Source organism: Oncorhynchus gorbuscha, linkage group LG10 (genome assembly GCF_021184085.1).
Source record: "Oncorhynchus gorbuscha isolate QuinsamMale2020 ecotype Even-year linkage group LG10, OgorEven_v1.0, whole genome shotgun sequence".
NCBI classification, from domain to species: domain Eukaryota; kingdom Metazoa; phylum Chordata; class Actinopteri; order Salmoniformes; family Salmonidae; genus Oncorhynchus; species Oncorhynchus gorbuscha.
The window spans coordinates 79268549-79340637 of record NC_060182.1 but is presented as its reverse complement, the minus strand read 5'-3'; the positions used below and the strand labels follow the sequence as shown (position 1 = coordinate 79340637).

The 72089-nt window shown below is 42.6% G+C and overlaps 1 protein-coding gene across 1 annotated transcript; it reads right to left on the bottom strand.

The window, feature by feature from the left end:
• Positions 1–13043: 13043 nt before the first annotated feature.
• On the bottom strand, positions 13044–60858 carry LOC124045316 (leucine-rich repeat and fibronectin type-III domain-containing protein 5-like). Its single transcript, XM_046364618.1, has 3 exons — positions 59971–60858; positions 17373–18780; positions 13044–14131 (listed from the first exon to the last, which is right to left on the bottom strand). Exons 2-3 carry the CDS (start codon positions 18758–18760, stop codon positions 13147–13149), a joined length of 2373 nt encoding a protein of 790 aa, XP_046220574.1. The 5' UTR covers positions 18761–18780; positions 59971–60858; the 3' UTR covers positions 13044–13146.
• Between the last annotated feature and the right edge of the window lie 11231 nt (positions 60859–72089).

Sequence of the window (72089 nt, the reverse complement as noted above, 5' to 3'; positions counted from 1 at the left end):
TCTTTTGGCAAACTCCAAGTGGGCTGTCATGTGCCTTTTACTGAGGCCACTCTACCATAAAAGCCTGATTGGTGGAGTGCTACAGAGATGGTTGTCCTTCTGGAAGTTTCCCCCATCTCCACAGAGAAATCTTGGTCACCTCCCAGACCAAGGCCCTTCTCCCCCGATTGCTCAGTTTGGCCTATGAAGGGTCTTGGTGGTTCCAAACTTCTTCCACCTAAGAATGATGAAGTACACTGTGTTCTTAGGGACACAATCCTGTCTCGGAGCTCTATAGACAATTCCTTCAATCTCATGGCTTGGTTTTGCTCTGACATTGGACCTTATATAGACAGGTGTGTGCCTTTCCAAATCATCTCCAAACAATTACATTTACAACATTAAGTTTTAGAAACAGCTCAAGGATGATCAATGGAAACAGGATGAACCTGAGCTCAATTTCAAGTCTCATAGCAAGGGGTCTGAATTCTTATGGAAAAAAAGCTATTTCTGTTTTCAAAAAAATCTAAAAAGCTGTTTTTGCTTTGTCATTATTGGGCAATGTGTGTAAATTGATGAGGAAAAATCAATGTTAGAGTAAGGTGGAACATAACAAATTTTGGAAAAAGTCAAGTGGTCTGAATACTTTCCGAAGGAAAATCAGTCAGTCAGTGTAGACCCTGCAGGCTAAAGGCATGAAACACATGAAAAGAGGCGTTGCAGTGCAGACGTGTTTTGTTTGTCCTCTCGTGTACTTTGTATTTTTCGTCTTTTTTTGTATTTATTTCAATTTTCTCTTTTCCACTTTAAATCAATTATACCTTCCTATAACCTACCTCACCCAATATGATACGGAACCGTACCTTCTCCACTGTGCAATCCTTTTTCCGAGCCGGTCATGGGTGCACCTCAGCCACGCTCAAGGTACTAAACGAAATCATAACCGCCATCGATAAAAGACAGTACTGTGCAGCCGTCTTCATCGACCTGGCCAAGGCTTTCGACTCTGTCAATCACCGTATTCTTATCGGCAGATTCAATAGCCTTGGTTTTCTAATGACTGCCTCGCCTGGTTCACCAACTATTTTGCAGACAGAGTTCAGTTTGTCTCTCTACATTTTCCTCCTCTGTCTCTGCTGCTAAAGCCACTTTCTACCACGCTAAATTCCAAGCATCTGCCTCTAACCCTAGGAAGCTCTTTGCCACCTTCTCCTCCCTCCTGATACCTCCTCCCCCTCCCCCCCCTCCTCCCTCTCTGCAGATGACTTCGTCAACCATTTTGAAAAGAAGGTCGACGACATCCGATCCTCGTTTGCTAAGTCAAACGACACCGCTGGTTCTGCTCACACTGCCCTACCCTGTGCTCTGACCTCTTTCTCCCCTCTCTCTCCAGATGAAATCTCGCGTCTTGTGACGGCCGGCCGCCCAACAACCTGCCCGCTTGACCCTATCCCCTCCTCTCTTCTCCAGACCATTTCCGGAGACCTTCTCCCTTACCTCACCTCGCTCATCAACTCATCCCTGACCGCTGGCTACGTCCCTTCCGTCTTCAAGAGAGCGAGAGTTGCACCCCTTCTGAAAAAACCTACACTCGATCCCTCCGATGTCAACAATTACAGACCAGTATCCCTTCTTTCTTTTCTCTCCAAAACTCTTGAACGTGCCGTCCTTGGCCAGCTCTCCCGCTATCTCTCTCTGAATGACCTTCTTGATCCAAATCAGTCAGGTTTCAAGACTAGTCATTCAACTGAGACTGCTCTCCTCTGTATCACGGAGGCGCTCCGCACTGCTAAAGCTAACTCTCTCTCCTCTGCTCTCATCCTTCTAGATCTATCGGCTGCCTTCGATACTGTGAACCATCAGATCCTCCTCTCCACCCTCTCCGAGTTGGGCATCTCCGGCGCGGCCCACGCTTGGATTGCGTCCTACCTGACAGGTCGCTCCTACCAGGTGGCGTGGCGAGAATCTGTCTCCTCACCACGCGCTCTCACCACTGGTGTCCCCCAGGGCTCTGTTCTTGGCCCTCTCCTATTCTCGCTATACACCAAGTCACTTGGCTCTGTCATAACCTCACATGGTCTCTCTTATCATTGCTATGCAGACGACACACAATTAATCTTCTCCTTTCCCCCTTCTGATGACCAGGTGGCGAATCGCATCTCTGCATGTCTGGCAGACATATCAGTGTGGATGACGGATCACCACCTCAAGCTGAACCTCGGCAAGACGGAGCTGCTCTTCCTCCCGGGGAAGGACTGCCCGTTCCATGATCTCGCCATCACGGTTGACAACTCCATTGTGTCCTCCTCCCAGAGCGCCAAGAACCTTGGCGTGATCCTGGACAACACCCTGTCGTTCTCAACCAACATCAAGGCGGTGGCCCGTTCCTGTAGGTTCATGCTCTACAACATCCGCAGAGTACGACCCTGCCTCACACAGGAAGCGGCGCAGGTCCTAATCCAGGCACTTGTCATCTCCCGTCTGGATTACTGCAACTCGCTGTTGGCTGGGCTCCCTGCCTGTGCCATTAAACCCCTTCAACTCATCCAGAACGCCGCAGCCCGTCTGGTGTTCAACCTTCCCAAGTTCTCTCACGTCACCCCGCTCCTCCGTTCTCTCCACTGGCTTCCAGTTGAAGCTCGCATCCGCTACAAGACCATGGTGCTTGCCTACGGAGCTGTGAGGGGAACGGCACTTCAGTACCTCCAGGCTCTGATCAGGCCCTACACCCAAACAAGGGCACTGCGTTCATCCACCTCTGGCCTGCTCGCCTCCCTACCACTGAGGAAGTACAGCTCCCGCTCAGCCCAGTCAAAACTGTTCGCTGCCCTGGCCCCCCAATGGTGGAACAAACTCCCTCATGACGCCAGGACAGCGGAGTCAATCACCACCTTCCGGAGACACCTGAAACCCCACCTCTTTAAGGAATACCTAGGATAGGATAAGTAATCCCTCTCACCCCCCTTAAGTTTTAGATGCACTATTGTAAAGTGACTGTTCCACTGGATGTCATAGGGTGAATGCACCAATTTGTAAGTCGCTCTGGATAAGAGCGTCTGCTAAATGACTTAAATGTAAATGTAAATAGGAAGGCATCTTGTCCGGACCTCTGGCAGTCTCTATGGGGGTACCACAGGGTTCAATTCTCGGGCCGACTCTTTTCTCTGTATATATCAATGATGTCGCACTTGCAGCGGGCGATTGCCTGATCCACCTTTACGCAGACAACCATTAGGTATACTTCTGGCCCTTCCTTGTACACTGTGCTAACTAACCTCCTAACAAGCTTCAATGCCATACAACACTCATTCCGTGGCCTCCAACTGCTCTTAAACGCTAGTTAAACCAGCATCACCACCCTGGACGGTTCTGACCTAGAATATGTGGACAACTATAAATACCTAGGTGTCTGGTTAGACTGTAAACTCTCCTTCTAGACTCATATTAAACATCTCTAATCCAAAATAAAATCTAGAATCGGGTTTCTATTTCGCAAACAAATCTTCCTTCAATCACGCCGCCAAACTTACCCTAGTAAAACGGACTATCCTACCGATCCTCGTCTTCGGCGATTTCATCTACAAAATAGCTTCCAATACTCTACTGAGCAAAGTGGATGCAGTCTATCACAGTGCCATCCATTTTGTTACCAAATCACCTTATACCACCCACCACTGCGACCTGTATGCTCTAGTTGGCTGGCCCCCGCTACATGTTCGTCACCGACTGGCTCCAGGTCATCTATAAGTCTATGCTAGGTAAAGCTCCAACTTATCTCAGTTCACTGGTCACGATAACAACACCCATCCGTAGCACACGTTCCAGCAGGTACAGTATATCTCACTGATCATCCCAAAAGCCAACACCCATTTGTCCCCGTTTCCTTCCAGTTCTCTGCTGCCAGTGATTGGAACGAAATGCAAAAATCGCTGAAGTTGGACTTTTATTTCCCTCACCATCTTTAAACATCAGCTATCTAAGCAGCTAGCCGATCACTGCAGCTGTACATAGTCCATCTGTAGATAGCCCACCCAGTCTACCTACCTCATCCCCATACTGTTTTTATTTACTTTTCTGCTCTTTTGCACACCAGTATATCGACTTGGACATCATCATCTGCTAAATTGTAGTTATTTGTTCCTATGGCCTATTTATTGCCTACCTCCTCATGCACCAGGGTGCAGCGTGGTAAGTAATCATTGTAATTTAATAAAGAATTAATACTGAAACAAAAAACAATACACAACAAACGAACAGTCCTGAATGGTGCAACAAAACACAGAACAGAAAATAAACACCCAACGAACAACACCTGATTGAGATTCATACTAGGCCCAACACATAGAAATATAACAACCTAGAAAAACAAACAGACTGCCCACCCCAACTCACACCCTGACCATACTAAAATAAAGACAAAACAAAGGAACTGAGGTCAGAACGTGACAGTACCCCCCCCACCCCCAAAGGTGCGGACTCCGACCGCAAAACCTGAACCTATAGGGGAGGGTCTGGGTGGGCGTCTGTCCGCGGTGGCGGCTCTGGCACAGGACGTGGACCCCACTACACCATAGTCTTTCTCTGCCTCTTTAACCACCTTGTGGCCTCTTAAGAGCGGCGACCTACGCCGCCAACTTCATTCTGGGGACCCTAGCAAAGGGTCCCGAATGGACGGGAGATTCCGGCAGCGCCGGACAGGCGGGAGGCTCCGGCAGCGCTGGAGTGAAGGACGCCTCCGGCAGTGTCGGACAGGCGGGAGTCTCCAGCAGCACCGGAGTGAAGGGCGATTCTGGCATCGCCTGGCTGACTGACGGCTCTGGCGGCTCCTGGCTGACTGACGGCTCTGGTGGCTCCTGCCTGACTGACGGCTCTGGCGGCTCAGGACAGACGGGAGACTCTGGCGGCTCAGGACAGACGGGAGCACCTGTAGGGAGAAGACGGAGAGACAGCCTGGTGCGGGGGCTGCCACCGGAAGGCTGGTGCGTGGGGGTGGCGCCCTGACCATACGAAAACAAAGGAACTAAGGTCAGAATGTGACAATTGGCTTGTTTATTGTTTACTCCATGTGTAACTCTGTGTTGTTGTCTGTGTCACACTGCTTTGTTTTATCTTGGCCAGGTCGCAGTTGTAAATGAGAACTTGTTCTCAACTAGCCTACCTGGTTAAATAAAGGTGAAATAAAATTTAAATTAAAAACAGAATAAGATGACTGAGAGGTGACTGAGAGGGGAACAAATTCCCCTGAGCCTGAACAAATATAATGACAAAATGTATACATCTGTAGGAATAATTTAATGAATCATCCCTTCCATGTTTTTTTTAACCACCACTTATTTTCTTAAATCCTAAAATTGAATTTTTGTTTATGGTTCCCCCAATGTGTCATCACTTCAAAGGCCCTGTGTCCAAGTCTCTGGGTTCTGAAGTCAAAAGCTGAATGCCTGGTTTGTGTCAGATGAATGAATGCTGTGGTTTATTTCCCTTTGGAACACATTGGCAATCATCCCGTTTCTTCCCCCCCTTAACCCTCCCTACCCCTTTGACCCCTCCTCCTCCCAAGCTGAAACACTCTCATTAAGAAGGCCTCCTGGACAAAAACAGCGGAGGGAATGATTAATTAGGATGTGGCTTGTTAAAATCTCATCGCCCTCAGCTCTGTTTTGATGCTGAAAACATTTGCAAGCCCTGGAGGTATGGTTCTTCCATTGTGCCTGTGGAGAGATTCAAAGAAAGAAAAGGAGAAAGAGACAGATCGGGAGGGAGAGACAGAGACAGAGAGGAAGGGAGAGAAATAGAGAGAGAGAGAGAAGGAGAGAAACAGAGAGAGATACAGAGAGAGCGGGAGGGAGGGAAACCGAGACAGGGAGAGAAACAGAGACAGAGAGAGTGCGAGAGAGAGAAATAGATAATGGGAGAGAGAGAGAGAGAGAGAGAGAGAGAGAGAGAGAGAGAGAGAGAGAGAGAGAGAGAGAGAGAGAGAGAGAGAGAGAGAGAGAGAGAGAGAGAGAGAGAGAGAGAGAGAGAGAAAAATAGATAATGGGAGAAAGAGCGAGAGAAACAGAGAATATACAGAGAGAGAGGGAACCCGAAACAGAGAGATATACAGAGAGAGAGGGAACCCGAGACAGAGAGACAGATAGCGAGAGAAACAGAGAGCGAAAGAGAGAGAAATTGGGAGGGGGGTGTCGCACATGTCTATTCTCTGCCCTGTCTCACTGTGTCATATGAGGGAAGAGAAGAGGAAGTCCTTACAAAGCTACATACAGTTAAGTGTTTAGGGCAAAAGATTGCAGAGCAAACTCTGTAAAGCTGTGAAACACAACTGTTATTGCCACCATTGGCTGATTCAGCGGAGCTCTGATGGGAAAATTAAAATAATATTGTGCATTCTTGTGCAGAGAAAGATGTCCCATGTTAAATCATTCCACACGGTTGGCTAGTGGACTCATGCCAGTAAAGAAAATCTTCATGGAATAAGAGAGGGAAAATATAGCGAATGCGAAAAAGAGAGCGCTGTAGTAATTATAAGCAGTTTGTTGTGCTACTCCCAATCCTGGAGATTGTGATATTCTATTTTAAGATATTGTAATTATTTCAACGTTGCACCTAAACAAAAAGAGAAATACCATATGTTTGATCAGATTCTATAATCCATTGTGAATTCATAGTGTCAAAGGTCAGGGGGGGAAACAATAAGTCAGTTTGTTGCCAAGTGAGGCTTACAAAGCTACATCATGGATTTGCTATATGACAAAAAAACTGAACTCTGTTGTTTCCGATATATTATGGTGACACTTTTGTGTCTACTGACATGTATAGGCATGGTTTGCAGATGCATTATAGAGCTATAGTGCAATAGAATGACAAATAGTCCATAAAATGTACCCAAAGGTGACTCAACTTTCAAGTCTTTGTGTCAACTAGTCATACACTAGTGCTTTGATGTGAGAGATCGAAGACTAAAACCAGGAACCTACTTGATTGAGACAAATGGGAGCGTGTATGAATCCTGACAGTATACTCATCCCAGCTGGCAAAGCTGCTTGAAATGACATCATTACAACCTGTCGGTTATTATTTAAGAGAGAATGCCCGGGAAGCCGGTGTTAGGAGGATATATTGGCACAGTATTGTAAGGGCCAAGACAAAGTCGAAGGACGGCAAACCGTGTCAATATATCCTTCAAACACTGGCTTCGAGGTCATTATCACTTTTATACAACAAATTACCAACATATTCAAATAATGATTGAAATATTTTCATTAAAAACGTTATTTTGATTAATTTATTTATACAATTTCATCCTTCCACAGGATATAGTCCCAACACAAATTTAGGGTTGCTACCCAAGCCGGCTGGTCGTTCGTTCTATTGGTTTGGTTGCCAGAGACAAAACCCAGTCATTCGTTTTAAATGATCCATTGGCATACTGGCTGGCAATATTCTTATCCCTTGCTTGGTAGCTAGTCAACTACAATAAGCGTACAGTCACAGCAAACAGTGCAGCCAGAATAACAGCAAAGTAACTGCATTTGTATTTTTTCTAAGCTGTTTTCTAGTGACATTTATTTGGAGACATCTATAACAATGAGCTAATGAGGCGTCATTTTGCCTGGCATAGAAAATGTGCTCACTTGTCAGGACACTGTTGTTCAGATGATCTAGCCAACAACACAGCTAACACAATCACTTCAAACTGAAGCTGGAAAGATTGTAAACTAGCTACACTTTGTTTACTTTGACTTTTTTTCAATTTACATGTCTTTGAATATATCCATAAAAATTATGCCAGTTGATTCATGATTTTTGCCCTGCTGAGAAACGCTGCCTGACTGTCTGTATCGTTTCGACTCTTGACACGTTCATTACTATGCGACAGTTGGAGATCGAATTTCAGTATTGAAACAATGTTGCAAATGTCAGAGAGACAGACAGCAAGGTTTATACAAATCTCTCCTGTTGAAAATGAAATGTTAGTATAAAAGAAATCTGAGATAATGTCAACATGCTTTTTATGGTGGAGGTCAAGTTCATAGATAGCCTGGCTGGGCTGATCAGACAGTGGACTGCACAGTCAGATGGAACTGAGTAAATAGACATTTTAATGTCATCAATTTTATCTACCTAGAGAGTTTTCTACCTAGAGAGTTTTCATCTATATTCTTCGTAGCTGTCTATTTACCACCACAAACCAAAGCTGGCACTAAGACCACACTCAATGAGCTGTATATGGCCATAAACAAACAGTAAAAACCCTTATCCAAAGGCTGCGCTCCTAGTGTCCGGGGACTTTAATGCAGGGAAACATAAATCTGCTTTACCTCATTTCTACCAGCATGTTAAATGTGCAACCAGAGGGGGAAAAAAAGCTCTAGACCACCTTTACTCCACACACAGGTACGCGTAAAAGCTCTCTTTCGCCCTCCATTTGTCAAATCTGACAATAATTCTATCCTCCTGATTCCTGCTTAAAAGTAAAAATTTAATTAAAGTAGGAAGCAACAGTGACTCAGTCAATAAAAAAGTGGTTGGATGAAGCAGATGCTAAGCTACAGGACTGTTTTTCTAGCACAGACTGGAATATGTACATCAGTCACTGGCTTCATCAATAAGTGCATCGATGTCGTCGTCCCCATGGTGACTGTATGTACACACCCCAACCAGAAGCCATGGATTACAGGCAATATCTGCAGTGAGCTAAAGGGTAGAGCTGCAGCTTTCAAGGAGCAGAACTCTAACACGGAAGCTTATACAAAATCCTGCTATGCCCTCCAACGAACCATCAAACGGGCAAAGCGTCAATACAGGACTAAGATTGAATCGTACTACACCGGTTCCGACACTGGTCCGATGTGGCAGGGCTCGCAAACTATTAAATACTACAAAGGGAAGCACAGCCAAGAGCTGCCCAATGACGCGAGCCTACCAGGCAAGCTAAAATACTTCTATGCTCGTTTCGAGACAAGTAACACTGAAACATGCATGAGACCATCAGCTGTTCCAGACAACTGTGTGATCACGCAGCCGAGGTGAGTAAGACCTTTAAATAGGTCAAAATTCACAAGGCCGCAGGGCCAGACGGATTACCAGGACGTGTACAAACTGGCAAGTGTCTTCACTGATATTTTCAACCTCTCCATGTCTGAGTCTGTAATACCAACATGTTTCAAGCAAACCACAATAGTCCCTGTGCCAAAGAACACTAAGGTAACCTGCCTAAATGACTACCGACCAATAGCACTCACGTCTGTAGCCGTGAAGTGCTTTGAAAGGCTGGTCATAGCTCACATCAAAATTATTCAAGAAACCCTAGGCCCACTCCAATTTCCATACCGCCCCAACAGATCCACAGATGATGCAATTTCTATTGCACTCCACACTGCCCTTTCCCACCTGGACAAAAGGTACACATGTGAGAATGCTATTCATTGACTACAGCTCAGCTTTCAACACCATAGTGCCCTCAAAGCTGGAACTAAACACCTTTCTCTGCAACTGGATCCTGGACTTCCTGATGGGCCGCCCCAAGATAAGGGTAGGTAACAACACATCCATCATGCTGATCCTCAACACGGGGGCCCCTCAGGGGTGCGTGCTCAGTCCCCTCCTGTACTCCTTGTTCACTCATGACTGCACGGTCAAGGACGACTTCAACACCATCATCATCAGCGGTAGGCCTTAGAGCTTCAAGTTCCTTGGCGTCCACATCACCAACAAACTAACATGGTTCAAGCACACCAAGGCAGTCGTGAAGAGGGCACAACAAAACCTATTCCCCCTCAGGAGACTGAAAAGATTCGGCATGGGTCCTCAGATCCTTAAAAGGTTCTACAGCTGCACCATCGAGAGCATCACTGCATGGTATGGCAACAGCTCGGTCTCCGACTGCAAGGCATAAGTACATCGCTGGGGCCAAGCTTCCTGCCATCCAGGACTTACCAGGCGGTGTATCTCTAAAAATCTCTAAAAATGGTCAAAGACTCCAGCCACCCTAGTCATAGACTGTTCTCTCTACTAAGGCACTGCAAGCGCGACCGGAGCACCAAGTCTAGGTCCAAGAGCCTTCTAAACAACTTCTACGCCCAAGCTATAAGACTCCTGAACATCTAATCAAATGGCTAACCATACTATTTGCATTGCCCCCCCTCTTTTACACTGTTGCTACTCTCTGTTATTATCTATATGCATAGTCACTTTAATAACTGTACCTACATGTACATATTACCTCAATTACCTCGACTAATCGGTGCACTCGCACATTGACCCTGTACCGGTACCCCCTGTATATAGCCTCGCTAACACTGCATTGTTGGTTAAGGGGTTGTATGTAGGCATTTCAATGTAAGGTCTAAACCTGTTGTATTCGGTGCATGTGACAAATACAATTTGATTTGGTAACTTGTGGAATAGACACCGGATGGAATGCAGTTTTAACCCATCAGCATTCAGGATTAGCCCCACCCGTTGTATAAAAGGTTGTAATGATGTAATTTCAACTAGTTATCATTCCATCTACCACCAATGTGTATGACATGGGTAACCAACAATGTACTTTATTAATGTACAGTGTCTATTTTGTATACAGCAGTTTTGTGTCTTAGACAATTTTCCCCTCTGGGACATTGAAGTTCATCCTATTTGTCCTATCCTATGTCACTGCCCACAGAATTAGTTCAGCAGCATTGTACCGTTTGTCCAGGTTAAAATATCTGTGTTTTGTGTGGAAGAAATTATAAACCCATTTTGGAATTGTACTAAAACATGTAAATCCCGCTCTACTGGTACATGACATAGCAGGCTTAGAGCTCCATGCATCTGGCATCAGATTGATCCAACTCTCCTGAAGTGAAGTCCTTAGGTAGCGTGAGTGAGAATCATCAAACCTGCACGTCAGTTTCCATGCTACACGGATTTGAGCTTTATCTTATAAAATTGATTTACTACTGTGACATTGACAAGTCCCCATAAATCAGTAGTTATTTCCTATCAGCTTTTTTTTGTTTTTGTTATGTAACTAGGCATGTCACTTAAGAACAAATTCTTATTTTCAATGACGGCCTAGAAACAGTGGGTTAACTTTGTTCAGGGGCCAAAATATTTTTACCTTGTCAGCTTGGGGATTTGATCTTGCAAACTTTTGGTTACTGTTCCAACGCTCTAACCACTAGGATACCTGCCACACCTTGATACATTCCTCTGAATTAATGTGCCAGTAAAATAAGTAGGCCTACTATGGCAGCATGTTACTACTATAAGTCTGCAATCTTCTTATCTTGGTATGGATAATTCCATATGGATTCTGTCATGGAGGTCCCGCCAGTGAAAGCCTAAAATAGCATCTGGAAACACTCACTTCGTTTAACTGGTAGGTTAGAGGAACATTTGACAAGCTATGGGAACCCAAAAACATTTCAGGACTAATGGATGAGGTTAGACTGAACCTGAGAGAGGGTTTCTCAGGTACACTACATTAGCAAAAGTCTGTGGACACCTGCTCATCGAACATCTCATTCCAAAACCATGGGCATTAATATGGAGTTGGTCCCTCCCCTTTGCTTCTATAACAGCCTCTATAACAAACTGTTGCCACAAAGTTGGAACCACAGAATCATCTAGAATGTCATTGTATGGTGTAACATTAAGATTTCCCTTCGCTGGAACTAAGGGGCCAAGCCAGAACCATGAAAAACAGCCCCAGACCATTATTAATTATCCCACAAACTTTACAGTTGGCACTATGCATTAGGGCAGGTAGCATTCTCTTAGCATCTGCCAAACCCATATTCGTCCGTCGGACTACCAGATGGTGAAGCGTGATTCATCACTCCAGAGAACACGTTTCCACTGCTCTAGACTCCAATGGCGGCGAGCTTTACAACACTCCAGCTGACACTTGACATTGTGCATGGTGATATTAAGCTTGTGTTTGGTTGCTCACTTCAGCACTCTGTCCCGTTCTGTGAGCTTGGTGGCCTACCACTTTGTGGCTGAGCCGTTGTTGCTCCTGCACATTTCCACTTCACAATAACAGCACTTACAGTTGACTGGGGCGCTCTAGCGGAGCAGAAAATTGACAAAGGGACTTGTTCGAAAGGTGGCATCCTATGACGGTGCCACGTTGAAAGTCACTGAGCTCTTTAGTAAGGCTATTCTACTGCCGTTGTTTGTCTATGGAGATTGCATGGCGGTGTGCTCGATTTTATACACCTGTCAGCAACGGGTGTGGCTGAAATAGTCGAATCCACTCATTTGAAGGGATGTCCACATACTTTTGTATACATAGTGTATGGTAGAGCTAGCCTGAGAATAAGCCTGTCTGTGATGAAGAGATTACCAGCACAAGACCATTGAAATATACTTATTTCATATTTTTTATTTTACACAACATAACAACACAGCAGATGTTGTTTCTATGTACAGTTTTTTTTGTGCCTTTAAACAAAGGCAGTATCAATGTCATTGAAAAGAAAGCTTGAATTTGTCTTGAAAAAATATCAATTTAATAAGAGGCCAAGTAACAAGTCTTTGATAGTTTTTTTGTATTGTCTCTATATGCAGGAAATGTTATTTCCTTGTAATAGAAAGGCTTTTTGTGAAATCGCTCTTATTCCTCTCGATCCCACATCCTGTGTCAGGGACAGCTGAATTCCTGTTGGTGCTCCTGGCAAAAGGACAACTGTTATGCAAAGGTAAGGCACCAATGCTTTTCTCTTGCCACAACTTTAACAGTGGGACTATGTAATGTATAAGTGGACAGGTATGTTGGTTTTCTTTTTCTCAATGTTTTCCTTTTTCGTTTCTTTGTTGTATGGGTATGAAAACACTGCTGAGCTCTGGGCTCCAAGCCCTCCTGGAGATTTTCTCCATCGGAGGAAAGCAGGGATGCAATTCTGATTCCTACAAGGCAAGCATCCATTTTATTGTTGGTCTTTGAAAATAAAAGTAAACTGAAACCCGAGGAGAAAAAAAAGAAAATGGTTCAAAAACAGATTTCCCAACACACACACACACACACACACACACACACACACACACACACACACACACACACACACACACACACACACACACACACACACACACACACACACACACACACACACACACACACACACACACACACACACACACACACACACACACACACACACACACACGTCACACACGTCACACAGTGCTTTCTAGAATCCACTCTGAACTGGAAAAGGTCGCCTTCACACTGTCTATATCTTCCTGTTGAAGTACAATCCCGTTCATGGACATACTCCGCTTAGACCACATATTCCCAAATTGTGTTGTCCCAACATAGCAGTGGTGCTTGGACGAGTCCTCGTTTAGAGAGTACCTACGTTTGGCCCTCACCCCTTCCACCGGTAAGGTCAGGTACTTGGAAGAGGGTCTGGGGTGTGCACGTCTCAATATGGGGGTGTCCTTGACACTCGAAAAGGGTAGGGTGGAGTGGAATACTGGGGCGCACGGCTGCTCCAGGGCCGTGGAGTTGTTGCGGTTGGTATTCTGGGTCTCAGCGTTGGGGAGGGCCTCTATATTGGGCTCAGGGGTGGCAGCAGCAGCGTAGGGCTTTGGTGCAGGCTTGCGCTTTGGCTTCAGAGACCCTGAGGATCCAGGTGTGTTCCAGCTTTGGGTCACCTGGGACGTAGCAGTAGAGCAGTCTGGGAGAGAGGTCTCGGACGAGTGCGTTAGCGTGTCTGATGCGTGGCCAACAGCCTTTAGACATCCTCCACCCCCTCCGCCTGACCCTCCCATGGCCTGCTTGGACACAGAGGGTGTGACAGTGCACCCCTGAGACTGCGCCCCGTTGGTCTGTGAGTGGACGTTGGTGACAAGGGTGCCTTTGCCCGAGTTAGTGGTGTTGCAGACCTTGTAGCGAATCATGAGGATGATGATGAAGACGAGGACAGAGGCCACTATGATGCCACCGATGATGATGATCATGGTGCCTCCCAGGAACTGGGACTGCATGAAGTGACAACGCAGGTACTCAGACTCGGTGGTGAACTGGACACAGCCCACCACGCGGGTGGCGGTGAGTGAGGTGATACCGTCGTCGTAGATGGCCAGAACACACAGGTCGTACGACGTCCCAGCAGCCAGGTTGTTGACTAGGAAGTTTTGGCTTGTGGGGGGAATCATTCTGAGAGGAGAGAAGGACAAAAGAAAGATATGTCAATGTGGATTTAAATGAAATGTGTTATAAAGACAATTCATGTCATTAATGCATACTCTTTTCTTACCAATTGTTGAAATGTACTTCTGTTTCTGGCAAGCAATTTCCTATAGTCTTAAAACAATGCTAGTTGCTGCATTTGATAAATATTGTTATATAATATCTCATTATCCCAAAACTACAAGGCTAATAAAAATGAATATATTTTTGGAAAGCAATGAAACCTAAAATGTTCAAAGACAACATAAACAACCTCAAGATGTTACAGCAGTGTGTGTGCAATATTCCTGTATAACATTAGACAGCATACATTGACTAGGTGAATGCTAATGTTATTTATATTCCTGAATATCGTTTGACCTCTAATGTTGTCTTTGCCATTGTGGTGTTTTTTTATTTGGAAGAAAGTGGCCAAGAAAGCAGCATTTATTGGTGGCTAGCTGTGTTATTATCACTCTTATTAAAGTTGTCCCCGCTATGTCTGCCTAGGACTGTTCACTCTAAGAACCAGCAAGGACTCATTTAATGAACAATGCTCTCAGGCCTGTCCATTCCTTCCCTCTTTTTTAACCATCTTCTGACAAATATTTGGAGAATTTAATGGTCTTAAATAACTGCCATAAAATTCTGAACACATTGATACATTCTAGAAATGGCTGACAAATGGAAAGACTAAGCCAGTCATGGTAATTTTCGAGTGAAGAGATATCCATTTTTACATTTACATTTTAGTCATCTAGCAGACGCTCTTATCCAGAGTGACTTACAGTAGCGAGTGTATACATATTCATCACTATACAAAAAGGAGTTACAACAACATTACTTGGCAGAGATTGTCATTGTCATTTAAAAATGCTTAGATTTATCGATCTTTCAAACTGTGATAGTCACAGAATAACCCGTAAATACTGTATTTATTTTCCCTTTCTTTGTTGTTTATGATTTTGCGATGCTCAAAACCACATGGAACTGACTGCATTGCCAAAGAAATTCAATTAATTGAATCCTTTCATACAGAAAACTTAGCTTATGGCAGGCACGTAACGTGGCTCTCTACCAGTAGAGTACTGTACATTGTCAAGAAAATTACTGTGCAGCTATTAAAATGTAAAAGATAAAAACAATGGCGCCCAAAAAGTAAACACCACTTCCACTGATTCATTTACTATTAACATTTGCTGAGCCTGAGGTTGTCAAACCAAGATAATGTAGGCTGACTTCACATGCAGGTTGACATCCTTGACATCAACCAACAGTCATCGGGCAATGTGCACATTACATCTCCATCCAGCCGTGTCATCGAAATCTACAGCTAATGGAAAGTTTTTCTTCTTTTAGTTTAAAAATATTTAAAATCACATGAGACACAGACGAGACATAATTTTAACAAAATTGTTATGTTAGCCTGGGTGTGTTTATTGGACAATAACATGGAAATTGGGACCATTTAATTTGAATGAAGCTGTTTCTTTTATGCCTTAAGCACATCTGAGCCAGGTATTACCTGCCCCACAGGACTATTTGCTGGCTAAAATGGCCCAAGTTAGAGTGCTTTAAAAGAGGCTCATTCTCCTGATTTGTGTGCACATAAAAGCTTTCTGTACAATTTGCTTGATGCCCACATTTTTTAATCACCCCCCCATTGAGTGATAAATATGCTTGAAATGAAAATGACTGTGTGCAGGTGAAACAACCAGAGGTGCAACTTTGGTTTTAGAAGTGGGGGGGACATAATTATAATTGTTTCATCCGGTAAGTAAAACTCTCCAAATAGCCTACCGAACTGCTCGGAGGTTTCCGCATGGTCCTAAATCATACCGTTGCCTCATTATGTATCACATTCCAATTCTAAAACTGGGGGGGACAAAAATGCAATTTCAGAATGTGTGGGGGGGGGGCATGTCCTCCCCGTCTCTAGTGAAAGTTGTGCCCCTGGAAATAACTATAGAGAAAACTATAGTAAAACCGAAATGGCCTGTGCTTTTGGGATATATAGACAGGAGACATGATATTCAAAAGGTCAATGTAACCCAGAGACAATTGGTGATCCTTCATATACACACAAGAACACAAACTCAGTACAAGTGAGAGTGAAACATTTGATTTTGTAGTTGTGTGAAGCTTTGAATAAGTTATTTTTAAGACTATGTTAGTGGAAAATTAGTAATACTGTTCAATGCAGAACCTGAAGATACGCTAATGTTAGAAACCCTTTAAAAAGAAGCCTGGTGTTCGCCACTCCCAACTCTCTGAGGATAGATGCTGCAGCCAGCCATTACACGCCCTATGCTCAAAAGATATAGGACTGGTTTCCATTCATGCCTCTACAGGCAAAGAGAGCAAAGGGATTGATCCTTCCCTATTAGATCAACATAAAAAAGTGACAGATGTATTCGTTAATGAACCGCAGATGGTTTCTTCCTGCCCAATGGAGTTCTCCAACTACGTAAATCCATGTACTGCATGTGCCCATTGCGATTCCAGTTAGTTGTAGTTGTTGAGACTGAAATAGCCATTTTACTGAGGACCTCTTCGAAATTCAATAATATCCTATTCACATCACAGAGAAAACAGGCCGGTTTTGTGCTGCTTCACGATGCAGAGTTCAGCTCATCTTAATCTATATGAAATCATGACTGAGAGACTGCTGTCTTTCTTTGATCCCACTGCCACACAGCCGCCTGCTCTGAGCCAATGCGGGGATGTGAGTTTTGCTTTGCAGGGGTTTTACTAATTAATTTTCAAGGATTACAAAGGATCTAAAACAGATGTAATAACATTGGGATTTGGTTTTTGTAATTCCACTCTCGTGTATTTTTTTAAAATATTTGTATGTTTACTCAATTCTGTTGTGCAAATACAATCGCTCACTGTACAACAGCCTAACATGAAATGTAATAGATTACAATCCCACAAATCTAGCATGAGCTACTAGCTAAACATATTTAAATCTCAGATTGTGGCTACCGTAATTGCAATTGAATATTGGTTGATTTTAAAGATGTTGAAAGCCTATAAAATAACATTTTGGGTTTGCATGGTGTGTGAATGTGATTGAGAAAAATATATATATTATGCACAGATGAATCTCCATAAAAACATCTCTGAACCAATACTATAAGTGCACTTGATTGAAATGAAATCACCACAAATTTCATACACAAATCCGGTCAATAAAATCACCAAGAGGGGACTGAACAGAACCTACCTGTAAACGAGAGAGTCGTCATAACTGCCATTGTACTGAATCTGGAACATCCGGATCCCAGGTATATTCCTCTGGAAGTTGAACTTGATCAGCGCAGTGGAGGACGTGGCCTCGGCGATGACCACCCGTTTATCTGTGCTAGTTTTGGTGTCTCCAGTGTGGTTGCTGCCGTTGGCCCCAGCCCTGGTGGATGTGGAGATGTCAGAGGAGCCAGGGTCAGGCTCCTGGATGTTGTTGGTGCTGTTGGAGATGTGTGGGAGTTTGATAATCAGCAGCTCCACAGTCTGATGTGCCTCACCTGCAGGGTTGGACGAGATGCAGGTGAAGGATCCTGTGTCCTTCACTGTGCTGATCAGAATATCCAGGGTGCCGTTGGTGTACACAAGCGTTCGGGAGGAGTTTGCCACCAGCTTCCCCTCTGGGGAGATCCAGTGTATGGCAGGCTCAGGGTCCCCCCGGGCCTTGCACCTCAAGACCACCCTCTGGCCTTCCAGCACCCGCATCTCATGGGAGTGCCGGGTGATGAGAGGAGGTTCACACAGGAACTCCTCCTCAGGTATAGACCAGAAGTAGCGTCCGGAGAGATGCTGCGGTGAGGCGCATGTCTCCAGATCATCCTCTCGGCTCAGGCGCCTCAACCACAGCAGCTCACAGTTGCAGTGCAGTGGGTTCCCACCAAAGCTCAGCGCGAACGAGGGAGAGTTCATGATCCCAGATGTGGCCAAAACCTGGGCCCGCTGGAACAGAGGATCAGGAGGGAGTTTCTGTAACTTATTAGAGGTCACGTCCAAGCGGTTGAGCTTTTGGAGAAGAGAGAAGGTCCCCTCAGGAATGTAGTCGATCATGTTGTGGTCAAGGCTGAGGGTGGCAAGGCTGGTCATCCTCTGGATAGCTTCCCAGGGGATGGACTCCAGGTTGTTGTAGGACAGGTCCAGCTCCTCCAGGGCCAGCAGGTCATTGAAGGCCCCCAGGTGGATCAACGTCAGCTGGTTGTTGTTGAGGATGAGGTGGTGCAGTTTGGACATGCCGCTGAAGGTGTCATTGGCTATCCGGGTTAGACGGTTGCTGTTCAGGTGCAAGGCGCGGAGGTTCTCCAGGTCAGCGAATGCATGCGGCGTGATGAAGCTAATGGTATTCCTGGACAGGGTAAGGTCCTGCAGCCTGGTCATGTTGGCAAAGTCTTTCCTTTTGATGCAGGTGATGAAGTTGTCGGCCAGCCGCAGCTCCACAGTGTGCCTGTCAATGTTCGGGGGGGCAAAGAGGAGCCCTTTTTTGGCACAGAGGGTTGCGAGGTTGGGAGATAGTATTTGACAGACACAGCGCTTCGGACAGATCTGGGCCTTCACTGCTATTCCGATAACCAACAGACAGACCAGCAGTTTTTCCATTGTAAGTCAGGTTCAAACACCTGCAACATAAGACAGAGAGAGGGAGAGAAAAATAGATAATTTATCATCTGAACCAGATTATTTCATTCATTTCATGACACCAGCAGTGACACTGACAGCCTGAGTCAAAGATGCTCTGATACTTAGTTATATTTCACCCCAGTCTTGAACATCCATTTGTATAATGTGTCCATTTAGTAGGACAATACCCAGGCGTCAGAACTTATTGAAATGACACCAGTATAGCTAGAAATTGATTGAGGTCAGTACAAATAAAAACGGGTTGAAATAACATCAGTACATCTATAAACGGGTTGAAATGATGGGTTAAAAAAAATGGGTTATATAACGTCAGTACAACTATAAACTGGCTAAATAACGTCGGTACAACTATACACTGGTTAAATAACGTCAGTACAACTATAAACTGGTTAAATAACGTCAGTACAACTATAAACTGGTTAAATAACATCGGTACAACTATAAACTAGTTAAATAACGTCAGTACAACTATAAACTAGTTAAATAACGTCAGTACAACTATAAACTAGTTAAATAAAGTCCGTACAACTATAAACTAGTTAAATAACGTCAGTACAACTATAAACTAGTTAAATAACGTCAGTACAACTATAAACTAGTTAAATAACGTCAGTACAACTATAAACTGGTTAAATAACGTCTAGTTAAACTGGTTAAATAACGTCAGTACAACTATAAACTGGTTAAATAACGTCAGTACAACTATAAACTCAGTACAACTATTAACTGGTTAAATAACGTCAGTACAACTATAACTGGTTAAATAACATCAGTACAACTATAAACCGGTTAAATAACGTCAGTACAACTATAAACCAGTTAAATAACGTCAGTACAACTATAAACTGGTTAAATAACGTCAGTACAACTATAAACTGGTTAAATAACGTCAGTACAACTATAAACTGGTTAAATAACGTCAGTACAACTATAAACCGGTTAAATAACGTCAGTACAACTATAAACCGGTTAAATAACGTCAGTACAACTATAAACCGGTTAAATAACGTCATTACAACTATGAACCAGTTAAATAACATCAGTACAACTATAAACTGACTAAATAACGTCAGTACAACTATATACTAGTTAAATAACGTCAGTACAACTATAAACTGGCTAAATAACGTCAGTACAACTATAAACTGGCTAAATAACGTCAGTACAACTATAAACTAGTTAAATAACATCAGTACAACTATAAACTGGTTAAATAACGTCAGTACAACTATAAACTGGCTAAATAACGTCAGTACAACTATAAACTAGTTAAATAACGTCAGTACAACTATAAACCAGTTCAATAACGTCAGTACAACTATAAACCATTTAAATAACATCAGTACAACTATAAACCAGTTAAATAACGCCAGTACAACTATAAACCGGTTAAATAACGTCAGTACAACTATAAACTGGTTAAATAACGTCAGTACAACTATAAACCGGTTAAATAACGTCAGTACAACTATAAACCGGTTAAATAACGTCAGTACAACTATAAACTGGTTAAATAACGTCAGTACAACTATAAACCAGTTAAATAAGTTCATTACAACTATAAACCAGTTAAATAACGTCAGTACAACTATAAACTGGTTAAATAAGTTCAGTACAACTGTAAACTGGTTAAATAAGTTCAGTACAACTATAAACTGGTTAAATAACGTCAGTACAACTATAAACCAGTTAAATAAGTTCATTACAACTATAAACTGGTTAAATAATGTCAGTACAACTGTAAACTAGTTAAATATCGTCAGTACAACTATAAACTGGTTAAATAAGTTCAGTACAACTATAAACCAGTTAAATAACGTCAGTACATCTATAAACTAGTTAAATAACGTCAGTACAACTATTAACTGGTTAAATAACATCAGTACAACTATAAACCAGTTAAATAACATCAGTACAACTATAAACTGGTTAAATAACGTCAGTACAACTATAAACTGGTTAAATAACGTCAGTACAACTATAAACCAGTTAAATAACATCAGTACAACTATAAACTAGTTAAATAACATCAGTACAACTATAAACTGGTTAAATAACGTCAGTACAACTATAAACTGGTTAAATAACTTCAGTACAACTATAAACCGTTTAAATAACGTCAGTACAACTATAAACCAGTTAAATAACATCAGTACAACTATAAACCAGTTAAATAACATCAGTACAACTATAAACCGTTTAAATAACGTCAGTACAACTATAAACCAGTTAAATAACATCAGTACAACTATAAACCAGTTAAATAACGTCAGTACAACTATAAACCGGCTAAATAACGTCAGTACAACTATAAACTGGCTAAATAACGTCAGTACAACTATAAACTAGTTAAATAACGTCAGTACAACTATAAACAATTTAAATTACGTCAGTACAACTATAAACTAGTTAAATAACGTCAGTACAACTATAAACTGGTTAAATAACGTCAGTACAACTATAAACTGGTTAAATAACGTCAGTACAACTATAAACTGGCTAAATATTCGAACAGAAAGAAGAAATGTGTGTTTACATAAATCACTAGCCTGTCCATACACTATAGTTCCGAACAGAGCTGTTTACTTTTAAACACATCCCCTGCTGCTCTGCTCTCTACCCCCAGAGTGAGTAATGTTATCCCTGTGTTGGGGTCACTCACTCAGCATTAGAAGTGTGTGGGGGTGCCGAACAGAGGAGCTGTTTCATCTTGCTTAAGCCTGATCTGTGGACTGCAGCGGACACATCTAGCACGACCTTGACATGCGGGAAGGTATCACCGCCGTAATTACACTGAGGAAAGTATGGAATGTCAAGATAAGTGTCTCGCTACTCTCTCAGCCTGGCTGACTACATGGCTACCTGCCTGGCTACCTGGCTGGCTGCCTGCCTGGCTGCCTGGCTACCTGGCTGGCTGCCTGCCTGGCTGCCTGCATGGCTGCCTGCATGGCTGCCTGCATGGCTGCCTGCATGGCTGCCTGCATGGCTGCCTGACTGGCTGCCTGACTGGCTGCCTGACTGGCTGCCTGGTTGCCTGCTTGTCTGTCTGCCTGTCTGCCTAGCTACAAAGGAAGGATGATGGGCAAATTAAATAAAGTCAATGTGATGAGGTGTGAAAAATTCTGACAGGAGAATTTAATTTCGTGCCATAGAGTGAATGGGATCATGTCGACATAACGGTCCATCATCATAGTCAGCCAGACCATACTTGACACTGACACATGCCAAAACCACAGTCCTGTATGATGTATGAACATACCTCACATTTGGAAAAGGCCTCATTTAGCCTATAGGATGATCTGGCATGATACAGTATGTCATTTCTATGAAGGAGAAGAGGTACTCGTCACATGACAGGCTACTAAATGTAGGTAAAGAGCCAATATCTGCATCCAAAATAGCACCCTACTGTCCCTATTCCCTATATAGTGAAATACTTTTAACCAGGGTCCATAGTGCCCTGTATAGAAAATATGGTGCTATCGGGGACACAGTGAATCACATGACATGCATGTCCAGTGAACTTGCATGGCAGCCTGTGTGATTTTCTAATTTTCTAGTCTTGTCTCCAGAGCACACAGGAAGGTCATACCACCACAGGGTAATGAAAGCAACACTGCTGCCCACTCACAGAGCAGACAGCAGGATCATGTTCATTACCACACTGTAATTCTTTACCATTGATTTTCCTTTCCAGGCTATACATACTGTTGTTTGTGTGTGCATGAGGGACTAAAAAGAACGAGGATGAGGGAGGGAAGAGGAGGAGGAGAGAAATAGGAGATCATAATGGAGAGAGTGCGCTCTCCCTCTCCCTCTGCAGTCTGTATTGCATATACAGATCTGCAGTGGAACATTAAATATTTGATTCATAGCTCGGTAGATCTGATTCACAAGCCTGGATAAGGGCCTTCACAACAATATACAAGACGTGATGCATCATGGTTAACATGTGATGCTTAAGGAAGTTAATTGCCATGGTCAGTGGTGTAAAGTACTTAAGTAAAAATACTTTAAAGTACTACTACTTAAGTAGTTTTTTGGAGTAACTGTACTTTACTTTAGAATTTATACTTTTGACTACTTTTACTTTTACTTCACTACATTCCTAAAGAAAATTATGTAATTTTTACACCAGTCAAATTCACAAACTTATCAAGAAAATGTCCCTGGTCATCCCAGGCTGTCAAAAAAATGAAATTGTGCCATATTGTTTGATAAATATAAGGAATTTGATGTGTAGAAAGTACTTTTACTTTGTACTTTTACTCAATTATGACAATTGAGTACTTTTTCCACCACTGTACTTAAGTACATTTAAAATCTGATACGTTTAGACTTTTACTCAAGCTGTTTTTTACTGGGTTACTTTCACTTATGTTCATTTTATATTAAGGTATCCTAACTTTTACTCAAGTATGTCAATGTAATACTTATTTCTACCTCTGGCCATGCTGGAATGCCAGGACAAACGGAATGTGCAGGTTAAGGTTTAGCTTGCTTTCATAATTCCATATACATGAACAAGAACCTACAATATCAATACAACATGATCTAAATCCTCTAGCTAAACCACAAGTCTAAGAAAGACAGAGAATATGTACAGTAGGGGAATGGCCCATCAATCAACACATTTTCTACATGCTTTGGATTGAAAACAAAGAATGTCACAACTATGCAAATATACCCCATGCATATAAATTAGTAGCTGTTTTTACTGAGGCTAAAACCTCAATGCAATCTCTCAGTGACAGCCATGAGTGGTGGTTTAAAAATAGCATTTCTACACAGAGAGACTGCAGAGAACCTTAAAAAAGCACTGTTTGATGATTCCCCATAAAATCAGATATGAGAATAGCAGTTAAAGTAGGCACTTTGAGACTAATGGCCTGACTTCCTGCAGAGACACAGTACATACACTCCTGTTTGCTCTGTAAGTCCCAAATAGCATAATTTTCCCTATTTAGGCACTACTTTTGACCAAGGCTTGTAGGGCACTGGCCAAAAATAGTGCACAATATAAGGAACAGAGTTCCATTTAGGACACAGCCTCGTAACTGTGTCACTGGAAACCAACCAGGACTATTTTCAAACTGAGGAGACTGTGTGGCATATAGCCAGCGATACAGCCAGGAATGATTGCTAGTATAGCGGTTGTAATGAGGTAGTTGAGCTGAGCACACTATGACTCCCTGATCAACATTGAGGAGTATGCCAAGATCATTCTTGGACACACAAACAGTATTGGAACATGTTCATGACATCTACTAGATACAGTGCCTTGCAAAAGTATTCACCCCCATTGGCGTTTTTCCTATTTTGTTGCATTACAACCTGCAATTTAAATAGATTTTTATTTGGATTTCATGTAATGGACATACACAAAATAGTCCAAATTGGTGAAGTGAAATGAAAAAAAAAAATGAAAAGAAAAAATGGAAATGGAAAAGTGGTGCGTGCATATGTATTCACCCCCTTTGCTATGAAGCCTCTAAATAGGATCGGGTGCAACCAATTACCTTCAGAATTCACATAATTAGTTAAATAAAGTCCACCTGTGTGCAATCTAAGTGTCACATGATCTGTCACATGATCTCAGTATATATACACAACTGTTCTGAAAGGCCCCAGAGTCTGCAACACCACTAAGCAAGGGTCACCACCAAGCAAGAGGCACCATGAAGACCAAGGAGCTCTCCAAACAGGTCAGGGACAAAGTTGTGGAGAAGTACAGATCAGGGTTGGGTTATAAAAAAATATTTATCAGAGAGGCAACAAAGATAACACTGAAGGAGCTGCAAAGCTCCACTGCGTAGATTGGAGTATCTGTCCATAGGACCACTTTAAGTAGCACACTCCACAGAACTGGGCTTTACAGAAGAGTAGCCAGTAAATGGAAGAATGTACTCTGGTCAGATGAAACTAAATTTGAGCTTTTTGGTCATCAAGGAAAAAGCTATGTCTGGCACAAACCCAACACCTCTCATCACCCCGAGAACACTATTTTTTTCATCAGCAGGGACTGGGACACTGGTCAGAATGGAAGGAATGCTGGATGGCGCTAAATACAAGGATCATCATGGGGGAAACCTGTTTCTCTCTTCCAGATATTTGACTTTGAGGGGGTGAATAGTTATGCACGCTCAAGTATTCCGTTTATTTGTCTATTTCTTGTTTTTTTCACAAAAAAATATATTTTGCATCTTCAAAGTGGTAAGAATGTTGTAAATCAAATGATACAACCGCCCCCCCCAAAAAAAATCTACTTTAGGTTGTAAGGCAACAAAATATGAAAAATGCCAAGGGGGGTGAATACTTTCGCAAGGCACTGTATTGATGAGAGTGCGAGAGAGAGGGCGATATGAGAGAGAGAGAGGAGTATGACATTGTATGATTTGTCCTTGATGCAAGTGGAGGCAGGATTATTCAACGTAGATTGGTATTCTTTATATTTGCAAGTCACATACTCAAATGCAACGCTCTGCTAGCAGGATGTTTGTTGTTTGTTTACGTATAAGCAAATTATAGGGTGTTACAGAATCCAGAATAGGAAATGCTAGAGAATTGAAAACATAACATTATCGCCTTCCTTTCATGATGGAACATTATGTGTTTGTCCCGAATGTGCAATTAACCACAAGAGTGTCAATGCAATTACTGCATTATTATTACATTCAACCAAAGTTCAGGAAGTTCATGCTGATTTATAGTCTGAAAGGGTCCTTTATTTAACACAGATTGAGGCAGATTTGAAAGGCATGTTTTACCTACTTTCAATGACTTCCATCTCCTATTAAACTAGGGAAACATCTGAACAAAAGTAGTATTCAGAATGGTAAAGTCCCAATTTATTACACAGCCAGACAATAACCTTTCATAACGGTGTAAAATAAAAATGCTCTTCTGTTTTACAGCATGCCTGCCTTCAGCCTTCTAACTAAACTACAGTGTTCATATTAAGAGCATTCGACATTGCAAGAGCACAATAACAATGGCTTATGAAATTAACTCTAGCAAAGCACAGCACTCAAAAGACAAGCAACAATGGCTAGTTACTAATAATCATATTCGCCTACTCAGTCACACTCAATGTTAAGGACAAGGTGAAGTTGTGCAAGAGGTACCGTTCTGTTTCTGTATCCTGTTCATCAATAACAAATGGCTGACTGACTGTGCAGTGGAGGGCAAACAAAACTTCAGGGGAGCATTGGGGGAGCATTGGGGGAGCGATGTGTGGAAGACACTCCACCCCATGAATTATGCATATAGCCAAAAGATGAACACTCCTCTATAATTCACACTGATCAAATTTAACACACAACGCAAACATGAATATTTTAAGTCCTCTTAAAGGGGATGTTTCCATCACATTCAAAATCTGATCCTAAATGTTTAAGATATGTCAACACACGTGCAGATGTTCTGGTGTACACAGAAAAGGGGGATGAGGAGCGAGCCCTGTCGCTTGGCAGCTGGCCCTCAGGACAGTGAGAGCATTGACATGAATGTCAACTGGAATTAGGCTGGTATTGTGTCACGGTCCCTAAAATAACCACAGTTGAATCACATGAAGATGTTGATGTTTAACCTGGAATAACCCACATTGTTTTCATCACACGCCAATTGTTCAATACATTTATTTTCAAAGTGTTATGGATATTTACCTCTAACCTCAATGTAACCGAAGCGTAACCTTATTAAACCCCTAACCCCTTAACCACTAACCCCTAACTACTAACTGTAAACCTTATCATAACCCCTAACCACTAACTGTAAACTTTATCACAACCCCTAACCACTAACTGTAAACCTTATCACAACCCCTAACCACTAACTGTAAACCTTGTCATAACCCATAACCCATAACCCCTAAACACTAACCCCTAACTGTAAACCCTATCATAACCCCTAACCCCTAACCCCAAACTTAAAACCTTATCATAACCCCTAAACCATAACCACTAACCTCTAACCCCAAACTGTAAACCTTATCATAACCCATAACCCTTAACCCCTAACTGTAAACTTTATCATAACTCCTAACCCCTAACCGTAAACCTTAACATAACCGTTAATAAATATAGAAGCCAAAGCAATTATAGTCACCTTTCTAATAAATGCTCTTGGAAACCTTGGAGCAGTAGAGATACCTCGAAGGGAATCACATGGTGAAGTGGTGCTAAAGAGTTCTTACAGTATCTCAGCTTGGCAGCCCTGCTGTGTACAGACTAGAGTCTCTGAGTGCAGGCCAGCATATACATGCTCTACTCTACTCTGGTCTGACATTTGGCATGGTAGCTTCTGTTAAACTGCAGTCATACTATTAACCCTCAGTTAGTGCTACCCAGAAAGGAGAGCAAGAGGAAAAAGAGAGGGAGCGATAGAGAGACAGAACAAGACAGACAGACACAAAGAGACAGAAAGAGGGGGGGATGCTGAAGAGAGGTGGTTATTTTCCCAGAGAGAGAGTGATAGAGGAGGGTGTTACAAGGATCAGGGCAACACGGTGGCTTCATACTGTACTAACAGCCCACTTACATATTGATGTGTTTGTCTGCCTGTCTGTCTCTCTCTCTGTCAGTCTCTCTCTGTCTTTCTCTGTTTCCCTCTCTCTCTCGCTCTCTCTATTTCTCTCTACTCAGACAGAGAGAGAAAGAAAGAGAGAGAGAGTGGGGTGGACAGTGCATGGATGCTTTCTTTATCGTAATAAAAGTGGTCGGCCTCAAAACAGAACATGTGCATGTGAGCATGCACATACACAGATGCACACATAGTAACATACACAAAATCACACATGCACATTGAGATAGTAGCTAGTAGCCATGTCGCCAATATGAATATACCTATCAAAACAATACATTCTAAACGATTTGTATGCATGCCCTGTGGTGGTATGTTTTCTCACCAATATGCACTGTTCCCGGCTTTGGCTTTTGCTGTAGTCATAGCAAGACATAATGAAGCTGCTGAGCAAGACTAGAAAAGTCTGATTCATTCTTTCCCCGAACAAATTACATAGTCATTTCTTTCAGTTTCGTTTGGAGAAACATTTGCATTTGCTATTTTTGATTGTCTCTCTGCATGGCTTTCACATCTTCTTGCATTGCAAAGTAGAATAGTATGAGGTGCTAAGAAAATATTTCCAAAGTGAACATAGCTTCAAGCTGCTTCTACACTGCTTATGGCTTCTAAAGCGCTACAGTATATACTGAGTGTACAAAACATTAGGAACACCTGCTCTTTCCAGGACAGGTTGAAGCTATGATCCCTTATTGATGTCACCTATTAATTACACTTCAATTAGTATAGTTGAAGGGGAGGAGACAGTTTACAGAGCCAATTGAGACATGGATTGTGTATGTGTGCCAATCAGAGGGTGAATGGGAAAGACAAAAGATTGAAGTGCCTTTGAACGGGGTATGGTAGTAGGTGCCAGGTGAACCGGTTTGAGTGTGACAGGAACTGCAACATTGTTGGGTTTTTCATGATCAACATCTTCCCATCTGTATTTAAAAAAATAAAAAATAATTAATAGGCAAGCCAGTTAAGAACAAATTCTTATTTACAATGATGGCCTACCCCGGGCCAAACCCTGACGATGCTGGGCCAATTGTGCGCCACCCTATGGGACTCCAAATCACAGCCGGATGTGATTCAGCCTAGATTTGAACCAGGGACTGTAGTTTTCATCCCTAAAGTCCTCACCTGAGTAAAGCTACGTCTTCAGCTGTTTGAAAATAGACAAAACATACATTAAGTGTATAAAACATTAGGAACACCTTCTTTATAGTGAGTTGCACCCAATTCGTTGGGGCATGGACTTTACAAAGTGTTCCACAGGGATGCGCACCCATGTTGAATCGAATGCTTCTCACAGCTGTCCCAAGTTGGCTGGATGTCCCCGAGTGGCACAGTGGTCTAAGGCACTGCATCTCAGTGTAAGAAGCGTCACTACAGCCTTAGACCACTGTGCCACTCGGGAGCAAAGAAAGGCTCCCGAGTGTGTACACCAGTATCAAGAATGGCCCACCATCCAAGGGAGATCCAGCCAACTTGACACAGCTGTGGGAAGCATTCGATTCAACATGGGTGCGCATCCCTGTGGAACACTTTGTAAAGTCCATGCCCCAACGAATTGGGTGCAACTCACTATAAAGAAGGGGTTCCTAATGTTTTATACACTCAATGTATGTTTTGTCTATTTTCAAACAGCTGAAGACGTAGCTTTACTCAGGTGAGGACTTTAGGGATGAAAATACTTCTTTTCTCAGCGATAAATGGCGGTGGCAGCATTTCCACAGAATATCTCACATAAATCACCATCTTAAAGAGGAAACATGAGCTGAAACCCAGCGCTGCATGCTGCAAAGGCTGCTCCCCCAAGAGCCAGGCAGCAGCATCCGCCACTGTGCTGTATAAAGCAGGAACAGCCTCTCCCTGCCCTGCTCCCTCAGAGACTTTCATCACAAGGAGACAAAGGAGTGTTCTGGAAGGAAGGCGCTCTGAGTCATACAGACTCTCTTTTACCTCTCTCTCGCCATCTCTCTTTCCATATTTGCTAGTTTAAATATACAATTGTTGTCTTGTCAGCTATTTGTGATTGTTAGTTGGGGGTTAAAAAAGTTTTAAAAAATACATTGTCGACAGTATACCCATATCTTATTTCATTTGCACCACTTCCCTCTTTTCTGCAGCAATGCTTGGGGAGCTTCAATAACATGAGAGGAACAACACTGTTCAGCATGAGTAACAGCATGTGTGTGTGTGTGTGTGTGTGTGTGTGTGTGTGTGTGTGTGTGTGTGTGTGTGTGTGTGTGTGTGTGTGTGTGTGTGTGTGTGTGTGTGTGTGTGTGTGTGTGTGTGTGTGTGTGTGTGTGTGTGTGTGTGTGTGTGTGTGTGTGTGCGTGTGTGTGTGTGCAGGCCGGCGTGCAGGCATGTGTTTATGTGCAAGCGTGAGTGTGTGAGTGCGCGAGTGTGTACATGTGTACATGCATGGGTGCATGTGTGAACCTGTTTGCCTGTTCACTCAGGCCTTTTTAATTGTAAAGAAACATAAATCCAGCGCTGCATGTAATGAGATGCATATTAATAAACAGGCTGAAGCAGCTCATGACACTGTGACAAAGCTTATCAAGCTACCGACCGGATTTCCCATGGTTCCTTAGACATGTTGTTTACTGGTCACTGAATCGCAGGTTACCATCCAGGACAGTTGAACCTGTCCCTTTCCCCCTGCCTGTGTTTCACAAAGGAGAATATGTGTGAGTGTGTTGGTGCATGTGTATGTGCGTCTGTGTGTGGGCATGGGGTGATGTGTAGCTGTTGTGTGGTCCAAGGCCTCCAGCAATAGACACGCGTCAGTGGAGGAGCCGGAGGCCCCAGCATCCCATCAGGCTTTGCTGGGGAGAGAACCACCAGCGGGCCCATATGCTAAGAGGCCGCGTGGTGGAGAGCCGTGGAGAGGGCAAGAGTAACAGGCTGCGTAGTGATCCGTATATACAGTATAGCTGGCCTCCACCAGGCCCAATGAGCAGTCAGGCCTCCCTAAGTCCATCTTTCATCTCCCCAGGAGAGTACAGCCCCCCTGCTACAAACCCTCAGTCTGGTGGTTCTGATCAGAACAGACTGACACCACGCTGCAAGTGTTCTAGCCCGGGAGGAAGGAGCTCTCAGTGGGTGATAACGACGAGGAGAGGGGGTTCCAGAAAACTGCTGCCTCAAATCACTACTAGCCTCTATGAACCCTGTGCTTTGAACAGTGTTGGGGGAACGAGGGTCAACGGCAGCTTTGATCTGAGTCGTGACCACGTCCAGAACACTCCAACTGAGAAGCAGGTGGTGCATAGATGGGTAGCCGCGAGGGTAATGGGTTCAAATACCTCGTCTTCCCTCTACCTGTCTCTTTTCACCTCTGCACCTTACGCTTAATTACATGCACTGTAAGCCTGTAAAATACTCCCCCTGAACTGTTCTTGGGTGAAGTTGAAATAATGGCACCAAGCTGAGCTGAGTAGCCAGCAGAAAACATCCATGGATAGGATGATCTGATGTGGGGATCTGGATGAAGACCCAGATGAGATGAGAGGAGGAGCGGATTGAGATGGGAGGCAGCCTCCAGCCTCCAGGCAGGCAGGCTGCTTAGATGGGCCGATAATGTGCTGAGTAGCTTCCCACTGGCCCCAGGCCTACTTATCGCCAATCACACAACCCTATCTCCTGACAATTAAACAAGACAGAATCCATGCCCAGAGCCTGGGACTAAGCCAGGAACTGACTGGCTGAATAGGATGTGAGAAGCCTACAGCACAGTAAGTAGTATGGTCTTTTGGCAAATTCCACTGTGGTTGCACATGCAGTATGAATGCTATTCACTGTGAGATTAAGGTATTTTTTCCCCCACTGACGGACACCGTACGTCTGACTGCAAAGGGATCCATTTCATTTTACAACAGGGTATAAGCAGCTTTTTTAGATATCCCGCTTTCAGAGAAGTGATATCAATTGCCCTGGATTTGTAATGACTAGCATGGAAAACAGCTTAGCTCGCCATTATCATTACTAAAACAAATCCATTAGCAGTTTATATGATGACATCACACATATTAAACCACAATGGAGACATTTGTACAGTAGCTAGGCCTCATTACCAAATGATAAATCAATAATTAAGTATAAAGTATTTCAATTTGAATTTTGTTACAGTCTCACATCTGGTTCAAATCCAGGCTGTATCACATCCGTTTGTGATTTGTAGGCCTTCATTGTAAATAAGAATTTGTTCTTAACCTACTTGCCTAGTTAAATAAAGTTTAAATAAAACATAAAAATGCCAGCTTGCCTTTTACTTTGTTTTCTACTCATGCGACTAATGCCACACCTTTTCAAACATCATATTATGTTCACTGTCCTCTCCTGACATCAGACAAAAGATCCAGTCAGTTTGCATTCACCATCTTTGTATCTCCCCCAGGATTATGTGCCACACCATCTTTTAATAGTCTGTCAATGCGGTTTTCTGCTACAACATTTGATGCAAGCTACAGTAACTTATGGATGGTTGGATTGGTTGGATTATATAACAATCACTAATGAAAAATGACAACATTTGAACCCTAAAATTGAGCTTAAACATTACGTATCATTGTTATGTTAGAGCAGAGGTGGGACCAAGTAACTAACTATTAAGTCCCATGGTCCAAGTCTCAAGTCGAGTCCCAAGTAGGATGGGTCAAGTAAAGTCCAAGTCGTGCCTTCTAAGTGCAAGTCTAGTCGAGTCCCAAGTCTCAAGAAAAGTCATGTCCAAGTCGTGCCTTCAAAGAGCAAGTCTAGTCGAGTCTCAAGTAGAATGGGTCAAGTAAAGTCCAAGTCGTGCCTTCTAAGAGCAAGTCTAGTCAAGTCCCAAGTAGAATGGGTCAAGTAAAGTCCAAGTCGTGCCTTCTAAGAGCAAGTCTAGTCGAGTCCCAAGTAGAATGGGTCAAGTAAAGTCCAAGTCGTGCCTTCTAAGAGCAAGTCTAGTCGAGTCACAAGTCTCAAGACAAGTAAAGTCCAAGTCGTGCCTTCTAAGAGCAAGTCTAGTCGAGTCCCAAGTAGAATGGGTCAAGTAAAGTCCAAGTCGTGCCTTCTAAGAGCAAGTCTAGTCGAGTCACAAGTCTCAAGACAAGTAAAGTCCAAGTCGTGCCTTCTAAGAGCAAGTCTAGTTGAGTCATAAGTCTGAAGACAAGTTAACAAAAAGTCCATATATGCAATGACTTGTTCAACTACAAATCTTGTTCAACTACAAATCTTTGTCTATTTATTGGGGCTACTAGACAGCATTATTTAATTTTTTTGGAGCTGCATATTTATTTATGGTAATTCTCTCTCCCTTCAATTTGATGTTTTTTCGAACTGGGTTGATTGACAGTTTTCTGGTCCAATCAGAGGACCTAGTGTGTGTTTCACTAGCCAATCTTTTGCGATGCTGTGGCTATTGTCTCTGGCTGCATGGAGAGTAATTGGCATGAGACTGCCACAAAACAAGTGACAAAACATGACAATACTTGGCCAGATAAAATTATCAGTCTCAAGTCAAAGTCGAGTCCCGAGTCTTGTGGTCCAAGTCAAGTCTCAAGTTATTTTATTTTATATCAAGTCATCAAATTTAAGACTCAAGTCAGACTTGTGTCCAAGTCATGTGACTCGAGTCCACACTGTGCTAGGGAGGACAATGATAGAGTTGTCTATAACACTGTGCATGTCCTGCAGCACAAACATAAAATGGCATGAGAATAATGTAACACAACATGTTATCTATACAGACTTAAACTTAATCTCCCCAAAGCTCCAACAAAGGGGAGTACTTTTTCATTATGCTCTGAAATGAGTAATGGCTTTGGCATTTGAAGAAAATACAAAAACTCCCGATCCGGTCAAGTGCCACTCTCCTTTACAGAATAAAAACCATCTGAAGTTACATGATCTGTGAGTAAACCTTGCCAGGTAAATGTTCCCTTACATTTTCTCTACGTGGATTCCCAGCGGAGATTCAATTCTATGTTGTGATCAATAAACTTAATCTCATCACCTACTCATGCTAGCAGAAGTATAATTTCTCCACCACGGAAGTGCTGCCTATCTGTGGCTATTATTCTTTCCCTTGTCATCTCCGGCTACATTGGGGAAAACGTCCTCGTACATGAGACGGACAGGAACACTCCTGAGACGCTTCAGAAGTGTGTGCGTGCGTGTCTGCCTGTGTGTAGTGTATGTGTGGAGCCTTCACACGTGAAACTGTGAAGAGCTGTGCTTTCCAACGCTGTATACATCCTCAATGTGCCTGAAACCATAGGCATGTAATACAGCACACAGCTGCTACACATGTATGACTATCGCCTCTCTCTCTGTGTGCAGCACCTGGTTAAAAAGAGAAAACAGCCCAGCCAGTCGTACCACTGAATAATTCAAACAGTGTAGAAAAGACAGCACACTCTATACAAGATCAGGAGCCCTGTGCAATTAAAGAGACATGAATAATGCAAAAACAAATAAGCACTTAGAAATGCATGGAAACTCTTTCATGAAGGGTGGTGGGGATCGTGAAGCAATTAAATGTGTCCATTAATTTTGGATTCGTTTTTGTTATAGATGAGGTGGGCAGGCTGATGACCCTTAACAGACGCAGCAGACAGAACGTTATGCTTATGTAACGATGTGTGTGCACTCTGCCATGCATGCAGAACACCTCTGAAATGATGTTCCGTAGTGCACATTGTGTGTTCAACCCTCCCTCCATCCCTTCCACTCTCCATCCCTTCAACTCTCCATCCCTTCAACTCTCCATCCCTCCCTTCATCCCTCCCTCCATCCCTTCCACTCTCCATCCCTTCATCCCTTCCACTCTCCATACCTTCATCCCTCCCTCCATCCCTTCAACTCTCCCTCCATCCCTTCAACTCTTCCTCCATCCCTTCAACTCTCCCTCCCTTCAACCATCCCTCCATCCCTTCAACCATCCCTCCATCCCTTCAACTCTCCCTCCATCCCTTCAACCCTCCCTCCATCCCTTCAACCCTCCCTCCATCCCTTCAACTCTCCCTCCATCCCTTCAACTCTCCCTCCATCCCTTCAACTCTCCCTCCATCCCTTCAACCCTCCCTCCATCCCTTCAACTCTCCATCCCTTCAACCCTCCCTTCATCCCCTTCAACTCTCCATCCCTTCAACCCTCCCTCCATCCCTTCAACTCTCCCTCCATCCCTTCAACCCTCCCTCCATCCCTTCAACTCTCCATACCTTCAACTCTCCATCCCTTCAACTCTCCATCCCTTCAACTCTCCATCCCTTCAACTCTCCCTCCATACCTTCAACTCTCCATCCCTTCAACCCTCCCTCCATCCCTTCAACTCTCCCTCCATCCCTTCAACTCTCCATCCCTTCATCCCTCCCTCCATCCCTTCAACTCTCCATCCCTTCAACCCTCCCTCCATCCCTTCAACTCTCCATCCTTTCAACTCTCCCCCCATCCCTTCAACTCTCCATCCCTCCCTTCATCCCTCCCTCCATCCCTTCCACTCTCCATCCCTTCATCCCTCCCTCCATCCCTTCCACTCTCCATCCCTTCATCCCTCCCTCCATCCCTTCCACTCTCCATCCATCCCACCCTTCAACCCTCCATCTCTCCCTTCATCCCTCCCTAAAACCATCCCTCCCACCATCCCTCCCTCCCTCTCTCCCTTCATCAATCTATTTGTTTATTTTTTTTCTAGTAAAATCTGTAAATCCTCTTGTCTGAGAAAAATAGGATGTGCGTTTGCTGCACGGCAAAGTCATGAGAATAACTTATAGCTTAACAGCTTAACCCCAAATCTTTCAACGTAGCGGGCCATCTACTGGGACCATCTGTCTGTTTGTGGTGCTAATGTAGAGAGGAGGGCACACAGACACACACACACGCGCTTCCTGTCCTGTTCTCTCTCAAAAACACCCACTTCCTCCCAGCCTGGCCTGTCTACCATAACGCCAGGGATATGAACATAAAATGTGCTACAGATGGACAGGTCCAGAGTTCAGAGTTATTTCTACAGTTAGACTGGCAGCAGCACATATATAGTGGCTGTGGCTCTGCTGCTCTCATGAAACTTGAATGGGATCCAGAAAGAGAAAAATGACCTAATTCCTGTAGCCTCATTATGAGACGAGACAAAGCAGACTGATTGTTGCATGAATATAGGATTTGTTATTATAGCCAGGTGGTAGACCATGATGTCTGTTGAATGTGCTGTTTGTTTGTTTTCCCAAGACTTATTCCAAGACGGTACTGTACCAAGCAGCAAAGGCGCCTCATCTCCAACTGGGGGCAGCAGCCTCGGCCTAGGCCTAATCATTTATACTGGGTGGTTCGAGCACTGAATGCTGATTGGCTGAAAGCCATGGTATATCAGATTGTATATCATGGGTAAGACAAAACATTTATTTGTAAGAGCTGTATCCAGGCACTGCGTCATGCAGAAGAACAGCCCTTATCTGTGGTATATTGGCCATATACCACACCCCTTTGGGCCTTATTGATTAGTATAGGATTCCTGTACTATACATTTGGATAAATACAGCTGTATGTATATCAGGCACACAGCTCGGACACCCATGCATACCCCACAAGACATGCCACCAAAGGTCTCTTCACAATCCCCAAGTACAGACTATGGGAGGCGCACAGTACTAAATAGAGCCATGACTACATGGAATTCTATTCCACATCAGATAACTGATGCAAGCATTTCAGTACACTAGCAATAACATCTGCTAACCATGTGTACGTGACCAATAAAATGTGATTTGATTTTGATCAGATTTTAAAAACAGATAAAAATACACCTTATGGAAGAGTGGGACTGTGAAGAGACACACACAGGCACACACACATACACATGATAAGACCTGCACCCTACACACACGTTCACCTTTATTTTGTATTGTAGATACTGTATGTGATGGTAGAGTAGTGGCCTGAGGGAACACACTTAATCTATTGTGTAAAGTGTTATGAAATGTAATGCCATGTAATAGATTTTATTGTACAGAAATAACTGCTTTAAGGTTGCTGGACCCCAGGAAGAGTAGCTGCTGCCTTGGCAGGAACTAATGGGGATCCTGAATAAATACAAATACTGCCAGTTCCAAGGGTCTGTTATCCATGAATATGGATGACAGAATGATCTACACTACAGAATACAGCCGGGGTGAAAGTAGATTTAATTTCTTACCGGTAATGGACACCAAAGTGGGCACACACATTTTTATACTAGAAAAATGAAATGGTAGCCTACTCTGCTGACACGGACAAACAGATAAATAAAAACTATGTTGTCTCATACATATAATAGGCCTACGAAAAGGGGAGACACAAGTACAATATGATGTTGGTCTAACCTGGAGGAGGAAATTATTGTCCAAAAACAAACAAAGGTGGCACTGACCCAATGAAAAAGATTATGCACACTCACCGGGTATATATATATGGCCGTTGCTCTCTGCTAGTGCTAATATGATAGGCTACTGTTTGCTCAATTAAGTTAAGAAGTTGTATAGCTAAAAGACAGATTAGAGTCTTTTCATTGTCATCTCTTTACAGCAATAGCCATTTGCTTTCCAAACAGTTTTTCCGCGATTGTATTTTAAATATTGTGATATGCCTGCCTCTCTGCTTTTCATTGACAATCTCAACTCAACAATCATCTATTTGGTATTTGCAGAGTGCGCTGTCTAAATTTTGGGCCCTTCTGACATTAGGCTATGCGATTTAAAACAATTCAATGCTTTTTTTTTGCGGAAGCTAATGATCCTCTGTGGCCAAATCATGCTTTCTGGTGTAGCAGCCTATTTGTTATGATTTTATTTATCTATGTATAGACAGGAGTAAGCTAATTAAGCTTTATATTATTGTTTTGGCAATTTAATTAAATCTACTTTAGGGAAAGTTTAGCTTCCCCCTAGCCTTATGGACACGCACTATGTATCCTTTTAATGTAGCATAAACACAACCAGTCATGATGTTTTCATCTGATTGTCAGACAATCACTTAACAAAGGCGCTCCTATAGACTACCTATGCACTCACAAAATCATTTCAGCATCCAAACCCCAACAGTGCAATGTGCATCCCGCAATTTGATAAATGGAAAGAGACATCTGTTAGGAAACCTAGGTGTATTGTAATGACATACTGTGATTGTCAATAGGCCTGCACTTGTAGCCTGAATTGATGCATCCACTGATGTCCACATGCACCTCGGTCTAGGCCACTTATCTCCACCTTGTCCAGAAGCGTCTCAGCCACTCATCTCCACCTTGACAAAGTGTAAGTGTTCTCCTCAAACCACAACAAGGGGGCATGTTGTATTAATTGTGATAGGCTCACGTTTTACCGGTATGGCTTACCCCCACTATTTATTTTGCACACATTGTATGCAGAATGCATCTACAGTATGAGGCAGCTACAAGCAATTACACAGCACTGACTGACAAAACCTACTGCTTTTTGACTTAGTGAGATTAGGTCAGGACATAATATTCATAGATGTGTTGTTACTAATCTATGACTTTGGCTTGCAGAAATGCATCGAACAGCTTTTCAACATCATGTTTTATAATTCAATAATGATGTGCAACTGCAACCATTACGACTCCATTTGTCATTGATTTGTCTTTGATCCAATGTCAGGCATACTGTATAGCCTTTACCTGATGCCCCTGCCTTTTTTATTCCACTCACATTTCACTTCCTGTATTGATTCCACATTTAGGGATTAATGCAGGGCCTAATGGGCAACCACTCCAAATCTCTCTCCTCCTCCATCTGTGTGTCCACTGCCTAGCAGCAGGAGGCATACAAAGCAATCATACACAGATATAGAATCTTAATTTGATTGCCCTGTTGCAGGACAACTTTCCTGCAATGCATGACATTTTAAAACTTGTAGTTTATTTGAGGTTTAAAAAGGCTTCTGAAGTTTGTCATATCTACTATCTTGATTTGTATCAAATATATAAACCCCTAGAAAAAATGTCCATGCATTATAATCCACATAATAATTCACTTGTTCTGATTGGCTGAAATTAAGTTCCAACATCTGTATCACACCTAGGCATACAATCAGTCTATAGTTGACCCTGAATTTTGCTGATACAAAGTGATCACACCTATAATCAGTCTATGGCTGTTCCTTGACCTGTTGATTGAATGCTATCACACCTATAATCAGTCTATGGCTGTTCCTTGACCTGTTGATTGAATGCTATTGTCTAATGACCTGTAGATTGAATGCTATCACCTATAATCAGTCTATGGCTGTTCCTTGACCTGTTGATTGAATGCTATCACACCTATAATCAGTCTATGGCTGTTCCTTGACCTGTTGATTGAATGCTAAAACACATATAATCAGTCTATGGCTGTTCCTTGACCTGTTGATTGAATGCTATCACACCTATAATCAGTCTATGGCTGTTCCTTGACCTGTTGATTGAATGCTATCACACCTATAATCAGTCTATGGCTGTTGCTTGACCTGTTGATTGAATGCTATCACACCTATAATCCGTCTATGGCTGTTGCTTGACCTGTTGATTGAATGCTATCACACCTATAATCAGTCTATGGCTGTTCCTTGACCTGTTGATTGAATGCTATCACACCTATAATCAGTCTATGGCTGTTGCTTGACCTGTTGATTGAATGCTATCACACCTATAATCAGTCTATGGCTGTTCCTTGACCTGTTGATTGAATGCTATCACACCTATAATCAGTCTAATGTGTCTACAGGCTATAGCTCTCCTTTCCAGCTGATGTTGTTTTGGTTAAATCTCAATCTCAGTGCTTTCAGGTCAACTCAGATGTTTTTCTGTCTGAGCAACTGCTGCTAGGGCAGTTGCTCAGACAATACCATGTCATTTCCAAACAGAAGCAGCTACTTATAGAAATCCTAACGGAATGGCATGGTTCGTTCATAATGATAGAAGCAGGTTTGAATATATTATGCTAAGAATGCAGGTTTTAGTGAACAGTGATAATCAGTGTCAGGGGCTCAACACCAAACAATTCAAAACAGGCTGCTAAAATCATCCCGATTAAAAGGAAGATACAGTTTAGCGGTATTAAGGCTGACTTTAGGACCATGCGGACACCTGGGACCGGAGGGAAAGCTGTTAGTATGGTTGGCTGGCTTTTTGGCGAGCATGTTGACATTAGCTGCAGGGAAAAGTGCAACTCTTCCTCGAAACAGTGCAGAGGTAAAGATGGCTGTGGTACATGGCGTTGGCTAGGTAACTGCTGTTTAACTTGACATGAAACTAAACTAGAGGTTTAATCCCGGTGCTGAGCTAATGCGTAGCAGCTAATCCTTGTATGACATGTGTTTGTAGAATGTTAAATCCCTTATTGACTGAGGTAAATAAAGCTACAGCAACAAGGTGGTAATGGCTGGAGTCAGTAGAATTTTTGCTGTTCTCCAAATTGCATGTAGAGTTTCTTAAATTGTGTAGAAATGCAGTATATGAGCTACCCTGTGTGTAAAAATGCAATAAAAAAATCATCCCCTGTTACTTTGGCACACCCTAGGCTTAGCTGAAATTATACTCTTGATCAGTGTATATTCAAAGCAAAGGAGAATATGGAAATGTATCAGTTCACTGTTTGCCATAGTGACATCAATGACTGTCTAGCTAGCCTAACGGATACATCCATCCAGACAGACTAGCCGATGCCCTGTCCTTGAGACCAGACATGTCTGCTCTGGAAGCACCTTAAATACATCCACAAACCGTCTATCAATGGGGAAAAAAACAGTCCTAAGTGTGGCCGCTGTCCTGGGGGGGGGGTCACCGCGGGCAGTGCAGATGGAAGCAGAATACACCCCTCATTTAAGTGGCCCTATCTAATCCTGCTGTTCTACTCTCCTCTCCTGGTTGGAAACTATTTCAGCCATTCAGCGATAGGCCATGTCTGACATCTCATCTCAGACATCAATCTCTCTCCTCTCTCTAGTTTCCTCAACTCTCTCCATAACAAAGTTTTGCTGCCAGGTGGAAGGCTGCCAGGTGGGAGCCTCAAAAGAGTCTCTAAAGAGATGCAGGCTATTGAACAGGACACGGTGGGTCTCTGTGATCTATCTAGCTGGTGGAAGTGGTCTTTATGTTCTGAATTCTGATTCTAGAATTCCATTCAGTGACTGCATGGCTGCTCTCTCAGCTTTCTCTTAGCTAGCTAGCTCAACTTTGTACGTCATTGACACACATCCCATTCTTCTGCTGAGAAGTAGGCCATCATATATTTTTACCTTAGCACCCAGACAGAATGCTAGAGATGTCCCAACAAGGAGGGGAGCCAGAGTTGGAGCTCTGTTTAGCAGAGCAGAGCTATGAGGGTTTGTGCCAAGGTCTAGATCAGTCATGGAGATCATATGATTAAACAAATCCTGGATTCAATTTTGTGGACAACATGCAGCTCTGTGTATATTTGACTCACTTAGCTATCTACAATAGTATTTCTCCAGTCCAGCAGAGTTTTCTGTTGTAGTGTTGAGGTCAGGTCCCATATTAGCCTAGCATGCAATGCCTGACTGTTATAGGGCAGCTGTCATTGACTCACCACACAGAGTCATTGAGAGGTCATTCCAATCGCCTCTCAAAATACATTACTTTCTACCGGCCTCAAGCAAGCGCAACCGCTGATTCTACAGTCTGTGTCTGTGCTATCTCTGCCGGCCATCTTCAAAACTTCATGGGCTTCATTCAAAGTGTAGAATCCTCCATACAACAGCCTATGCTACATAGCCCTTCAAAGGACAGAGGTGGGCAGATACCATGCTCTCACAGAAAGATCAGATAGTGATAGATAACAACAGGCACAGCTACAGTATTACACGATTCTAATCAGAAATATTTGACGTTATAGCGAGGTTCTGTATACTGTGTGTTTTCTTTTTAATTATCAAGATGAGAAAACATCAACCACAGTGCAAAAGCCATACAGTGTCAGCTATAGCTAGATGGTTTGTTTCAAAACAATATTCCTGGGGTTAATTGGATCTGTGCGTGACGTCACCCTATTTTACTTTGCACTACAGCGGAGGCTACTGGCTGAGCAAGGCAAGCATTGTGATCTAAGGCTGACTAATAAACACAAACTACACAGAATTCATGACCTGTATTGATTTTAATATAGAGGCACATTAATTCAAGCTCAGAGTTAAGTTCTCAACAAATATTTTACCTTCTGAGACATATTTTTGGCTGCCATGTTGGGTTCTCTGTGTGTGAAGTAGAGAGGCGTGATAATTAATAAGGACTGTCTTTAATGGCCCTCTGGTCACTTATGATGTACGATGTGCATCCTGTTCGGGTTACACAGCCTGAATATGTATGAAAAGCCATAAAATGTCATGACAGATTACCCATTCCCACCGCAGTGTACTGTGCCTTGGCGTCTGTCTTTGAAAATGCAAGAAAAAATATAATCTGCAGTTGTGTAACTCCCATAAAACATATTATACTGTGTTTGCTGAGATCCAACACATCCTATTATTATAAATTCAGGAGAGAAAAAATGAAGGTTCTGTTTAGAATGTGTCCACCATGCATTAAAATGCAGCTAGCTAAATCCATTAGGAATTTCAAACACTACGATTTTTTAGCTTGATGGTGTTCATGCAATGTCTACAAAGACCTACTACAATATGCTTTCTGTCAATTCCCATGCTAGAGGCAAAGCTACTGAGATATTTCTATATTTAACTGAGAGTTGGGAGAGTTTAAAACTCGAACTCCTCAAATCTAAGAAATATTGTCCTTGCGTATCACAGTCTTGGGCCTGTGTTAAATGTGCTAAAAGGTTGTTCTGGCGTGTACAGGCAGCCACAGCTCTATATCTCTGCGTGCTTGGCGCATAACTACAGCACACCATGCCATGCTAACGTCCCATCCCAGCATGCAACATGTCACAAAGACTCTCCTCTCAAGCCATTACACATGCCCCCACCAACACCAACCCACCAATCAACCAACCTAGCTCATCAATCTGCCAATCTCCCCACCCATCCCACCCATCCTTGATGAAACTCAAATGCATACCCCCGTCTGCGCTACGAAACAACATCCCAGCAAAGCCCTCTCTCTTTCCCTCTCTTAATCAATAAAACTGGTGCATGCTAATGATTACCTTCCTCTGAAGGTCAAGCAGACAACCTGCAAATGACTGGTGATGGAAAGCAATAGAAAACAGTGAAGGAGGAGAATAGAGATGGATGCACTATGGGCTTATCCAATATATGCAGGGCCTCATTAAAGGGTCATTATGGGAGTATTCTCTCTCTCTCTCTCTCTCTCTCTCTCTCTCTCTCTCTCTCTCTCTCTCTCTCTCTCTCTCTCTCTCTCTCTCTCTCTCTCTCTCTCTCTCTCTCTCTCTCTCTCTCTCTCTCTCTCTCTCTCTCTCAACACTTGCTAGAGGAGAGAGGTAGGGAGGGATGATAGTGATTTGCCAAGCGGCTGAGCTAGATAGCTAATAATTCTACTGTCTCTATAGAATGGGTATATTATCTGTCTGAGACCCCAATCAGCATGACAGCTGTGGAAGGGTGTGTTTGTGAGTTTGTCATTGGTATATTTAATCTCTCTCTCAAGTTTGTATGTTTGTCATTGGTATATTTAATCTCTCTCTCAAGTTTGTATGTTTGTGGTTGGCATATATTTCTCTCTCTCTCTCCCTAGCCCCCCTCTCCATGTCGTGCTCGCTCTCTGTGTGTGAGTTTGTATGTTTGTCATTAATTGGCATATTTTATCCCTTCACATAATTCAAATCTCCCTGGGAGGTAATTAGAGAGTGGATTAATATTGTTACTGTGAAAAACTAATATCAAAGCAATGCTAATTCACAATAACTAAGAATGGGCTTGAAGTTTTTCATGTATCCGCCTGTGTGGCAAAAATTAGGAGATTAACTAAAATGACGTATTTAAAAGTTAAAGGAGAAGGATTGGCTACAACGACCAACATCCAACAGGTAGGCTGCTACATAATATTCTGAATGGAGTTATTGTTATGTTTAACTGTAGGATGAGAAAGCACATGTACTGCAGCCTCAATTAGCCTAGCTAGCTAACATTAGCTAAGTAGTATCTCCCAGTTTGCTGCAGTCCAAGGCAGGTACTATGTGATCATATTTGATGATAAATTACCTAGCTATGACAGCTATTAGTCAAATAGAGGGCGAGTCGGCTTGGTTGGTTGCAGTCTCTCATGTCTCCCTCCCTGCTCCCCGTGCCACTTGCTCACAGTACGCCTGGATAACTAGTTGTGAAAGATAGAACTACTGTTTGTCACTAAGAACAGAAGGGAATCCCACACCAAATGACCAGAGAATGGCCAACAGAAGTAAAAAATGGATTGCGCTCAGTCGTATTAGCCCATTGTATATAGATATATATAAAGGTATTGCAGCATGGCAGATGAAGCCATTCTAATATAACCAAGGACCCAGCAAGGAAACCATTTTGTGATGTGTCTAACTACTCAACTCAACTCTACCATATACTGTAGTTCAGCTTGGCTCTGACTAACATTGTCCCACATGCTTCTCTGTCTCTCCTGACCTCGGTCCATGGTTGTTTCAGTGGCATAAGGCTCCTCTCTCTCCTGTCCTCTAATGAACAAATCTCCACCCAGCCCTTTCTATACCTCTGTTTCCTCATCTCCTCCCTCCCTCCCTCCTCTCTTCCCTCTACTCCCCCTCATCTCCTCTCATCCCTCTACTCCCCCTCCTCTCCTCTCCTCTCCTCTCTTCCCTCTACTCCCCCTCATCTCTTCTCATCCCTCTACTCCCCCTCCTCTCCTCTCCTCTCCTCTCTTCCCTCTACTCCCCATCATCTCCTCCCTCCTCTCCTCTCTTCCCTCTCTTTCCTCTCCTCTCTTCCCTCTACTCCCACTCATCTCATCCCTCCTCTCCTCTCTTCCCTCTACTCCCCCTCATCTCCTCCCTCCTCTCCTCTCGTCCCTATACTCCCCCTCATCTCCTCCCTCCTCTCCTCTCTTCCCTCTACTCCCCCTCATCTCCTCCCTCCTTTCCTCTCGTCCCTCTACTCCCCCTCATCTCCTCCCTCCTCTCCTCTCGTCCCTATACTCCCCCTCATCTCCTCCCTCCTCTCCTCTCATCCTTCTACTCCCCCTCATCTCCTCCCTCCTTTCCTCTCGTCCCTCTACTCCCCCTCATCTCCTCCCTCCTCTCCTCTCTTCCCTCTATTCCCCCTCCTCTCCTCCCTCTACTTCCCCTCCTCTCCTCCCTCCACTCCCTCTCCTCTCCTCCCTCCACTCCCCCTCCCTCTCCTCCCCCTCCTCCTCCCTCCCTCTCCTCCCCTCCCCCGCCTCTCCTCCCTCCACTCCCCTCCTCCTCTCCTCCCTCCACTCCCCCTCCTCTCCTCCCTCCTCTCCTCCCTCCCTCCACTCCCTCTCCCTCTACTCCACCTCCCTCTACTCCCTATCATCTCCTCCCTCCACTCCCTATCATCTCCTCCCTCCACTCCCTATCATCTCCTCCCTCCACTCTTCCTTCTACTCCCCCTCATCTCCTCTCTTCCTCTTTGGAAGGTGTGATGGTGAACAGCATCTGTCCACCTCTCCCAACCCCACTGCTTATGAATATAAGCTTAGAAATAAACTCATAGTGACACTCTGGCCCTGTTTCATCTCCCGCTGTGCAAATTACGAAGTGTTTAATTGAATCTTTACGGTTTAAACATTTATCTTTTAATGGGAGTCAAATAAGTATCCTGCACTAGCACACCTCTGTAGAAGATCGGTATAGGAAGCTCAATTCAGCAGTGGAATGAAGTGTAAAGAAGAATTTCAATTGTAATCTCTCTCCCTTTCCCTCTCTCTCCCTTTCCCTCTCTCTCCCCTTTCCCTCTCTCTCCCCTTTCCCTCTCTCTCCCTTTCCCTCTCTCTCCCCTTTCCCTCTCTCTCCCCCTTTCCCCCTCTCTCCCCCTTTCCCTCTCTCTCCCCTTTCCCTCTCTCTCCCCTTTCCCTCTCTCTCCCCTTTCCCTCTCTCTCCCCTTTCCCTCTCTCTCCCCTTTTCCTCTCTCTCCCCTTTCCCTCTCTCTCCCCTTTCCCTCTCTCTCTCCTTTCCCTCTCTCCCCCCTTTCCCTCTCTCCCCCTTTCCCTCTCTCCCCCCTTTCCATGTATTCTTGCCCAGTTTATAGCTTCACAATAGCACATTGACATTAGGTTTGACAAAAGCCCAATCTAACGTTATGTATTATATAGAGAGTTTCAGTCATGCACTGCATGTAACTCTCTCCAGACTCCTATTTGACAGAGCAAATACTGGGGAGTGGAGACTGTCCTATCATCCTTTCATCTGTCCTCATGGGTTTATTCAACTCAATGCCCTAACTAGCTGGGCTCCTCCAGACACTTTCCTCATCTCTAATGCAATAAATACTTGAAATATCCCCACCACCACTACCAAGGCATTAACGTTATCTCTATCTCTCCCGAGATATTCGGCTCCCTTAATTATTCATCTGTAATATTCTAGCGACTCTTTGTTCTTTTCCGTGTGTTTGTCTTTAAGTGCACCAGGGAAAGAATATGATACATTACAAAGCATTATATCAAACTGTAACTTAGGGTCACAGAAGATATGAAATGAACCTGGTTGAGTGCATGCTCAGAGGATGCTCAGAGGATTTAAAAAAAATTTGTTGGTGTTTGATCAATCGTTGTTTTAATTAAATGAGAGAGATGCAGGAACCTACATTTGTATTCAGCACAACTGTCTGCAGGCGTATAACTGGTATGAGCCCATCCTCAATGAAGCAAGAGACACCATTATAGTATCACACTGTGGCCTCTATGCTGAATACAGATGTGCACAAAGCTATTTCAATTCATTACTGTGCGTGGAGCAATATAAGAGGTGGCTCTCAGAGAACACTCAGATCAGATGCACCACAGAACCTGAAACCCAACCTCCGTTATCACAACGCGTCAGGAATATCTAAATATCCTTGGAGTCTAGATTTAGATTCCTATTCAGTCCGTAGCACAGAGAATACACTTTATAGCGCGGTTGACAATGTTCCAACAGTCACAGACTGCATTCAATGTAAACGTTGCATATGCCGGCTCAATCTGAAATGACCTTTACTTCGGCGATACATATTGAGAATACAGACCAAAACTCTTATTTTGCCTTGATGTTGTTATTCGATCTCATCTCTGATAAATACACTGCATGTCTGAATTATGGCAATTCCCAATAATAGTCCAAGTATGTTATAGGCTACATCGCCACAGAATTAGCCAGTCTGTCAATCCCCAGCACTCGTCAACCTTTTATTGCAGTGGGCTAAATCAGGGTCACATAGAGAATCTACTTTGAAACAGAAGTATACACCTCACACACATGGTTGTACCATGTCAGATATAGAGTTGAAATGTGTTACATTTTGAATTTTGCATCCCAGTATTACACTTTATATACATCGCAGAAGACTGAAATATAACAAAACTGTTTGACATGGAAACACCAGATTTTCGGCAGTAGAAAATATATACATAAATGATGATAAATAGGAATAACATTCCACCCATGAGGCCACTAGGTCATTTGACTACAGGAAAGAGTTTTTAATAATAGAACACAAGCCAGCCAGGACAGATGGCTGCCACCTCATAAGAGTTGGGGATTAGGGTTCCATGCTCCATCTCACTCAACGTGATGCAGGACATACACACTGTACACTGTACCAGACTGGCTACCTTAACGTGCATCATTAGCAGTATCCTGAGTATGGTGCCAAAGGAACATCACTATTCATGCATATATTCATATCCACCAGGCAAGCTCAATCAAGCCCTGCTGAAGTGTTAGAAAGAAACCCATTTGAAGGTCTGGTACAGTGGTCAATCACTAGCAGTATCCTGAGTATGGTGCCAAATGATAAACCCTAATAACAAATCAAATAACATTGTATTCATCACATGCACCGAATACAATTTGTGTAGATTTACAATGAAATGTTTGCTTACGAACCTGTACAACAATGCAGAGTAAAATAAATAAATCATTATATACAGTGGGGCAAAAAGGTATTTAGTCAGCCACCAATTGTGCAAGTTTTCCCACTTAAAAAGATGAGAGAGGCCTGTAATTTTCATCACAGGTACACTTCAACTATGACAGACAAAATGAGAAAAAAAATCCAGAAAATCACATTGTAGGATTTTTTATGAATTTATTTGTAAATTATGGTGGAAAATAAGTATTTGGTCAATAACAAAAGTTAGCAAGTGTAAAAGTGTGTGCGTGTGTGTAAGTATGTTTGTTTGTTTGTGTTGTATCAGTATGCGTGTGTGTTATGTGTGTGTGTGCGTGTGCGCATGTAGTGTTTGAAGAGAATGTGTTAGGGATTTGTGTGGGAGTGACAGTGTAGTGTGTGTGAGTGAGTGTGTATATGGTGTGCATATAAAGTCTATCAGTGTGTATATGGTGTGCATATGAAGTCTAGTCAGTGTGTATATGGTGTGCATATAAAGTCTAGTCAGTGTGTATATGGTGTGCATATGAAGTCTAGTCAGTGTGTATATGGTGTGTATATAAAGTATAGTGAGAGTGCATAGGGTTGGTGCAAGATAGAGTCAGTGCAGATAGTTTGGGTATCATTAATTTAGTAGTCTGGCTATCATACTGATATACAGACACACACACAGCTGTATATAGCTATACATCAGCTGTGTAATCACAATAAGACAGTTGTGGGAACAGAACCCAGGTGGTCAAGCCAAATCAAAGCACCAATGATCTATATGGTTTAAACCACTGATCTCTTTGTTGGTTGCTTGGAAAATGCAATACATAAAACAGCTATTAAAATCAATGTGTGGTTTGGCTAATTGCATTTAAACTGAAATCACAAGAAGGTTATTTTTTTTAAATAATCTGCCCTTTAGAGTAATATGATTAAGAAAAGGAGGTGGGGCTGCTGGTAACACTGTGTGGCGCTGCTGTAGTGAGCCAACATGGCTCTGTAGTTTCCTGTAGCTCTACCTCTATCACAGCCAAAGCATCATTCCCACAACATGGCTCTGTAGTTTCCTGTAGCTCTACCTCTATCACAGCCAAAGCATCATTCCCACAACATGGCTCTGTAGTTTCCTGTAGCTCTACCTCTATCACAGCCAAAGCATCATTCCCACAACATGGCTCTGTAGTTTCCTGTAGCTCTACCTCTATCACAGCCAAAGCATCATTCCCACAACATGGCTCTGTAGTTTCCTGTAGCTCTACCTCTATCACAGCCAAAGCATCATTCCCACAACATGGCTCTGTAGTTTCCTGTAGCTCTACCTCTATCACAGCCAAAGCATCATTCCCACAACATGGCACTGTAGTTTCCTGTAGCTCTACCTCTATCACAGCCAAAGCATCATTCCCACAACATGGCTCTGTAGTTTCCTGTAGCTCTACCTCTATCACAGCCAAAGCATCATTACCAATTGGCATATATCACTCCTCACCTCTCCACCTGAAAGCTGATGTGTGGTGAGCGTTCTGGCAACAAAATGGTGGCCGTTCTTCACCCAGGTGGGTGCTCCACATTGGTGGTGGATGAGGGGAGTTTCCCCATTACTATGTAAAGCGCTTTGAGTACCTCAGATGGTAGAAAAGCACTATATAAATCCAATAAATGACTTATTGTTACTGTACAGAATAGCTCTGCAGCTCGTGTCTGTAGTTCTGCCTCTGTCACAGCCAAAGCCACGTAAAGGGCTTTTCCCATCAGTAGTGTCTGTAATCTTGTCAAATGTGCCATATGTACAGCAGTGCACGGCAGGTCCGTGCGTTGCTGGGCAGATTAAGGCCAGGCAGAGGAGAGGATATACCCCCCTATTCACACTAATCTCATCACACTACAGGAAGTCGGCCCAGATCCTTACACACTACAATTTACTGACAGTCGCAAAAAGCTGATAGCTGCCCACAAAGCATTAAGTTTATGTAGATAGATAGTATTATGATATGTTTGTATTTACAAACACCTAATAGGCTAAGAGAATATTGTGAATATTCATGTTTTAACTGAAAGTGGCTAGACTACACATCATGAAAGAAGATAGTATATTAGCTTGCAAAGAGTGTGCAAAGCTGTGATCAAGGCAAAGGGTGACTACTTTGAAGAATCTAAAATATTAATAAAAAAATTGATTTGTTTAACACTTTTTTGGTTACTACATGATTCCATATGTGTTATTTCATAGTTTTGATGTCTTCCTATTATTCTACAATGTAGAAAATAGTACAAATAAAGTAAAACCCTGGAATGAGTCGGTGTGTCCAAACTTCTGACTGGTACTGCATGTGTCATGAAGGTGTTTTTATGAATGTATACATCTACCTATTTGATAGCAAATTATTGTTTTATCCCTTCTACTCTAGCATTTAGCTCTACTAAATACACTCTCACATCCATACATCTACTTCTGGTAATAATTTTCCCAAATGCAAATTGACCAATAATGCACCACCAGGACAGCTCTGCTGATTCTGTTTTATCAAATTAAAGCTATAACCCGCCCAAAATGTGATGTTGGAAACTAGAAATGGAAAAATAGACTGAAAACAGAAAATTTCATCAACTGTGAATAACTTGCCTGGTTCGGGACCCTTCTTGGTAAATACTGTATTTACAAAGTCCTGGGATATTACTAAACCATTTTTTCCCTCAGTGTTGATTAAGACAGATGAACTCTCCTGCCCTATCAACAGCATACATATGTTTCTCAGTGGGTTTAAATTTTAATTTCTATGCTTATCCCATGCTATAGAACAGGGTTATTCAAATCCGAGCTGGTTCGGAGTACTGCCAATAAATGTTCTACCTGATAATTAAATGCACCCACCTGGTGTCCCAGGTCTCGATCAGTCCTTGATTAGAGTGGAAGAATAGAAATCAGCAGTGGAACTCGCTAACTTAACATTTCCTATACATAGCCCATGCTAATCGAACATCCAACCATCCCATCCCCCTGCTCATGTGGTTGGCAGGTCTTCTGAGATGAATTGCCTTTTGGGTCTCAATACATAATTATTTCATGGGTCTTGTTCCCGTAGACTCACTTACTGTGGTTTTACATGTTGTCTGAAGGTAAACTGAGAAATAATTGATATACAAATACGTATGCGCACATGCCCTGGTGTCTCTGATGTAAAAATAACAGAACATGAAGTTCTGCTGTCATTTAATTTGGGATTTATCCCAGTGCATATCAATCTATCAATATTTTAGTAACTAGGGATCGGTGCCTCATCAGTCAAATGCGTAACCGCATGACAGACTCACTAGCCTTCACCACAGAGACTATTACCATTCCTGACTGCCACTTTTCTCCTGTTTAAACCAGCGGGTGGTTGCAAGATCAAAACAACCCACCGCTGTCACCTTGACAGCTCATTATCACAGACAAACCCCCCTCAAAGTCCATCCTACTCACAGACAGACAGAGGAGCCCATTCTAGTCAGCACATTACAATGACACACTGACACAAAGCTCACCCTACATAAATAACTAGAGGAACAACAAATGAAGGAAATTAAAACATTGAAATACCTGGTGGTTTGGATTAGTCGTTCCCAGCTGAAGTTTTCTCCTACGCTAATGAACTGTAACTCCTGATTTGGTTTGGGATCCTCCAGAAGCGTTAGGACTCCACAGATTCCTTGGCAACGATCTATGTCAGTCTGATTCTATGCTCTCTTAAATAAGGTACATTGGATACCAGGGTTTTGTCTATACCATAAGTAAAAACTCTCCTAAAAACCTGCATCCATTAAATATCACAAACCAATATTTATTTTTGAATTTGAAATCCAAAACAACAAAGGTTAATTTACCTGAGTAAGGTAAAAGTATTGTGTCATCTTTCAAGTTAATCCTGGATCATGGATTTAGGATCAGTAAAGGGATCTATTGCCAGACTAGGTGTCTAGCCAGTCTGTCTTGTGTTAAACGGACCAGCAGGGTTTATCTGAACTATAAGATGTTATTTACATCCCATCTGGATATACAGCTTATACAGAGTCTAGCAGACCTGGTCCTCTGATTGGCATTTCATTCAATTATTCTTAATTAAATGTACATATCCAGCAATCCACTTTGGCCCAATCTCTATTAACCTCGTGCTTAAAGGCAATGCTGCCTGGTGACTTCAAATTGACTCAACAATTAACTCCTTGTTTAGCAATTAACAAATCATAAAAACGAAGACATCCTTAAACACTACAAACACAGTAGGTAATTAAATGCTAAGAATAATGATTACCACCAAATCCAATGAGAACATCACATAAAGGTCAGATTATAAATACATCTCTCTCATACGCCTCATATCAAAGCTGTTTTGGGAGCAGAAAAGGCTACAGTATATTTGAACAAACAGATAATATGATTTCTGTCCATGGTTCCCAGTTAATGAATGAGCTTGAAACATTTACATTTTAACATAATATCCAGAGCAACCTACAGTAGTGAGTGCATACTAGAGGTCGACCGATTATGATTTTTCAATGCTGATATCGATACCGATTATTGGAGGACCAAAAAAAAAAGCCGCTACCGATTAATCAGCCGATTTTTTAAAACGTATTTATTTATTTGTAATAATGACAATGATTGAATACTGAATGAACACTTTTAGTTTAACTTAATATAATACACCAATAAAATCAATTTGGTTTAAATAATGCAAAAACAAAGTGTTGGAGAAGAAAGTAAAAATGTAATATGTTCCATGTAAAAAAGCTAATGTGTAAGTTCCTTGCTCAGAACATGAGAACATATGAAAGCTGGTGGTTCCTTTTAACATGAGTCTTCAATATTCCCAGGTAAGAAGTTTTAGGTTGTAGTTATTATAGGACTGTTTCTCTCTCTACCATTTGTATTTCATATGCCTTTGACTATTGGATGTTCTTATAGGCACTTCAGTATTGCCAGTGTAACAGTGTAACTTCTGTCTCTCCTCGCCCCTACCTGGGCTCGAACCAGGAACACATCGACAACAGCTATCCTCGAAGCATCGTTACCCATCGCTCCCACAAAAGCCGCGGCCCTTGCAAAGCAAGGGGAACAACTACTTCAAGGTCTCAGAGCAAGTGACATCACCGATTGAAACGCTATTAGCGCGCACCCCACTAACTAGTGTGACGACCCTCCCACTCTGTCTGCCGTATTCTGTCGTTGTTCTTGTTTCCTTAAAAGGCTGACTTTGGGCAGGAGTGTCACTACTGTCAAGGTTCAGGTCATTGGAAAAACGAATGTCCACTTCTCAGGTCAAAGGGTGCTTACGCTAAATCTAAGCCTGCTGCGTTAGCTGCACCTGTTCCACATCAGTTCATTCTTGACTCATTTCCTCAGGCCCAGGAGAATGTGAAAGTCCATATTGATCCAGACTATTTACCTTTCATTACAGAAGGTTTTGTGTCTATGTTAGGAAGTAAAGACTTAGTGCCAGTGAAGATCCTGAGAGACACAGGTGCCTCTGAATCATTTGTGTTGGAGTCTGTGTTACCCTTTTCTGCTGAGACTGATTCAGGGAATAGTGTTCTAATTAGGGGAATAGGTTTGAACACTCTGTCAGTTCCATTGCATAAACTGATGTTGGATTGTGGGCTGGTGAAGGGTGAAGTTGTTGTGGGGGTGCGTCCTTCGTTGCCTATTGAGGGTATCGACGTTATCCTTGGGAATAACTTGGCAGGTGAGCGTGTATGGCCAGTCGTGTTTCCATCTCTAGTGGTTTCCACTAAGCCGTCATTTGTTGGGATTCCTGATGAGAGTGTACAGAGTTTCCCAGAGGTGTTCTCTGCGTGTGCAGTGACACGTTCTATGAGCCGTGGCGAACTAGTCACTGCGCCGACTAATGATAATAATACAAAGTATGTCACTGTCTTCCCTGTTATCCCGTTATCTGTAACCCGCTCAGATCTAATCAATGCTCAACGGGATGACCCCACGTTGGAAGAGTTGCGTGATCAAATTGTGCCTATAGAACAGTTGGGAGATGTCGCCCATGGCTATTTCCTCCAAGAGGATGTCCTGATGAGAAAGTGGGTGTCTCATGATAGTGTTTTTCTGGGGAGGCAATTAGTCAAGTTGTTGTACCAGTTAAGCTTCGTGAGTTGGTGTTGGAAACTTCTCACAGCGACGTTGCTGGACATATGGGGGTGAGGAAAACCTACAATCGCATATTAAGACATTTCTTTTGGCCTAGATTAAAGAGGATGTTTCTGATTTTATCAAAACTTGTCACACCTGTCAATTAACTGGTAAGCCTAATCAAGCTATTAAACCAGTACCATTGTTTCCTATTCCTGTACTCAGCCAACCTTTTGAGTATCTGATTATTGACTGTGTGGGTCCTCTGCCTCGTTCTAAAAAGGGTAGCAGTTACCTGTTCACTGTGATGTGTCAGACCACTAGGTTTCCTGCTGCCTATCCTCTCCGATCTATCACGACTAAATCGGTGTTAAAAGCTTTGACTCAGTTTCTCTCATTGTTTGGAATCCCTAAGGTCATTCAGAGTGATCAAGGATCTAATTTTACCTCTAATCTGTTTGGTCAGGTTCTTCAACAGCTCCATATTAAACACAATGTGTCTAGCGCCTATCACGCGCAAAGTCAAGGAGCACTGGAACGTTTCCATCAAACACTTAAGTCTTTGTTGAGAGTTTATTGTACTGAGATGGATAAGGATTGGGAGGAGGGGTTGCCTTGGTTACTGTTAGCCGCTAGGGAAGTTTCACAGGAGAGCACAGGTTTCAGTCCAAATGACCTTGTGTTTGGACATAGGGTGCGTGGACTTTTATCTGTTCTCCAGGATGACTGGAAGTCTCCCGAGCCTCCTCAGTCCCTGTGTTCGTATGTGTGTGATTTCCGGCGACGGCTGTATGCCGCTGGTGAAATGGCTAAAGAGAAGTTATCATCTTCACAGGAGAGGATGAAGGGCATATTTGATCGCCGAACTGAGCCTCGTCACTTTAGTCCAGGTGACCAGGTTCTTGCTCTGCTGCCAATTGTTGGTTCTCCTTTTCAAGCCAAATTTCAAGGTCCATATACAGTGGTGCGGCAGTACACTGAGCAAAATTATCTAGTTGCCACTCCAGAACGGAGGAAAGCACACCAGCTGTGCCATGTAAATCTGTTAAAACCCTATTATGCACGTTCCTCTGAGACTGAACAGTGGGATTCTACAGAGGACGGTAAACCTGTTCTTTTGGCTGATACCGTTGTTTCCTTGGGTTCTTGTCGTGCTAGACCTGTGCATGAGGAGGAAGATGTTCCTGGTCCTGACGATTGTATATTGCAGGGTAGTACCTATTGTGGTCTACACCGACCATAACCCCCTCACTTTTTTGAGGTCCATGATGTGTCCAAACCAGAGGATAATGCGATGGTGTTTATTTTTACAATCATTCCATCTCGATGTGAGGCACATCCGGGGACTGAAAACGTGATTGCTGATGCGCTCTCTCGTGCGCCCTGTTCCTAATGTTTACGTGACTGACCATTGTTTCGTATTGTCATGTTCTCTCTGTCCTGTCTGCTCCCTCCTGGTCTTGTTTCTTTCCTCTTAAATGTTGCTTCCTGTGCGAAGGTTGCTGAGGTCTGGGGAGGAGGTTGGCTGGGGCAAATTGTAAGTGTGAACACGTAACCCTCATCAATTTGGGGCACAGAGGCTGTGTCAATTTGGGACGCAGAGGCCTGTGTCAATTTGGGACGCAGAGGCCTGTGTCAATTTGGGACGCAGAGGCCTGTGTCAATTTGGGACGCAGAGGCCTGTGTCAATTTGGGACGCAGAGGCCTGTGTCAATTTGGGACGCAGAGGCCTGTGTCAATTTGGGACGCAGAGGCCTGTGTCAATTTGGGACGCGGGAGGCTGGTATGTTGTTCCGGGGTCCTTGTTGGTCCCCGGTTTTATGGGGGAATGTGACGACCCTCCCACTCTGTCTGCCGTATTCTGTCGTTGTTCTTGTTTCCTTATTAGGATGCCGGTGGGCGGAGTTGAGAGGGTCGTCAGCTACATGGGAAACACCTGGGCCAGGTGTCTCCCAGGATAAATAGACCTCTTCCACATTCATGGAGGAGACTCTCTCCATGCAGACACCCGTTGTAGATTGTGTTGTGGTTCTTGGTGGCTGTTTGTTTGTTTGCTTTGGCACCTTTCATCACCCTGCATTATCACATTCATGCATGCAAAACACTCACTTACACTACTGATTACTGATTACACACACCATTGTATATTACACTTAGTTACTTATTTAATAAATATAGATTTTGCTACTCCTTATCTCCACGTTGTCTCCCTTTGTTACGGGCTTTGAGCCGGTTCGTGACACTAGCTCCAGAGTTGATGGGCTTGAAGTCATAAACAGCTCAATGCTTGAAGCACAGCGAAGAGCTGCTGGCAAACGCATGAAAGTGCTGTTTGAATGAATGCTTATGAGCCTGCTGCTGCCTACCACCGCTCAGTCAGACTGCTCCAACAAATATCAAATCATAGACTTAATTATAACATAATAACACACAGAAATACGAGCCTTAGGTCATTAATATGGTCAAATCCGGAAACTATAATTTCGAAAACAAAACGTTTATTCTTTCAGTGAAATACGGATCCGTTCCGTATTTTATCTAAAAGGTGGCATCCATAAGTCTAAATATTCCTGTTACATTGCACAACCTTCAATGTTATGTCATAATTACGTAAAATTCTGGCAAATTAGTTCGCAACGAGCCAGGCGGCCCAAACTGTTGCATATACCCTGACTCTGCATATGCAGGTTTGCATATACCCTGAACTAAATATGCAGGCTTAATAAAATATACTTCTCTGTATTGATTTTAAGAAAGACATTGATGTTTATGGTTAGGTACATTCGTGCAACGATTGTGCTTTTTTCGCAAATGTGCTTTTGTTAAATCATCCCCTTTTGGCAAAGTTGGCTGTCTTTGTTAGGAATAAATAGTCTTCACACAGTTTGCAACGAGCCAGGCGGCCCAAACTGCTGCATGTACCCTGACTCAGAATGCCAGAGAACCCCTAGTTAAAAGAAATTCATGTTATCAAGCAATATTAAATAAATATGCAGGTTTAAAGATCTATATTTGTGTATTGGTTTTAAGAAAGGCGTTGATGTTTATGGTTAGGTAGCAACGACAGTGCTTTTTTCACGAATGTGCTTGATAAATCACCAATTTCGCGAAGTAGTCTATGATTCAATGATAAATTAACAGGTACCGCATTGATTATATGCAACGCAGGACAAGCTAGATAAACTGGTAATATCATCAACCATGTGTAGTTAACTAGTGATTAGGTTAAGATTGATTGTTTTTTATAAGATACGTTTAATGCTAGCGAGCACCTTACCTTGGCTCCTTGCTGCACTCGCATAACAGGTAGTCAGCCTGCCACGCAGTCTCCTCGTGGAGTGCAATGCAATCGGCCATGATAGGTGTCCAAAAATACAGATTACGGATTGTTATGAAAACTTGAAATCGGCCCTAATTAATCAGTCAACCTCTAGTGCATACATTCTCTTACTTTTTTATACTGGTCCCCCATAAGAATTGAACACATAACCTTGACGTCACAAACGACATGCTCTACCAGGTGACCTACCCTGTTGTGTGCACTCTACCATGCAGAACCCAGATCAAGAGCGAGAAGCTGTCCATGGTTCTGACACAATACCACTTCTTGCCTCCCAAACTTCTGACACAATCTCACTTGTAACTGTCCATGGTGCTGAACTCTTGACCAAACTATAACAGTCCCCACATCACCAGTTTCATTGACAGCATATGATGCAAAAAAAGACACATGGATATGCAACATTTGGTAAACACAGCATAGAGCATATACTACATCATGGTAAAACATAACATCTCTAGAAAGGAAACATCTTGGGTTACACTAACTCAGCATAAATGGGTCACATGAATTTTAGCTGAGTGCTATGTCTAGTTTAATGTTCGATTCTATCCAGGTTTCATCCCAGCAGAGCTGTCAAGTCACACATCTGCTAACACTTATCTGTCTGAGACATACATGTCTCATGCCTCATGTATCAATAAATGTGTTCAAACCTGTCATGGTATGTATTCATACACACACAGAGGGGAAAAGAACATGCATATCAAAGGCATAAAGATGGTGTGGTAGAGGACCGTAAGTATGCTCTCTGTAAGAACAAGTAATATTGGCCGTAAAGGTGTTCAAATACTGTATGTCATGGTAACTCCTCACACATGCACCCAGAGGGCATATCAAAGGCAGTATGCTGTAGTAGACCTGAGGATACAGTATGTACTTGTTGAGCACCCAGGTAGAGTGTGGTGCTAATCCTGCCTGGGGGAGGATGTTGTTTTGCAGCGTTTGATTCCCTCAGTTACCCTATCACAGTAACAGCAGGATCATCACACCGTGCTCTTTACTTCCTTGGCTCAGGCTCGCGACATCACGGGGTCTTAAGCACTGCTAGTGTAATTAAAACACGTCTCAGAGCTACAGGGACCACTGCCACTACATCTCCAACGGCCCAAATCCCTCACAGATTTTTAAAAAAGACAGATCTTTCAAATGATATCACAACAATTGAAGAAGTCTAAAAGTGAATACATAATGCACTGTACAATATTTTATTTTGAATACAGGCCAATGTGTGTATCAAAAATACATTCCACTATCCACTCCACCCGTAGGTCTATAGGTTGTAGGATAAAGCTGCTGTCCGTCTTCAGTGCTGCCCAGCCCCCCAGAGCTCCAGCAGGCAGCAGTATGGACTTGGAGGTACAGTAGCATAAATTGAATTATAGCACCACCAGCCACTGGCAGGGGAGCTGCAGCTCAGTTTACCTATATATTTGGTCAGAGGATATGGAACTGTACATTACATAACTACTGTTTATTAAGTGAAATTAATTATATAGCATATCACAATGTGCGTTCAAAAACAAATTAATATTTCAACCATTTCTAAGATCGGTTTAGGAATTGACAGGGGCCGCTGAACTGCCTACCTATTTGTTTTCTATTCCCCTGCCGTCTAGAAGTAAATGTGAAAATCAACTTCATATATGGTAATAATAGTGCTTTGCCCATATGCTTTCATGTGACAGGTGTGAGATACATGTTAATGGATAAACATGCGCAGGTAAGCCTCATCAGAACACAGAGACGTGTCATTGTCTCCTAATAATGACGCCATAAAATAGCACACGTTTGACTATAAAGCACAACAAACACATTGTTGACACCAATACCATGACAGCTACCCTGCCCCGTTAAGGGTGACATGTCGTGGGGTCTGAAGTATTGAAATATGTCGTGTTTATCAGATTCGATTTATAGAAGCGCACGTGCGTAAAGATAGCCTACCCGATAACCAGCGTTGCTGAAATCAAATAAACGCCTTGTGATATGGAATTCAAATGGGCATTGACGTTGTCTATTGTGCTCACTAGATGCCATAGTTGTGATGCACAAATGGTACCACAAGTACAGAACGCTAACTCAAAACACAAATACGCGCGCAAGAACACTGCGTAAGTTGTGAATTTCCTAGGACACATTGTTGCCATTCTAAATAACATCCATGCATTGCCTTTACCTATACATAGCAAATATGAACTCCATGTCTCACCAAAGGATTATTATAGAATAATGTTGCTCATTTACGTATGATCTCTATACATGTAATCCCAGTGCATCAAGCATATGTGGGTGGTTATGTGGGCTGCATCAAGCAGCCAGACAGTGGTGCCATGGTAGTGAGCATGATGTATCGCCTAGGATAGGGCAAGAAGATGACGACGCCTGAATCCTCTATCATCATTTGAACCTATGCCAAGGTTGAAGACTATTGTAACATGCATGGCTAGCCTACATTTAGTACACACATTTCATGGGGGACATTTAGCGGAGTTATATATCAAGCTGAATTGGCATGGTAACTCAGCGTGCATATAAATATAGGTGATTTCAATCTAGCTCCTCGTGACAGGGTGAGGCAGTAAAAGAGGGTGCCTGCGTTAACACACCCACACACACACCATCATTACCATCACATTTTGGACCCCAGGAATAGTAGTGATCCTAATAAATAATGGGGATCCTAGTAAAATGCCAATATACCACATTCACCCAAATCAAGATAATGATAGAACAGGCCTAACAATAGATAGGCTCAGTTGTGGTGTTGTGTAGGCTATGTATAACATTTCAACCAGCGACCTGGCCAAACAAATGATACCACTGCGTAATTTTGATCTACACCCATACCCTCAAATTCATAATATTGCAGTCAGACAGACTGAATTCCTTTAAACGACCCATATTCATTCAGGCTTATTTTTGACCTTGCGATGTACCTGAATACCTGGTTATACTGCTCACACCTAGTTTTCAACAACGTCCTGCAGGTTATTCTGCTTTGGAACCTAATGGGTTCAGCCTTGACAATAGTAGCCCACATCTTAACACGGTTTTGTTCTATATGTCGACAAACGACGAACCAAAAAACACAAAAAGGACGGATAATAATGTACAAACATTCTTAACGTCTAAACTGTAAAAGTTTACCTTGAAGAAGGAACGCCAGTCCTGATCTGAGCACCGAGGGTCAGGGGAATCGAATTTTCTCACATTTCATATTTTCCCATGTTCCTTTTTGTTTTGCTCCATTGGATTTTGGCTAAATTATATCGATACAAGGTGCGTTGGATTTCATAGCGCACAATTCCGCACAGCCCATCTATTCAGAGTGCCCGAGTAATATGCCATTGGTTTGTACCCCTCAGAATCCAATCCACTTGTGCTTTTCTTCCGAGTTTTAAATACAGATCCAAATAAACCAACACAGAAAGAGTCAAATTCCAACGCGGTTCGACAGAATCCTTTGCTGAAAAACGGGCGTTTGGTTTTCCCTCAGACTCGCTAAAGCCCTTGCCATTCTCCTGCCGCTCGTCGACACACCTCACAACAGTAGAGGCTTTCCTCCGCAGTAACACCGGCTTGCTCTATATAGCCGATCGCACGTCTCTGCAGCCGAGTGCGAAAAAGTGGCTGCTATGGGGAACTCGGATCAACTCTCAGCAGGGAGACCTTTGCTCCTCTGCACCTTAAACGCACTTCCCCCGCTGTGCCTCTACACCGAGTTAATCCACAGTGACTGAGTGCTGCTTGCCCTCCATCCAAGTTATCAAAATGCTTGCTCCTTCAGTCCTTCTTCAGTGTATTCTCAGCTATTCAGCCCCGCAACAGCGCTTTATTATCCAAATATATGCTGCTCAATGGAGTTTCGATTTGAAATCTCGACCAAAAAGAAGGGACGCACATTACACTGCACAAATGAGCGGTTCTCCCCTTATTGCCATCGTTGTGCTTCCCTCCCCCCAATTACTTAGTTCTACCAGTCGAGAAGATTTAACAAACTAAGAGCTTTAGCAGCAGTTACTGGGACATGTGATGTTTGCTATTTTCCCTCTCCTTTCGATTGGAAAAACATGGGAGGAAGTCATCACGGATTGGCTCATACGCACGTTCGTTCGTACTGCTTGATTCAGCCTTTCACTCTGTGGGACCTGCTAAAGAAGTGCTGGTGGTAGAGCTTTTGCAGGGAAGACGGGATAGTAATTGCATTGAACAAAAGAGGTAGGCCTAAAGAACGACGCCACATAGGCAATAGACCCGCTCTGATGTCAAACAATAGGATCCCGTGCCTAATCTCGGAGGAAACCGACTGCACGTACCCGACTCTTTTGTTCCATAACTTTTACAATTGACAATTATTAATATATCTGTTGTATTTTTTTGCACTAACAATTAAGAGGGATACTGACTATAATATAGTTTATAGTATTCGCAGACGTTATGCCTTTACGTAGTTTATAAAACATTTGCTAAATTTAGCAACGGCAACGGCAACTGAAGTCTATTGGGTAACTGCACGGAATATCGCAAGGGTAGGATATTGGCTCCTCTAACAACGCACCTGATGTTTACGTATACCCCGCCATATCCTATTCATTCGCACAGCAATGCTGATAACATGGGAGTCTGACATCATTTTTGAGTGGGATACCAGGTTTCAGATTACTTCCAAACGGTGTGTGTGTTGTGTTACTGCAGTTGTAAAAGCGCAAGTCAATGCTTCTCAGTAGAGACTTGAGCTCTTACAATAAATACATTTCATTGGATGCGACTCAGTGCCTTCAAGACAATACTTCTCCACTCAAAAGGAACATGCAGACGGTATCTACATCTACAGTGGAGTTATTATGACAAAAGTCGGACATGTTCTACGAACCTGTTTTAACCTTGTACAACCTACCTGGTGAAATTTACTCCGTTTACAAGGACTTCATCAACGTATGTTTACTGTAATGGACTTGATCAATGCAAGTTTACTGTAATACTCGAGCTACTACCTTGAGGGATTTAGCACTACGGACAGCGCGAACATATATCCACTGCTTCAGCGAGCGATTCAGTACCATGGACAGAACTAATCTCTACACAGTTATTTTTCAATACTGGAGTTTCACGAGCGATTCAGCCCCAGGGACAGCGCCAACTTCTTCAATGGCATCAAGGGACTCGAGTACAGAATTTTAATATATTTGTTTAACTTCTTAAAGGTTTCTGCATTTTCGAAGCAAATTCTTGTCGCATTTTGTATTACACTTATACTGGAATGATGTAGGGCTATAGTTCCCAGCTGCCATTCCTCATGAGCACGCCAGTGTAAACTAATGTTCGATGACGTTTAAGATTCTGCAATCTCCTAACTTTGGGAAACTCTGCAACAGTGTTTGACAAACTCGGCCCTCGGGACGCCAAGGGGTGCACGTTTGGGTTTTTGCCTGAACACTACACAGCTGATTCATATTATCAAAGCTTGATAATTAGTTGCTTATTTGAATCAGCTGTGTAGTGCTCTGGCAAAAACAAAAACGTGCACCCCTTGTGGTCCCCAGGACCGAATTTGGGAAACCCTAAACACTAGTGGATACCCCTATTCCATATTCTCTCATTGGTGCTTATTATACAACACATTTTACATCAGATACTTGTACATTCTATGTCAATGAGATTCCAGGGCCTCTATTTGTATTGATTACATGGTCTCTACTGGGGATTCTCAAGTCATTAAACCATCAAAAGATTACCCATTGATGGTTATTCTAATGAGTTACCCTGCGGACTGTCTCGGTGTCGGTCTGCGGTGCCTGCCGCTGACAGATGTGGTGAGATGGAGGAGCTGTTGTAATATGGAACAATGGCTCACAAAGAACACTTCCGGGAAGAAAACAAATGTATTTGATCGACATACTATATCTGTTATCAAACTATTGTGAAACTTTAGTATTTTTCGTCTGAAAACAGTACACCAGTGGAGGCTGGTGGAATGAGCTATAGGAAGACATGCTCATTGTAATGGCTGGAATGGAATTAAAGCAACGGAGTCAAATGTGGTTTCCATATGTTTGATGTGTTTGATACCGTTCCATTTATTCCATTGCAAGGTACAAGAGAGGGTAGTGCGTATGGCCCAGTACATCACTGTGGCCAAGCTTCCTGCCATCCAGGACCTCTATACCAGGCGGTGTCAGAGGAAGGCCCTAAAAATAGTAAAAGACTCCAGCCACCCTAGTCATGGACTTTTCTCTCTGCTACCGCACGGCAAGCGGTGCCGGAGTGCCAAGTCTCGGTCCAACAGGCTTCTTTACAGCTTCTATCCCCAAGCCATAAGACTCCCGAACAGCTAATCAAAGGGCTACCCAGACCCCTCTTTTACACTGCTGATACTCTCTGTTTATGATCTATGCATAGTCACTTTAACTCTACCTACAGTACATTTACATATTACCTCAATCACCTTGACTAACCGGTGCCTTCGCACATTGACTATGTACCAGTACCCCCCTGTATATAGCCTCGCTATTGTTATTTTACTGCTGCTATTGAATTATTTGTAACTTTTATTTTCTATTTTTTACTTATCTATTTTTTTATCGTACCCTTTTTCTTATTTTTTTTTGCCTAAAATGACATACCCAAATCTAACTGCCTGTAGCTCAGGACCTGAAGCAAGGATATGCATATTCTTGATACCATTTGAAAGTAAACAATTTGAAGTTTTGGGAAATGTGAAATTAATGTAGGAGAATATAACACATTACATGTCGTAAAAGATAATAATAAATAAAAAACACTTTTTTTCTCGTTCTCATCATCTTTGAAATGCAAGAGAAAGGCCACAATGTGTTATTGCAGTTTAGGCGCAATTTAGATTTTGGCTTCTAGATGGCAGCAGTGTATGTGCAAAGTTTTAGACTGATCCAATGAACCATTGCATTACTGCTCAAAATGTGGTATCAAGTCTGCCCAAATGTGCCTAATTGGTTTATTGATACATTTTCAAGTACATAGCTGTGCACTCTCTCAAACAATAGAATGGAATTATTTCACTGTAATAGCTACTGTAAATTGGACGGTGCAGATAGATTAACATGAATTTAAGCTTTCTGCCCATATAAGCTTTCTGCCCACATGTCTATGTGTAATGGCTGTCTATGTGTAACGGCTGTAGTAAGGATCGGAGGACCAATGCGCAGCGTGGTACGTGTTCATGCACCTTATTAAAATAATCGAACACTAAAACAAAACAATAAACGACACGTGAAATAACCAACCGAAACAGTTCCATGTGGAACACACAGACACAGAAAATAAACACCCATGAAACACAAGTGGGAAAAGGCTACCTAAGTATGATTCTCAATCAGAGACAACTAACGACGCCTGCCTCTGATTGAGAACCATACCAGGCCAAACGCAAAACACAACATAGAAAACAGAACATAGACAACCCACCCAACTCACACCCTGACCATACTAAAACAAAGACATAACAAAGGAACTAAAGTCAGAACGTGACACTATGTCCTGGGAAATGTTATTGTTATTTACAACGTAGTGCTAATCACATTAACACACGTTAGCTCAACCGTCCCGTGGAGGGGGGGACAACGATCCCGTAGAGGTTAATGATGTTATGCTATGTTGGAAAGGTGCACATACATCTGGCAAATCAATTAAAGTGCTACTGTTAAGAGTAATGTGAAAGTCTCCTCATTGTGATTTTACAGACACATTTTACAGGTCCTTTTCCTGATGGTTTGATGAATAAAAATGGTCACTCTCAGTGTTCCTTGGTTCTATGCCATCAACATGATCTCATGAAGCTGACAGCACACATGCTTTCCTTACAGCACAGGAAATATTATATTAAATATTATGGTATTTCATATGTTGTGTACAATGAAAGAGATACAGTGAAACCTGAAAGTCTCCTCATTATGATTACACATTGGAACTGAACTGTTTACGAAAAACCAATCAATCATTCTCTGACACCAGGGGATTTACATAAGAGGAACAACTGATCATATTTTAGAGAAAAAAACGAAGTCACATAACCAGCATTGTGATACTACTGTGTATCAGTATAAATTACATATATTGTAGTCACACATCCTGAGCGAGAAGCAGATCATCGGTAGTTTCACAGTAGTTAATTGACTGTATATCATTGTGTTTTATTCTCTCCCATTCTATACATTGGAGATACAGTGTAAACAATAACCCATCAGTTTTTCTCAAAACAATTGACACAAGGTTATGGTGAATTACATTGCAAAGACTAATTGTATAGACAATGCTGTAGAGACAAAGTGCATGGCTATTTTAGAGTAAACTATATCAATTAGATAACGAACCACATCACTACATCATGTGGTTAGAGAGTCAGCGAGATAACCAATTGCTGACACTTGAAACTTGTTCGCATCACGACTTCCACTAAGTACAGGCTGACTGGTTATGATTAAAGACATTTTGATACACCTATACATACTTGGAAACAGGCCATGTCATGCAGTGTATGCTGTGGCAATACCTTCACGTGATGAAATAAAAGCCATAATAGAATAATTTACACTAACATGTATGTGTGCTCCTCATGGAAAGACATATCACAACGAGGGTGGGAGATTGGGAATAATAATCCACTAACACTGTAAATCACTTACCTGTCCTATTAATCAGACACACCTGCATGGTGCCTTCACTCACACACCTGTGGTCTTCATCTCATCTGTGTAACGGCGTTCTTCGTTCGTTGAAAGAGAGTCGGACCGAAATGCAGCGTGGTGGTTACTCATGTCTTTAATGAAGAAAAAACGGAACGATACATGAAATAACAAATAAATACAAAAACAACAAACGGAACGTGAAACCTATTACAGCCTATCTGGTGAACACTACACAGATACAGGAACAATCACCCACGAAATACAAAGTGAAACCCAGGCTACCTAAATACGGTTCCCCATCAGAGACATCAAGAATCACCTGACTCTTATTGAGAACCGCCTCAGGCAGCCAAGCCTATACTAGACACACCCCTAATCAACCACAATCCCAATGCCTACAAAAACCCCAATACGACAATACAATAACCCCATGTCACACCCTGGCCTGAATAAATAATTAAAGAAAACACAAAATACTAAGACCAAGCGGTGACAATCTGATTTCCTTAATGGTCCAATGCAGCCATATTTTTATCTCAATATAAATTAATTTCTGGGTAACAATTATGTACTTTACTGTGATAATTTTTTAAAACCATTTTAATCTAAAACAAACAAAAATAGCTTCTTAGCAAAGAGCATTTTCTCGACAAATAATTTTGCTAGAACTGTCTGAGAGTGGTCTGAGCAGGGAGGGGAAAACTGAAAACTTCCATAGCTGTTATTGGCAGAGAGGTTTTGAACTCTCTTTCTTATTGGTCTATTAACTAATTTACCACCTGGTAAACAGCTCAAACAGCTCTGACACTAAAAGGACATTATCATAATTTTCACAAGTTCAAAGTATTATTCCAATCTCATAGTATATATATATAAAACACAGGAAAATCACGTCTTTGACAGCACTGGGCATTTAAACGTGACGTTTTAAATGCATGTACAGTTGAAGTCAGAAGTTTACATACACTTAGGTTGGAGTCATTAAAACTCATTTTAAAACCACTCCACAAATGTCTTGTTAACAAACTATAGTTTTGGCAAGTCAGTTAGGACATCTACTTTGTGCATGACACAAGTACTTTTTCCAACAATTGTTTACAGACAGATTATTTCACTTATAATTCACTGGGTCAGAAGTTTGACTGTGCCTTTAAACAGCTTGGAAAATTCCAGAAAATGATGTCATTGCTTTAGAAGCTTCTGATAGACTAATTGACATCATTTGAGTCAATTGGAGGTGTACCTGTGGATGTATTTCAAGGCCTACCTTCAAACCCAGTGCCTCTTTGCTTGACATCATTGGAAAATCAAAAGAAATCAGCCAAGACCTCAGAAAAAAATTGTAGAACTCCACAAGTGTGGTTCATCCTTGGGAGCAATTTCCAAATGCCTGAAGCTACCACCTTCATCTGTACAAACAATAGTACGCATGAAATACACCATGGGACCACGCAGCCGTCATACCGCTCAGGAAGGAGACGAGTTCTGTCAACTAGAGATGAACGTACTTTGGTGCCAAAAGTGCAAATCAATCCCAGAACAACCTTGTGAAGATGCTGGAGGAAACAGGTACAAACGTATCTATATCCACAGTAAAACAATTCGACAAGGAAGATGCCACTGCTCCAAAACTGCCATAAAAAAGCCAGAATACGGTTTGCAATTGCACATGGGGACAAAGATCGTACTTTTTGGAGAAATGTCCTTTGGTCTGATGAAACAAAAATAGACCTGTTTGGCCATAATGACCATAGTTATGTTTGGAGGAAGAAGGGGGAGGCTTGCAAGCCGAAGAACACCATTCCAGCCGTGAAGCACGGGGGTGGCATCACCTATAGGAAATTTGTGGGCAGAACTGAAAAAGCGTGTGCAAGCAAGGAGGCCTACTTATTGTGGGAAGCTTGTGGAAGGCTACCCAAAACGTTTGACCCAAGTTAAACAATTTAAAGGCAATGCTACCAAATACTAATTGAGTGCATGTAAACTTCTGACCCATTGGGAATGTGATGAAATAAATAAAATCTGAAAAAAATAATTCTCTATACTATTATTCTGACATTTCACATTCTTAAAATAAAGTGGTGATCCTATCTGACCTAAGACAGGGAATTTTTACTTGGATTAAATGTCAGGAATTGTGAAAAACTGAGTTAAAATGTATTTGATTAAGGTGTATGTAAACTTCCGACTTCAACTGTAGTTCTGTCCTTGAGCTGTTCTTGTCTATTGATGTTCTGTATTGTGTCATGTTAATGTTTTGTGTGGACCCCAGGAAGAGTAGCTGCTGCTATCACAACAGCTAATTGGAATCTTAATAAATGACCAAATACCAGATGATGGTAATAGAGAATGTATATTCCCCAAGGGACTTATTTCATGGTGCATATTTGGTTCGGCTCCATGTTACATTGGTTTATTTTTGCATTGGTTGTTTTTCCTCTATTTGGTGGTCTAAATTAATGGAGAACATTGAAAAGAGGGCTAATTACCCTGATGGAGATTAACCAGCTTTAATTTTATGCAACAACCAAACAGGAATACATTAGTGACAGGTAGGGTATATGCGATATGCTTTCTCCCTTTGGTGTGTTTCCTAGTTAATGAAGCTACTGATTTGAAAATAGCTTTTACTTTGCCCTTGAGCTGGTGCCTGCATGAGCTGTTCTTCCATACGACTAATTTATATGCAGGTGAGTAGCTTCTTTATATGTTCCAGGGATGCAGCTGGAGCTGGAGTTTGGTGTATCCATTGTATCCAACTATCTAACTAGGACCATCAAGACATAGCCATGTAGTCCATAGGTCCCCATATCAAAACACTCTGTCTGGCAGGCACGTGCACAGATAGGGCTCAACCATTGCCCAAGCACCTGCCCCTTTGCCCTCCTATGAAAAAGTGCCCTAGCAGCTCAGTGGATTTTATTTTATTTTATGAATTATGAATTATTTTGAGTTTAATTTTTTATTTTTTATTAAATATATAACGAATTCCACATCAAACTAGCTAATTTCATAAGCTCTTGAATTTCAAAAAACATTCCCCGCTCTTTCGACCCAAAGGTGCACTGGTCTGACTTGCATGCAGTTGCCACTGGCTGCATGCGTCTGGCATGGAGACATGAATACCGGTAGGAGGCTACTTTGAGTTGGATCGATCATGTGTCTCTCTCACTGTTAGGGGAAAAGAATAGGGCAATTCGACTGCTTGCTAGTAAGAGGCATATGGCAGCAGTCGAACAAACTCAAATCAAGTGAAAACTATTTTGTTTCAACAGCATAGCTAACTAGCTAGCACATTTAGCCTATATCATCGTTCGCTCTGATCAGCATATAGCCACTCTTTTCCTGATGTCAATCATCTCTCATTGTCTCTAGGCCTAGGACTCACTGGCACTAGCAGGCTTACAATGTGTGATGAATGAGTGGGTTGTATCAGAAAATAAATAGGCCTATAAATGTTGATATGCTGCAGAGGCACTTGGTATGTTATGATGTTATGATTTTCGAGTAATGAATTATGAAAGTCAAGTTTATTTTCGGTGGTGGGGTGTGCTGCAGCACTATATTATTTTGAGCATTTCACCCCCAAAGGTCTGTGCATGGCCCTGCTGTCTGGGTTTTAAGTCTAACTATATTTGAATAGGAAGATGATATTACCTTTACACTGTACTCATTTGCATTTTGCCCTCCTGCTGTGCAGTCTCTGTGGTCTTTCAAGATGTGCCTTTATTGATTCTGCCCAGCAGACTATATAGTACCAATCCAGCATCATTAAAGCATGTGTGTATACTTCAGCGTGTGTACATTGGCTGAGCAACTGAATATGAAGTGTTTGAGACAGCTGGTCATGTGTGGTCTGATTTCTGATTGGGGGAGCGTGGGGTGGGGTGGGGGGGGGTGTTTAGCTCAATGTGATATGGACGCCATTTTGTTCTGTTTTTCTAGTCTGCAGTACATTATGCTCCCTGCATGCACACACACATGCAGGCATGCAAGCACACACAGCCGCGCGCACACACACACACACCTGCTGATAATCCATCAGTCTTCTGATCCGGCAGAGAGAGAGAGAGAGAAAGAGAGAGAGTGAGAGAGCAGCAAGAGCACCCCGGCATAAACCTCCTTCAAGTGATATAGTCACACGCTTATCTGTGACACAGACAGCTGCCAGAAACACAGGCTCACTCCTAGAGACAATGGAAACAGAATCCCCAAGTGGATTCGAAAGACAAGAATCCTCTGCATAACATTATCCCCATCTACTCCTGTCACCAAGCCAAATTCCTACGTTCATGGAAATGAAAACATGTTATAAACATTATCCACACATATTCAGAGCTGGAAGCTGCCTTGTTCATATTCAAATATATCTGGAATCTAAAACGTGTAATAAGGTGCAATAATTAGCAGCACTTCCAGCACATTGATTATTTCACAATGTTCCACCACACTCCATCCATGAACATTTGGGGATGTCTTTACTCTCTACATTTGTTTTGGGAAACCCTCATTAAAAGTTTTGCCAGTTAGGATGGGTACATCATTAAAACCTTGTAGTGCCCAAAGCTCCACTGAATGCAACAAATGAGATACTGATCATAGCAATGTGTTTTTTTATGCAATGTTCCCTAACACTCTTTGCCCCAGACATACAACACAGAAGGCTGAACTCCTCACCAGACTTGAAGGTTCTACTGTTAGGTGAGGTATGTGTCATGGATTAAATCCTCCATTTTTCCATTTTAGTCATTTAGCAGTCTAAGGAATCGAATACACAACCCTGGTATTGCAAGTGGCATGCTCTACCAACTGAGCAACACAGGATACATGTGTTTTGTCTGCCAGTAGGACAAGTCATTGGATATGTCCATCATCATTACAGGGCAGATGAGGAGTCCGGGGCCTGGACTAACACAAGCAGGCACGCCCGCACATGAACAGTCGTGCATGCACGTACACACGCACGCACAGACACACGAGAGAGGCTGGAGAGGGGCTGGAGAGGGGCTAACATCACATCAGACCGTTAAAGAGCAGAGAGGAGAGTGGCTGACAGCGAGGCTATACTCACATCACAAGTACAGTGTGCGTTACAATCAAACCAACTGGACAACACTTTCCAGGAACATTGTTATTGCAGCTGAGAAACACAGCTGATCATCATGCCCACACTACCTTGTTCTCCTTTAAAAGAAAAGCACGCAGACCATTTTTACATATTTTGGAGCATGGTGTAACTATCCCATTTGTACTTGTTTATACAATCTCAAGCCTCTTACCTTGAGCTTGTGTTCCTCAGTATAGTTAATTTCAAGCAGACAGATAAGATTTGGTCATTGAAATGGGCAGTAATCTGTATGATGTAGTCCTATAGTGAAACACAAGGGGACATGGCTTTGCTATGCTCAGATTATCTAGACAAAAATGAATTTACCAGACAAACAGTGCTCAATTGAATACCATTAAAGGTGGGTAATGGAGTGAAATAAAGGGAACAAAGAGAAAGCAGGCAGAGAGAAGACTACTCACCTGTGTGACTTCTGACTCTTTTGTTGTTTCAAAAAGTATGTGACCAGTTTACCTGTTAGGCAAGAGATCAATGTGACACAACAGAGCACTGTATAAACCAACACCAAGTCTAGAATGCCAGGCCTTCAAATTAAATGACTTCTTAGGTATCTGTGGTAACACAAAAAACATGATGCTACTCGCAGAAAATGGTTAATTGTTTTCACTGCATAATACCTAATGTCCACATCCACATTCAAAGTGGTATGAGTGCTGTTCAGACATGGCCCATGCATTTAGGGAAGGGGAGGCAGCTGAGTCTCAGAGGAAAAGGCAAGCTGTTCCACCTCCATCAAAGACAGGATCTGCGTCTGAAATCGCACCCTATTCTTTTTACAGTGCTCTACTTTTGACCAGGGCCCATAGCTCTTGTCAAAAGTAGTCCACTATATAGGGAGTAGGGTGCCATTTCGGATGAAGCAAGGCCTTGGTACTTGCTTTTGTTCCTCTTGCTTTGTTTGAGCAGAGTGTGGCTCTGTACGTCCGTCGTCAATTGAATGAGACCAAAGCGCAGCGTGGAAAGTGTTCATCGTACTTTATTAAATGAACATCAAAAAACAACAAAATATAAATGAACGTAAAGCTTTGTAGCGCTAAACAGCAATTATACAAAGACAAGATCCCACAAACTCAGTTGGAAAACAGGCTGCCTAAGTATGATTCCCAATCAGAGACAAGGATAGATAGCTGCCTCTGATTGCGGACCATACCCGGCCAACAAAGAAATAGAAAACTAGAATGCCCACCCAAATCACACCCTGACCTAACCAAATAGAGAAAAACGTCTCTCTAAGGTCAGGGCGTGACAGGTTCCAACACAACAAATTCCACTAGTATACTACTTGGAATGATGTAAGGTACAGTATTTGGGCATGCATTCTGAGTTGGGTGCTAGTAAGGACATTATAAAGTGATAATCAGAGAGCGACATGCTAGGAAGACTAAGACATTTTAGAGGGGAAAGTTGATGTCTTGGTTGGATTTGGTTAATCTCTCCACTATTTTGTTTCATGCATTGATAGAAACAGGAGAGCG

Excerpts from the sequence above, each read along its gene's own strand:
- LOC124045316 (XM_046364618.1), bottom strand. The coding sequence starts at position 18,760 with ATGGAAAAACTGCTGGTCTGTCTGTTGGTTATCGGAATAGCAGTGAAG. Across the intron at positions 14,132-17,372 it reads GACGACTCTCTCGTTTACAG|AATGATTCCCCCCACAAGCC; the intron begins GTAGGTTCTGTT and ends CTCTCCTCTCAG.